General features: G+C 49.4%; 1 protein-coding gene across 1 annotated transcript; it reads left to right on the forward strand.

The window, feature by feature from the left end:
• The first annotated feature begins 9,027 nt into the window (after positions 1–9,027).
• TLX1 (T cell leukemia homeobox 1) lies at positions 9,028–39,694 on the forward strand. Its single transcript, XM_078861217.1, has 3 exons — positions 9,028–9,667; positions 14,127–14,364; positions 39,472–39,694. The coding sequence occupies exons 1-3, from the start codon at positions 9,028–9,030 to the stop codon at positions 39,692–39,694; spliced, it is 1,101 nt and encodes a 366-aa protein (XP_078717343.1).
• The last annotated feature ends 30,464 nt before the right edge of the window (positions 39,695–70,158 follow it).

Raw genomic sequence — 70,158 nt, forward strand, 5'->3', positions numbered from 1 at the left:
AAGGTAATTTTGGGGTGCTGATTCCAAATCTGGCATCAGTTTTTGTCTATCACATCAGTTTTTGAGATATCAAATATTGCATTTTCAATAAAAACTGCAGAAGAAAAATATTAAATCAATGTGGATATCTACATAAAATGATATTATAAACACACTATCCTAAAAATACAGCACCATATTTTAACACTAAAGCAGTCACTGACTCGCAACAACTTGCAATCATAAGTGACAGAGTTAAAATCGGGTAAAATCAATGAAAATGGGGTTTGCCGATAGCATAAAAATGAGATATGATAGAGCAAATCTGAGATCAGATTTGGAATCAGCACCCTGAAATTAGTCTAAAACAGCTGCAAAAGTCCAGGCCAGAAAAAAAATGTTTTTTGTTGTTGTTGACCAGCGTTATCATCGTCGTCGTCGTTATGCACAATGCGGCTCCTTTTCCAGATTTCTGAACCTTCACGGGGCGGGGCAAGTTCACGCGGCTGGTTCATTGAGTCCAGTCTCTCTCATCGAGTCCCCCTCAATCATCTCACCCCCCCTACCACCCTACCAGATCCTCCACCCTCCATCCCCCACTGCCGACAACCTCCCCCTCTTTCTCTCTCGTGGGGGGGAAAAAAGCCTCGGGTGTCTGCGCGTCCTCGGCTAATGACTGCTGCAGACGAACAGATTCGATTGATACTTAATTAGATCATCATCCATATTCCAATGGCGAGCACATTTGCTCCTGTTAACAGCAGAGATCATTCAATTTGGGAGGGGAGGGGATGGGGAGGGATGGGGAGGGAGGAGGGAGGGGGAGCAGGGGAGGGAGGGGAGGAGATGGGGAGGGGAGGGAGGGGAGGGAGTCCATGTGTGTCTGGCCACCCACTCGCTTGTGATCCGTTGCTGGCGTTCATAGGTGCTTGCTATCAGCACCGGCCCCTCCAGTCTGTGAAGGCTATACGGGGGATCTTTGTCTCTGTGTGTTTTGTCGTTGCGGGGAGCGGTGGCGTAGTGGTTAGTGCACTGCGCTGTGAACAACATATAACGGCTAACAAACAATAGTGGCGATTCTCAGAATCGGTCCGGGACCTGCCCTATGAATTTATGGTGAACTTCTTTCGCACCGTACGTAGCCAACCGTGCTGATCAGAGGCGCCCTTGCTCTCGACCTCAGCCTTACGTGACTACTTGGTGAGACGTAAAAACATCAACACGGTAGAGAGACAAAGGCGGCCGGGCGTGGCGCTCGTCGCCACACCACAGCTCTTTCCCCAACAAACGGTACAGTCTCTTGAAGCCTATACGGGGGATCTTTGCCTTTTATTTTCTAAAATCTATTTTAAACATCTCCCACCCACCTACTCGTCCACCCACACACCCTCTCTTCGTTGGTGTATTTGTGACCGTCTGCATAGCCTAAAGTACAGCTGTGTTGTTGTTGTTGATATACTGATGATGGAAAGTGAAACGCACGTACAATATTAATTTCGAGCACGCATAATGTTTCATTACGTGTGCCCGCGTGTGTGTCCGCGTGTGTCCGAATAGAGCAACACCGAGTGATATACATAGCAGGCGAATTTACACGCCAAACGGCGCACATCTTCATTAGGAGAGATATGCTAAACCGAATCGCAATAACCCTCGTGTGTAAAGCGTGATGTCGATTTGATCAAGGACACAATGCGGATTTATATAGCGGCGTCTGAATGCGAAGGCCTTCCAGACTGTGTACAGGAGCAGTGGGATTTATTTATCGTGAGATGGAGGGAGGGAGAGTGAGTGGCTCTTGAGCCTGGACTTGAATGTGGGCAGGGAGCCGACATCACGAATGGCAGGAGGAATGGAGGCCTTTGTTTGACGTTGAGAAAAAACAAACCTCAACGCATTCGTCAATAACACTGCCTTCAAATGAGTTTATAAATATAGAATACACGACTTTTCGGGCAATGGCCCTCCTTCATAGCACATACATGGCACGTGCACATTACTGTGCTACGAAGAAGGGCTATTGCCCCGAAACGTCGTTTGTTACATACGTATTCTTTTAAGTCCACACGCTGTCGTTTTTGACGAATATGTTAAGTGTTTTTGTTTGTTTTGTTAATTGTGTTTGCGTACCACTACCAACGCAGAAGCATCAGCAAAATAACGTCTTACTTACTGCTGACTTACCATAAACGGAAACGCGTGATCGTGTCGGTCTTAATTATAATTTGTCACGAGCAAAATACAAATTTTTAAACGACATTTATAATTTCACATGGAGTCTTTATTTCGTCGGCTCCCTAACCACACCTCTGATTGAAAGTTTTGCTGTGGTGAAAAGTGATGTTAGCGAGCACCTATTACGTCTGAGCGTGACAGGCGGCGAGATGTGGGCAGCACTTAACCTGGCCGTCTGGTAAGGCCCACACCACCAACAGCAGTTACTCATTTCATGCTCAGTCAACCTAGAGGGGGGAGGGAGGTGAGTCCAGATTCAGATGCCATTGGCCAATTGCGCGCATGGCCTAGAATCGCACCCGAGTCGCGATAAATGTGCGACCCACCACGCCACCACTCACCATATATATACGAGCATACCTTATATATATACACACACACACAGTTACACACATATGTATGATATATAATCATTGGTGTGCAATGAATAAGGTGCATTGCCCGAAACGTCGCCTATTTTTTCAATTTTATTTTAAGGCCGCAGTGGTATTTACGAATTTTTTGAGAGTTCGTGATTGTGCGCCACTGCCAACAGCAGCATCACCACCAAATAATTTGTATGATACCGAGACAATGGCAGATGTGTAATAGGTAATGCTGCTCTATAGAAAGGTTAGAGAGCTCTATGCTCGTCGAGCATAAACAGAGCAAGCGTATTGTCTTCCCCCCGTCTTGGCCCCCAAAAAGTTGCAGCCGTGAAGATGATTGGTGGTGTCCGCTCGCGGGGAAGACTTAACAGCTACTCGACATTGTTTCCAGTCTCGTGTTAAAGTCGACACACGTACAGCACACGCTGCGTACACACACGCGAACAACAATAACCAAAAACAAATACATTACACCGACGCAATATATGTTGTCAATGCCAATCGTTGTCAACTATTTACCCGGAACAGCGTAAATGAGTCTATAGAGACTGTTTTTTTTTCTGTCAGCAGGCTCCTGCTATCGGGATTAACCCCCCCCCCCGCCAATCACAGTCGCAGTATTCTCATTAAATTACTTTCGTGTGGAGTGTGACGTTCGGGCCGATGGAAAGCGCGGCGAGCGGTCACGAGTACAGTGACACGCGCACGCGCGCGCCCGTGACACGAGCAGAAAAAAAAAATCAACGTCCGTTTGTTTGACAGCATGCAGGCTGGGCTTATCGTCGAACGTTCGCCGAACGTTACGTTCGCCGAACGTCTGAGTGAAGGAGACCCACTTTAAGAAGGGTTTTTGTTTTCTGTTGCACAATTATTATATTTATATCTTTCTTTCTTTCTCTCTCGGACTTAAAGAAATGTGAACGCGATTTAGGTTTGGCAATGTTCCAACCAATCAAATATCTCGCTGTCAGTTCCCAACGAGTCTGTATCGCCCTGGGTCGCTCAGAGCCTCATGAGAGCCACGCGTTTCTATGTGGTGCGTGCATCAGGCTCAATGTGTATTCCTTAGAAGCCCTGCTAGAGGGTTGTCACTCGAAACGTTAGTTTCATTCCTCCTATTGTGTTGTTTTTATGTTCAATGAATATGCGTTGATTTTATTATCGTTATTGAAGATGATTACTTAAATTATATCTGTAGACTTTCACGACCAATACGATGAAGCATCCTTAGTTTATTTTGGGTTAGATCAATGTTTAACTATAATCCTCCACCATCAGACAGTGCCACTCAAATGAAGTTGTCACGCAAGAAACGGTTTCGATGCCTTTCACCATTCCTCCTCCTACTTTACTGATAAACCGAACCATTTTTGCATATTTGCCCACGTGACAACTTGCTTTGATTGGTCGTCGGATGGTAGAGGGTTATTAGTTAAACAATTGCATTATATTTCGATTTAAAGCTTTCGTGACTGCAGGGATTCATCTTTTTGGTTCTTTCGGTAAAGTCACGTAGAAGGGAAAAAAACATAATAAAATAAAAATTCTCACGACGTTTCGGCCACAACGCAAGCAGCCGTCCTCAGGTGAAGAAACAGAAACACGAGACCGGAACCCAAAATAAAGAATTATGAAAATGATTGCGTTGCGTATATCTGTAAAATAATTTATTTTCAATCATCTCTCTACACATACAGTCAATAGTGTGTGTGTGTAATCATGTACGTTAAATATAACCTCCAATGTAAAAGACTATTATTATTATTGACCATTTAATATTGTGTCGGTACAATGGTCGATACGTGAGTGCGGTAATCGTGTTGTTTGTAATACATGCGTTAAATACATACCTGGACAACGCACACATGTAAATGAATCATCACTACTATATTATTTTAAACACGCAGGAACACATTTACGAATACATGGGTACAAACTCACTAAAAATATCGTATGCTGATATTTCGGTAAATATCTCGAGCAAAAAATATTAATTTACACATCTTTCCTAACCCACTGCTGAATCAATGCCTATTGAGAGTACATTAATAAAACGAATACAGTACTACATTCATTACCTGCTCAGGTATTGTTAACATATTTGTACAGAATATAAATCTCTCTTTAAACTGAACTTTGACAACGTCACGTAAACGTTTGTCGGGGAGCTAACAGACGACCCAGGCCCAATTTCAGAGCAATTTACTATCAAAGATCAGCTCGGAATTGCAAGATTCAAACTAAATCTCGAATCTACATGAAGATATAAACGAGCCTCTATAAATAATAATAATCACGATAATCACGATTATTATTACGTCCAGCCCCTGTGCTAATCCACTGCTGGATGGAAGCCTCCCCGAATCCGTGAGAGTTGTTCTTTAACGAATTAAAAAACTTATATTTTAGTTTTACCAGGAAAGGCCCACTGAGCTATGCAACTCATTTTTCAGAAGCGACTTGGCCACAAATGATAGCTCAACGAAGCGGTTTATCACGTGGACATTTATAGCGGCCAAATAATCTAAACGCGTGTTGATTCTAAATGTGGAAGGGGAAAAACCGGAGGACCCGAGAAAAAAAATCCACGCGACCACGGGGAGAACACGCAAACTCCAAATACACAGCAGGCGGCAGGGTCGGGATCGAACCCACTACCTCCTGTATACCTGGCGAGGTAGTTAACATCTCGCCATACTTCACCACGTTGGTTTAGTTAGTTCATGCGGGCTAGTGAAGTCCCGCACGACAGGTTCAGCCGTGGCCAAGAATCAAAGTTTTGTGACCGGCATGCAGTGCGCTAATCACTGCACCACCGCTCCCCGCTACGCTTTAAATACGTACCGGATACACTAACAATGTTATTAGCTTATTTTGCGCACAGACTGGTGTACAGCATCGTTTTCGCCTACCGGTATACATATCTTAAGGTTATTTATATACAGACAACAGCAAATATATCCCCCGTATTGCCAAAGCAGACTGTTGGGGAGAGTAATTGCAAGCGAGCACCTATCAAAGCAAAATGGCACTGAAGGGGGTCGGTGGCCAGGACCACGCCCGGCCGCCTTTGTCTCCCCTAGCGGCGATGTTTACACACAGCGGCAGGTTTTCATTTGAGGCTGAGTCGACCTAGGGGAGGCTCAGGACAGGCCGTGAGCGGGAATCGACTGCGGGTCGCCAGGATGGTCGTGCGGCGCGTTAACCGCTACACTGCCGCTCTGAACAATTAATATATTTACACATTATTTACATACACACATACATATATATAAAGATACAGATCCCCCGTATAGCCTTAACAGACCGTAGGGGCAAGTGCTGTTAGCGAGTACCTATGAAGGCCGGAACGGTACACGAGGGGGTGGGTGGCCAGCACCACGCCCGACCGCCTTTGTCTCCCCAGTGGCGATGTTTACACACCACACGAGGTACTCATTTCAGGCTGAGTCGACCTAGGGGAGGCCCAGGACCGATTCAGATAATCGTCACTGGTGTTGGACCGTGCGCGGGAATCGAACCCAGATCGCTAGGTTCGTAGCGCAGCGCGCTCACCGCTACACTACCGCTCCCCACAACATATATATATACACACACGCACAGAGACATATATACGTGCATTACGTGCGTTTCCACACATAGAGGGTATACAGTGCATATGGTGAGAGTTAGAAAGGTTCACTGATGACTGATGCTGTGCTGCTTGACTTCATAGAGCATCAAACCTCTGACCCCAACCACCACCACCACCACAGCCACCCGTCAATCCGCAGCCCGTAACCCCAGTAGCGCGCCCAGAGTCGGGGATGGACACTCGGATTCCGCAGTCGACGTCGCTCCATGCGAGTATGCACGTTGGACGTGTATGTGATTGAACTACGTTGAACTTCTTTCGCACCGTACGTAGCCAACCGTGCCCATCGGAGGGTGCGTGGGGAAGGACAGCGAACTGAACACAACAAGAACGGCTCTAAAGAGGAAATTAGCGGCTTCCTAATATCGGCAGGGGAAGAGCGTTCCGGAGGGCTGAGGAAACGCACCTGAACTTTACACAGCAACGAACACGACGTGTGGACATTATCTATGCATTTACAGTATACACATTTTACATTTTAAAGTATTTTTTGTTATGATTGATCTCAAAATGAGTTCGAACAACGTGTGTGCATTTCTGGGGTTAGATAAGTCTTACACGCGGCTCTTTTTGAGTCGGCAGCGAGTATGCGTAGGTGAGTGTGTGCGTGTGTAGGTGCGTAGGTGAGTGTGTGCGCGTGTGTGCGTGTGTGTGTAGGTGCGTGTGTGCGTGTGTGTGCGTAGGTGAGCGTGTGCGTGTGTGTGCGTAGCTGAGTGTGTGCGTGTGTGTAGGTGAGTGTGTGCGTGTGTGTGTGTGTAGGTGCGTGTATGTGTGTGTGTGCGTGTGTGTGCGTAGGTGAGTGTGTGCGTGTGTGTGCGTAGGTGAGTGTGTGCGTGTGTAGGTGCATGTGTGTGCGTGTGTGTGTGTAGGTGCGTGTATGTGTGTGTGTGCGTGTGTGTGCGTAGGTGAGTGTGTGCGTGTGTAGGTGAGTGTGTGCGTGTGTAGGTGAGTGTGTGCGTGTGTGTGTGTAGGTGCGTGTATGTGTGTGTGTGCGTGTGTGTGCGTAGGTGAGTGTGTGTGCGTAGGTGAGTGTGTGCGTATGTAGGTGAGTGTGTGCGTGTGTGTGTGTACACACGAGTGAGTGTGTGTTTACACACGAGTACACGCGTGTGAAATGTTCACGGGTGAGTGTCTACGTGCGAGTGCTTGTGAGTGACCCAGCGTGTGTAATTATGAGCGACTGTGTGTTGTGAATGAGCGTGTATGAGCGAGTAGGTGAGAGTGTGTGGATGCGAGTATGTATTTGTGAATGTGTGTGTGTGTGAGCACGTGTATATGCGAGTTGCGTTAGTGTAGGTCGACTCAGCCTAAAATAAGTACCTGGTGTGGTGTGTAAGCATCGCTACTGGAGAGACAAAAGCGGTCGGGCGTGGTGCTGGCCACCCACCTCCTCGTGTGCCGTGCCGGCCTTCATGGGTGCTCGCTAACAGCACTTGCCCAAATTACCTGTCAATGCTATACGGAGGAGCTTTGTCTTTGCACGTGAATGTGTATATCAGTCGGCGCGTGAACTTGAGTGAGGGTATTAGTCGGTACGTGTGTGTGTGTGAGAGAGAGAATGAATGCAAGCAAATCCGCGATTGAGTGAGCACGCGAGACTGTGAGCGCGTGTGTAACGCAAAGACAAAAGACCCCCCCCCCCCTTATAGCCTTAACAGACTGTTGGGGCAAGTGCTGTTTAGCGAGCATCTATGAAGGCCGGTAACGGCGCATGCATTGCACACACGCACAGACACACTCGATACACCATCGCATTTCCCAAAAAAAAGGTATTCGCAGTTCACCGACGACGATTCTTCACGCGAGACGCGGCGAGGAGTCACCTGGGAGTGAACACAAACAGGCGGGCAGCCCGCGTAGCGGAGGCGGCGGCATCGACTGAAAATCATCGCAACACCGCGCGTCTGAGCCCGGGCATTGTTCGTCCCCCACCCCACCACCACCGCACTTCACGAACGAGACGCGAAAATCACCCGCGTCGTGCATGATGCACATCGCGCGAGGAGGACTCCAGCCAGGGCAACGGGGCCCGTGCACAGCGCGAGAACAGAACCCAAACCACCACCACCCCCCCAACACCCCCGCCAGCCTTCCCTCCCTCCTAACCTCTACCCGCAACCCTCCTCATCCTCCCAATCAACCCCTCCCACCTCGTCACCAATCCTCCCAATCAACCCCGGCCTAAACCAACAACCCTCCCTCTCCCTCCCTCCCTCCTATTAGTTCGCCCCCCCCCCCGCCGCCCTCCCCCCAACTCCCGCACCCGAACCCCCCGCCCCCGGGCCAATGATGGCTCCTGAAGGGCGCTTTGCTTTACGCACTCGCGTTCGGCATCCGAGTGCGGACACCGGAGCCGAGGCGCCGCGCTCACTTCGCGCTCCTCCTCCTCCTTCTCTCGCTTCGTTTGCCGCTGCTCCTTCGTCCTCTTCTTCTTCTTCGTCGTCTTCCTCCTCTGACTGATGCGCGCCTTCTCGTCGTGCAGGACATCGATCCTCGTCAGGCGCATCCGTCTCGTCCGCTGCACTTCAACGCGGCGAAGAGAGGATTCGGACTGACGGAAGACGAATTCGCAATCTAACTCTCGATAGCGGCAGTCGTAGCAGCGGCGGTAGTTGCGGCAGTCGTGATCGGACGCGGAGCGGCCGAAGAAATCGCGAGCAGGCACGAGTCCTACCGGGTCGGCTCGCCCTTCCTGGGGTCTCGCGCGCGGTTGCGCGCTCACACGCAGGCGGAGCCGCAGGCATACAGACGAGACTCGCGAGCAGACTCGCAGGCAAACGCACACGAGTCGGACAAGGCAGTCGGGCAGACATGGACCACACGGGCGGCAACCCCGTGGTTGCACAGACGCATCACCACGGGGGCGGACATGAACCTATCAGCTTCGGAATCGACCAGATCCTCAACAGCAGCGACCAGGGCGGCTACCTGATGGCCGGAGGCCGCCTCTCCGACTCGGACTACCACCTCCAAGGCAGCGGGGCTTACAGCGCCTGCATGGGCCCTCCCTACAACGGCTACGGCGGAGGTGGAGGAGGCGGAGGAGGAGGCGGCGGTGGGATCTCGGGGAGCTGCGGAGGTGCGGGCGGAGGAGCAGGCGGCGGCGGGGGAGTGCCTCCCTGCGGCGTGCCCACGTTCACGGGATCCTACAATGTCAACATGAGCATGAATGTGAACATGGCGGCAGCGGCGGCTGCGGCGGCTGCGGCCGCGGCTGCCGGCGGCCCTCACGGCTGCTCGGGCGGTGGTGCCGGGATGATGGGGCCCGGCGGGGTGATCCGCGTGCCCGCGCACAGACCCATGCCGCCCCCCGGGGTGCACGGACCCTCGATGGGCGCGGGCATGGCCCCCATGCCCGGGGTGACTCCCATGAGCAACATGAGCAATCTGAACGCGATGAGTTTCCCGTGGATGGAGAGCAGCAGACGCTTCGCCAAGGACCGGCTGACAGGTGATTCTGCCAACCGAGTTGCTAAAGCGTCTACGTGCCGGGCAGCGCAGTAAATCTTCATCGTTATTAGCATGATCCGCATCATCATCATCATCATAATTAGAGCAGTGCATCTGTACATTGCCACCATGTTTTATTTGTAATGGTTCTTTTGTTTTGAAAGGCAAGGCAGACGTTGGAGGGCTGGGTGGTTGTGTGAGATGAACGCGCGTGGGTGTTTGTGAGAGCTGTGTGTGCATGCGTGACATTCATTTGCATCCAGTGTGATTGGCTACGAACACTGTTGATTGATAACATTCACACTAATGCACTCGGGTAGAGGCCTCACCACTGAGTCTCACGAAAACCAACGTGAGCTGCGTCATGACGTAAGTTTTTAGTCGTCATTAATGTATAATTTAATTAGAATATCGAATTTTATAGGCGTCGTCCTCGCTTAATTAACGCGTGTTATGCAAATTTTGTTCATTGATGAGTTCCAATCCGCGAGCCCGAACAACGAGTTGCTCGGACGGGCTTTACGCAAATGAATTAATTTGTATTTCACAAACAGGCAAATACATTGCATGGGATTTTCCCAGGTGCCGTACGCGGTGTGGGTCTTAAGACCACGCAGAGGCGTAAATTGTAGAGCGACTTAATAAGGAGCCGCTCGCTATATTAATACGGAGCGGTGTAGCCCGCGCATCGTAAAATAAAATCCATGCATTTTTAATGACGACGAATATAACCCTTGGACGCGTACATATGTTTGTATTTACGCGAGCTTTATTGATACGAGCATTGCGCGTAATGCAATGTTAGATTTTTGCGTGCAATTCGTGTTAACTATTTCATCATAGGGCCCTAATATTTAGCGTGACCGGCGTGGTGAAGTATGGTCAAATACACATCACAAACCCAACGTGGTAAAGTATGGTCAATTACACCCTACTGTCGATTGGCAAAAGCGCTGTGCATATAAACACCATAGATGCAGCGGCTGCAATGTAATACGTTTATTGTGCAAGGTGTAAAAAGTTAAATGCAAAACGGAATAATGCGTCGAAGGCATTCCACCAGGCACACATTACGCGCAATGTTATAGAAAACTGGATTTTTTAAATTTGTTTAATAAATCACTGCGTAATGCCGAGTAATCCACGAAATTATTATTCTTATTTTGTATTGCGACAATGTTCTTATTAATTTTGGAAAATTGACGTAAACTCGAACGAGTGGGAATACTCAATCTGCACCACACGTATCAACACAAATCCATATCTCTTGCTCAACACAATAGATAGATAGATATACGTGGCCCGTGAAGATGCCCGTGTCGTACTAACTAACCACAGTACTAACGAACATTTTTTTTTATCTCGCTGAGCTAAATGGCTTTTATTTCAGAAGCGACCCTGGCACAAATTGTACAACTCTGTACACAACTCACATTCACTGTGGCTACATTGTACACGGCACCTAACAAGCACGTCACTTGGGAAAAGTCGTCTGCATATACACAATTATCACACACAAAGACAGATCCCCCGTATAGCCTTCACATACTGTTGGGGCAAGTGCTGTTAGCGAGCACCTATAAAGGCGGACACTGCATACGCGGAGGTGGATGGCCAGCACCAAGCTCGGCCGCCTTTGTCTCCCTAGTGGCGGTGTTCTTATTTGAGGGGGAGTTGACTCACACAGATCATCATCATCAGCCATGGGTCAACCCAATACTGGATGAAAGCCTCACCAAAGCCCTCGCCACGGCTCACGATGCTGTGATGTAACAAAGACAAAGTTCCCCTGTGTAGCCCACACAAGCTTACGAGGCAAGTACGGTTAGTGAGTACGTGTATCAGCGCCTGTGAAGGCCGCACGGCGCACGAGGGGGTGGTGAGGTTATCAGTACCCCCCACCCCACACGCGCTAAGACAAGTTCGGTCCAATTGTTAAGTATTGCAATGAATACATTCCACTACTATTGACTGCAGTATTGTAGACAGCTTTTTAATGGTAGGTATATATATACTGCGTGTATACTATGTGTATGTATATATACAAAGACAAAGATTCCCCACCATAGCCTCAACAGACTAGGAGCGAGAGCTTCTATGAAGGCCGAGACGGCACACGAGGGGGTAGGTGGCCAGCACCACGCCCGGCCGCCTTTGTCTCCCTCGTGGCGATGTTTTACTACACTCACCGCACCATAGCACACACCTGCCAGCATTTAGGCCCAACACGATGTACAATCTCCACTTGGACGTTGAATAGCGTTGCTTGCTGTCTGCAGTCGTGTGTTCCGTGTTTATTCATTATTATTAAGGCCGCTCGCCACGGCACTTTTGCGCTCACCTCTATTTAGAACGGTTGGCTACGAACGGTGCGAAAAAAGTTCAACAAAACATACGTAAACCGTCGACCAATTACTCGTGCCCACGTTCAACCTATTATCGGGCACTCGAGGGGCATATTCTTTTTCTTTCCCCGTAACGTAAGGGAGAGGAGGCGATCGCTTAATTATTGGCCCGCGTATCGGCTCGACTCTTCGCCACTGGTACACGTTGTGCCGTCGGCAGCAAACGCAAGCAGCGTGGCGCATCCATGCGACGAAGGCGACACCAGCGGGGTCGTGATGCGTACGAAAATAACAACTCGCGCTTGTAATTTAGCAAAGGAGAGCGCATATTGATACGGGGATGCGGCCTATGTAATAACTATGGCGCGCAATGAAATCGATGCTGCTTTTAACATTTAGAGAGGTTGCGTTTTATTTACAAAAGTAAACTGCACAGGAATATTTTACACGATGGGATTTATGTGTGTGCGGTGGTGGTGGTGTGGGTAGGTGCTCGCTTGCAGCACTTGCCCCAAATAGTATGTTGAGGCTATACGGGGATTTTTTTTTCTTACGTTTGTATAGCGGTTATCGCGCTACGTTACGAACCCCGGCGACTCGAGTTCGATTCCTGCTCACGGTCAACACCAATAACGGTTATCTGGACCTGTCCTGGGCCTCCCCTAACTCGACTCGGCCTCAAATGACCGCCTGGTGCGGTGCGTAAAACATAACCATTGGGAAGACAAAGGCGGCCGTGCCATGGTGCTGGCCACCTTACCCCCTCGTGTGCGGAGCTGGCCTTCAGAAGTGCTCGCTGACAACTTTTGCACCAAAGCTCTGTTAAGGCTACACGGGGGGTCTCTGTGCATTCTTATTTACGTTTGAACAAAACAGCCAGGCCTACTAATGTGTGAAGTCCGTGTGTGTGTGTCTGTGCAATTGGCACAACGTACACAGGAGTACCACTGGGGTAGGATTTTGTGTGTACATGTAAGGAAAGGGGCAACTAAAGTCAAGCCGAGCCCAGTCGTAGTCATGATAAATACATTTATTGCATATCCATTTACACACAACCAGTTGCAGGGTTGGCCCACTTTCCATCACACTCCACTTCAGGCGAATTGCTTGGCACGCTGACCGTGGCGGCGGGTGGTGGTGTATTTGTAAGTGTTTAGCACGCGAGACTTGACGCGATGTAGAACTGCAGACTCGTCCCTGGCGCTACGAGTGCAACAAATCAATCTCCCGATGGAAACATATTGGAGGCGCCGAATAAGAAACAAAACTATTTTACGATGTTTCACCCCACCACCCCGTCCTCGTTCCAAGCGTACAACTCCACAACACATTCTTGCCGAACGACAAACGTTATGACCACTTCCCGAACGTCATTATCATTTAAATGGGTCACCTCGCCCGTCAGTCACGGCCATCAACTGGGCATTATGTAACCTCGACACGGGCAGCAGCAGCAGCGGCAGCGTTCGGCTGTCTACGACGCGCGCGCGGGACCCCACGGCTCGCCGTTTCGCCTTAACGCACGCGTTCGACTGCCGGCGAAAACGAAGTTGGGGAGTTCTCGGTCATCGGTCATTGCTGCGCCTCGGTCGCTCGTCGAGACAAGCTGCGTGCAAACACGTTCTCGTGTGACAGTTTAATTAGTCAATTGACCGACAATTATCCGGCGCCGCGTGAACAACAAACAACTCTGGGCCGCTGTGCGAATGGCCCTCCGCCTGCAGTTGATGTCGCGTTTTCACCGTCGCTGTTCAACGATTCCACGACGCTTTACCGCGTGAATGAATCCCCTCTCGTTTCGCCGGTCCCCCCCCCCCACAAACCCTTCCACGGCCTTGCCTTTTGTCCTGCTTCTCCTGGTCCCAACCCCCACGTCCTTCGAATGCCCTTCCTCGATCCTCTCCCCATCTTTCCCCGGTCCTTCCTCCGTCCTTCCTTTGTTCTTCCTCGCGTCCCCCCCCCGCCCCCAGCCGCCCGCCGCGCTTATTTCCGAGACGCAAACCACCTCGGCGCTTCTCCTCCGCGTTCGAAGAGGGACACCTCCATAACCCGACGTCCTCTCCCTTCTCTCTCCTGCTCACACCCCCTCCTCCTTCTCTTCGACCACCACGACAGCCGCCCTGGCTCCCTTCACCGTCCAGCGGCGCATCGGCCACCCGTACCAGAACCGCACGCCGCCCAAGCGCAAAAAACCCCGCACGTCCTTCACCCGGCTGCAGATCTGCGAGCTGGAGAAGCGCTTCCATCGCCAGAAGTACCTCGCGTCCGCGGAGCGCGCAGCCCTCGCCAAGGCGCTCAAGATGACGGACGCCCAGGTCAAGACGTGGTTCCAGAACCGGCGCACCAAGTGGAGGTGAGGTGGCGTGTGTGGCGTGTGTGTGCGTGCTGTAGCCGGCGGGGGGGGGGGGGGCTACAGCCGTGGTTACAGGGTTGAGTGTTGGAGGCTATAGCGCTGAGGGTCTCGGCTGTAGTGGTACGGACGGGTACGGGCTTCCTCCAAAGTGCAGTTCGACCACGGGCCTAATTCTCACCTTGATCGGTCGTCATTGAAATACCTTCAATTGGTCACGTGTGTGCACGCGCATGATGATTGCTACACACGTTCCAAGTGACGTCGCGGGCGGGCGGGCGGGCGTTTTTTGAAATTTCATTTGTGAATACCTGTATTGTACGCGTGTTGCATGCGTGTTTACATGCGTGTGCACGTGTCCCGTCCGTTGTGACGGAGAGATTGCGGATTCAAATTACGATAGAGAGATCGTGTGTGTGTACATGTCTTTGTGCACGTGTGTGTACATGTCTTTGTGCACGTGTGTGTACATGTACCGCGCCGGCCCCTCCATAGGTGCTACTCGCAAACAGCACCTGCCCCAACAGTCTGTTAAGGCTACACGGGGAGTCTTTGTCTTTGTACACTTGTAGCCCACCTGACGTGAAGAGCGTTGCTGCAAATTGATAAGCGGCCACCCCCCCCAGCTCCCTACCTGCACACGAAAGACGTGTTTACCAATCATCAGGCGAATGCAGCGTGTAAAGACTTAGATTTGCATTCGAACGAAGAACATTGATAGATTTGGAAAGGCGGACCGTGGTGGGTCGCGAGCAGCAGGCAACGTGCACGAGTTGGCCAGTCGGCACTCGAAAACCCCGACAAACCCGGGCGTGGACCTCCCCTCGGTGAACTCGGTCGAAAATCACATCCCGCTGTCGCATTGGAAAGAAAAAAAATGTTTTTTTTTAAACCCTAAAAAGAAAACAAATTCGCCCGGGCGTGTTGACTGCTGGCTCCTGACGCTTCCCTCCAGTTCATTGGCAGCGCTAATAGGCGCTCCCCAACGACACGTAGCCACAACAGTTTGTTCAGCCTTTGTGTGTCCGCTTTTTAGCGCGTGTGATTTTGTCGCGCGCGAGTCCTCTGATGAAAGTGGAAGTATTGAAGGCGATGTCCATTCAGGATCGCGCTCGCGCGCGCGTGTGTGTCTGTGTGTGTATCTGTGTGTGTTCGCACGTGTATTTTTGACCGTTATATGTTGAGACTATGCATTCTGAATCTGATTTCCGCGGAGACAGACATGTATGTTGATATGAAGGCGTGTCTGTGTATGTATCTGCGTGTGTGTGTGTGTATGTATATGTGTGGCCGTGTATGTCGGTGTGTGTGGTACATTGAGACGCGCGCGCCCAGGTGGACATTGACAACAATGCCTAGGCGATGTTGGATTCGATTGTGAGGGAGGATAGGGAGAGAGGGGGGGGAGATTACTGGCGGCATCATATTTGCCGCATCTCCGATTAGCACGGTTGGCTAAGTCCGGTGCGAAATAAGTTCAACGTACATACGTCCACATTTCTGTGAAGCTCTCTTCGCGTGCGTATGCGCGTCCCCATGACCACACACGCTTCAATCAACTACCCCCCCACGAACCACCCCCCTCTCTCTCGTTGTTTCATGAAAGCATTATCTTTAACGCACAAAGCTGCATCGTGGAGGAGATCAGAAGACTCCGTTCCCATGCCGTAGCCGAACGTCATCGGAGAATTCCACGCAGACCCGCGTGTTTACCGGTCGACAACCCCCCCCCCCCCCCATCGTGTGGCCATGATAATACACGGGGGGGGGGGGGGGTCATGCCCGAGCGTATCCATCCGTGCCACGTGCACCGTCGGCTATTGGCGATATGGTGTCTACCTGTGAAAAATAAATAGCCTTGCAGCTAATCGGGATTTCCTCCAGTATAAGTCGATATTCCGATTCTGATATTCGTGACGGTCGTCGTTTGAGTCGAGGTTTGCGATGACGACGCTTCATTCAATCATTCTTCGGGAATTTATGAAATAGTAGCAGCCAGGACCGATAATTGCTTATTTATATTTGCCGAAGGAGTTCGCTGTTGACGTGGTATTATTTCTGGCACCAATGAAGATCCGGTCCGAATTAGAAAAATTATCGATTTAATATTTTTTTTAGTTGTAAGCATAGGCAAAATATGCTTTGCTCTAATGTCACGATTTCTAGCACTTCTGGAACATCGGTAGTATGTACATCAGCCGCTCAGCCACGGTCGTCTATAGAGCATTAGATAATACACAGCAATGATTGCAGGCGTCGAGTGAATTGAGAGCACCACACAAAGACAAATATCCACCACACAGATTTTTGGGGAAAGTGCTGTTAGCGATCGAGACCTATTGAGACCGTCTGCAACGGAGGAGTGACGTGACCACGCCCGCCCCCATGTCTTTAGATTTCACGTCCGGTGCTTATTTGAGGCTGAGTCGACCTTGTGTTGGCCCCCGAACCGGTTCATATAATCGTCACTGATGTTGGTGGCCTTGAGCGGCAATCGAACTCGGGTGGCTGGGTTAGTAACGCACTGCGCCACCGCTCCCCACTATATATATAACAAAGACAAAGATCCCTCGTGTAGCCTTAATAGACTGTTGGGGAAAGGGCAGTTAGGGAGCACCGTTGAATACCGACACGGCACAACAGTGTGTTACAGGCTACACGGGGGGGGGGGGGACTTGTTGTCTTTGTGTGTGCGTGTGCACGCCTCGGCTGCGTTGCGCGCTGTTTATTCGCGGTTGCTCCGTTTAATGGGGAATCGAATCTCGCTTCGTGAAACAGCCCGCAGCGCCGCGTCAATGATCTAAATGACCTCTCGCCTCTGATGAGATCATTGTCGTGTCAAGTGCGTGGCGATTCCCCCCCCCCTTCCACCTCCTCCTCGTCAAACACCACGCTACCGTTTTTGGCGCAGGTGTTTATATGGTTTATCTTTTTTTTCCTGGGCTAGGGCAGGGTTGATGGCGTTTGTTGAAGGCGTGAGCGGCGTTTGTGTTTCTATTGATTGATTCTCTAATGAAGAGGTGGAGGGAAGTTGTGTGGCGTGACAATTCGTGCGCACGGTGTTGGGAAGAACCCTGACGCATTAGAACGGTGGTGGCGGTGGTGGTGGCGGTGCGTGCGTAAGAGGTTGTGTGAAGAGGTTGTGTGAAGAGGTCGTGTGAAGAGGTCGTGTAGCGATACGTGCACTGTGCTACAACCACGGCGACCCGAGTTCGATTCCCGCTTCACGGCCAACACCTGTTGACGATTATTTGCACCGGTCCTGGGCGTCCCCTAGGTCGACTCGGCCTCAAATGAGTAACCTGGTGCGTGGTAGCAACATCGCCACTGGGGAGACAAAGGCGACCGGGCGAGGTGCAGGCCACCCACCACCTCGTGTGACGTGCCGACCTTCATAGGTGCTCGCCAACAGCACTTGCCCCCATAGTCTGTTAAGGCTACACGGGGGATCTTTGTCTTTGTTGGTGCGTGAGATGTGATAATGTGTTGGAGTAAAGGTCGTGTTCTAGCAGATACACTTTCGTCTGGCGTCATACACGATGTTTCACGATTGGCTACGTACGGTGCGATAGAAATTCAACATACATCCATACATACAAGATAACAATGTGATTTACACCTTGAGTGTTTTTTTATAATTGTATTTTTTCATCTGAAAGGGAAACAAAACGGAAATTGTGTTATCGAACCATACACTACGTATATATATATATTTTATAGACAGACGGATTCCTTGCAGCAGAACACATGCACAGACATATTCATGTACACATACCGGAGGGTGATGCAGATATTTTATTCGAGGTATAATTACTAAAAATATATAACCAAGCTAATATTTAACTCTTGGTGAACGCGAGTTTATTCAAAATTTACTCAATTACACGGTGAGCTCGCGTGGCAAAGTTCGCGACCAATATTAAATACAATTTTTGTTAATTGTACGTTAATATTTGTGAATTCCTTTCACATTGCCGTGACCGTTTTGTTCACCTACCTTGTATAGTATCCACCCCACACACGGGTATCTGTGTACTAGCGGCAGGAGGAACAATGTTGAAAGAAGGGGCAGAGGGGTGGTGAGATTGCCTAGTGGTTGCGTTCGGTGTGCAGTTATTTTTAGCACCGTATTACTTAGTCGTGTATAATTGTTTATAGATTATTTTTAATTTAATTTAGGCCATTTCGATGACTACGTCAATATGCAATGCCCTGTCTTAGTCTTACAAAGGCCCAGCGGAATGGTGATTGGAAATTCAAAAAGACCCTCCCGGTATCTCTCGATGGTAGAGAAACCTTTCTTAAACGCTTCTCGCTCACGTGATTGGTTGCCCCCCCCCCCCCCCATATATTTCGTCAGTTGTATTCGCAATAATTTTGCTCAACAATTATTTATGATGTACGCGCGGTCGCAGCTAGGCCGATGGGTTTTGTATAGTTGTACCCGTCAGTTTTATCGCCCGTTTGTAAGTATTCACTCAATGACGGGGGGCTTTTTCAGCTTGACTGGCATGGCGCACAAGACACGATGTCCAAAGACACTTTTTAAAAGGGGCAGGTTTTTTTCCAGAGAAATTCATTCGCTGCCCTGTATTATAATAAACATGCACAAGATGGCATATATATATACACATATACGTATGCACGCACACAACATCTTCCACCCACGTATATTATGGACGCGAATGTAAAACAGATGTACATACTTGTATTGCATATACTTCTACAGGTGCAGCCCCTTTGCCAATCCACTGCTGGATGAAGGCCTCCCCACAACATGCTGGTCGTGGGAGTTATTTGACCATACTTCACCATGCTGGTCAGTGAGGGTTGGTGAAGGCGGGGAGCGTTGACGTGGGAGTGGGGTGTGCGGAGGTGCATATCCTACAGTACGTTTGTCTATTGCCCATGCTTTCAAGTAGCGAGCTGATGATACGTTAATAAAAATAATGATATGAAAAAAATATTAAGAATGTGCTTTCGTCTTTCTGGCAATGCAACAGGTGTTAAGATTCTAGATTTGAAGCTGTCGTGACTGCAAGAATTCATAGTCTTTGTTTTTTTCGGTAAAGTATATTACCGAAAAAAACAAATAGTATAGGTGTTAATATGTTCAAACACCAAATAGATACATTTTGCAAGGCATCACGTGTGCATTAACCACACAGAGTACTTGTGGCAAAACATGCTAACAAACATGCTCTGAATTTCGATTGAAAGCTTTCGTGACTGCAGCGACTAATATTTTGGTTCTTTCGGTAAAGTCGCGTAGAAGGGAAATAATAAAATAATAAAAATAAAACATGATAAAAATTCTCACGACGTTTCGATTGCAACACAAGCAATCATCATCAGGTGTGAAAACGACAGCAAGAACATTTTCAGCTAAATTTTTCAGCTAAAATTTTCTTGCCGTAGTTTTCACACCTGATGATGATTGCTTGTGTTGCAATCGAAAGTCGTGAGAATTTGTATTATGTTTTATTTTTATTATTTTATTATTTCCCTTCTACGCGACTTTGCCGAAAGAACCAAAAACACGCTCTGCTAATATACGTGGCATCGTCTTTGAAACGGATTGGCCGACACCAGAGGCATCCTGGCCTTGTCTCACCACCAGTGTCAGATCGGAGAACGCCAAAAGGCGAACAGCGCAAAGACAGGGCAACGTATCAGAGCATTGACAGCTCGGGTTGAGCAGTTCTATATGTTCTCATCATTTTGATACCGGCACAAAAGGTCCCATAGATAACAACAATTATAATAATGATATGCAGCGGCAGATTTGGAAGAGACCAACGGCTCCTGAGGGTGGGGGGGATCTCAGTGTTGTGTGAAGCGTGGTGGTGGGGGGGCTATGAAGAGGTGGTGGGGGGGGGCTGTGAAGAGGTGGGGGGGGGGCTGTGAGGAGGCGGTGGGGGGAGCTGTGAGGAGGTGGGGGGGGAGCTGTGAGGAGGTGGGGGGAGCTGTGAGGAGGTGGGGGGGGGCTGTGAGGAGGCGGTGGGGGGACCTGTGAGGAGGTGGGGGGGGATATGAGGAGGTGGGGGGGGGGGGAGCTGTGAGGAGGTGGGGGGGGATATGAGGAGGTGGGGGGGGGGGCTGTGAGGAGGCGGTGGGGGGAGCTGTGAGGAGGTGGGGGGGGGAGCTGTGAGGAAGTGGGGAGGAGCTGTGAGGAGGTGGGGGGGGGGCTGTGAGGAGGCGGTGGGGGGGGGGCTGTGAGGAGGAGGTGGGGGGGGCATAGGGGGATGTGAAGGGGGGTGGCAGGTAGCCATAATTTGTCTAATGGCGCGGTGCATTAATAATGCAGCCGAGCTGTGTTGTCGACATCTGGTAACTGCAATATCGATTTATAAAATATACATAAAAAAATAAAAGCGACTGCGCGAGATGAAGCATATGTTTTATTAAATGCGCGTTTTAATATATAATGAGAGGCACGAGGCGCCAAATTAATATTTATCGACGAGAGACGACACGTATCTCTAATTACGCTGAGGAAATTAAAGGCGTTTAGCCCGTAACACGCTCTCACTTGTGCGTCTCATCATCATAATAATAAAATGTAGAACGGCGGTTTAGCTCATTAATCTGGTTTTGAAACCGGGGCCTGGCGTGCCGGAAGCTGTTGCACGCATGATGGGCAAGGCAGCGCGCCTCTTATAAGGCAACGCAGTTGCATGCAACCGAATTGATACGTGGACGTGTCTTGCAACCGGTTTGCAGGTCAGAAGTTGCGCCCACCGGTTGTTTACAGTTAGCGACAAGGCCACTCTGTTGGTTTTAAGCGTCGATCCGCTCAGCGATTTTGTTTCGCCTCGGCCTTCCTCCTCGGCATCGTCTCTGGATAATACGGATGGCCAACATCACCACCAACACCACCACTAACACCAACACCACAATCACCACCAACACCACAAACACCATCACCACCACCACAATCACCACCACCACCACCATCATCATCACCACCACCAACACCATCACCACCACCACAATCACCACCACCATCACCATCACCACCACCACCACCATCACCACCACCATCACCACCACCATCACCATCACCAACACCATCATCACCACCACCACCACCAACACCACCACAATCACCACCACCACCACCATCACCACCACCACCATCACCACCACCACCATCACCACCACCACCATCACCACCACTATACCGTGCACACGGGAACATCCTCAAACACGCACAAAATGAGAACACGTGCGACGGTTACGTTCTGTTTAAAAATGCCGTGTTTTTTTAATGCGCGTACAAAGACACGTGAATGTAGTTTTAAATAAAAGTATCGTTTAAAAAAAAAGATATTGCATTAAATACCGTAACCCCATGGTCGTCCTGCCTACGGCCACGATCACAGTTTTGTCCGGGTCTGGCGTGTTTACTCTTCGCGTGGACCGCGTTAACGGTGGCGCATCCGCACAAATAACAAACAACTCAAGTCCATTCATCAACAACATTGAGGCTGATCGTAAATGTGACGTGCTGACGTTTGTCTTGCTGTCTCGTGCGTCTCCATGGCCAATACATTATTTGCAAGAATCGCAAGTACAGACGCTACGTCGTGCGTACGTTCTCGTACGGCAGCGATATCGGAATTAGCAGCAAGCGGAATCCTCATGAGCAATATGCACGCACGCACACGCACACATATATACTTGCACTAAGACAATGCGTTGCTGCGTCAGCGATTGTTCGTCAGTTTAACCCTTTCGTCCATGTATGCACCGCACAGGAAACGCATGGAGTGTAGACATGCGTGTGTATGTATCTTATATATGTCTACACACACGTGGTACAGAATGTAATAATACAGAGCAGCGTTGCGTGCGGTATGCGGTCAATTTCACGGTAGCGGAATTACAACTTAGTGCAAAACATCAAGGCCACCGCGAAAGTGAACAGAAGCGTTATCTGGGTCTCTGCTAGTTTCTAGGTGTTCCTGCACGCGGCGGTTGTTACAATGTACGAGTGCTCATTTCATCACCGTGTCTACTATGGCCTGCATTGAGCTTGTAATTCCGTTGCCGTGGAATGGCCCACGTGTTTATTTTTTTGTGTCGTGTACGTATGTGCCGCGAACTTCTTTCGCACCGTACGTAGCCAACCGTGCTAATCGGAGGCGCTGGGGAATGGCAACAAACGCAAAACATTAAATCAGCAGTCTGGGTGGGGCAGTGGTGTGGGTGGGGCAGTGGTGTGGGTGGGGCAGTGGTGTGGGTGGGGCAGTGGTTTGGGTGGGGCAGTGGTGTGGGTGGGCAGCAGTGTGGGTGGGGCAGTGGTGTGCGTGGGGCAGTGGTGTGGGTGGGGCAGCGGTAGTGCGGTGGCGAGCGAACTGTGCTACGAACCCGGCGACTCGAGGTTCAATTCCCGATCATTGGCAATAAGCGGCAAATATTTGAACCGGTCACGGGTTTCCCCCTGGTCGACTCAACCTTAAAAAATAGACAAAGGCGGCAGGGGGGTGGTGTTGGCCACCCCTCCCTCCCTCGTGTGCCGTTCTGGCCTTCATAGGCGCTCGCTAACAGCACTTGCCCACAACAGTCTGTTAAATAATGTACGGGGCGGGTCGTTGTCTTTGTGCAAACGTACGAACATTTCCTATTCCCCGAGAAGTACAATTGGCCGAAACGTCGTGATGTTATTTTCCTCATCCCGAATCTTTACGCACAAATAATGACAGATCCCTCGTCTGCTCTCGTGCACATATTAAGACCGGCACGGCACACGAAGGGGGTGGTGTGTCGAGCACCACGGCCGGCCGGACACCTTTGTATCCCCAGTTAGATACTCGTGTCAAGGTCGAGCCGATCGCAGGAGATGCCCAGTCCACGTTAATATTCCACTTGAACCACCCACGTTGGTTATGATCGGGGATCGAACCCACATCGCCGGGATCGTGAATGTCACGGTCTTTAAACAACTCACGCCACCGCTCTCCCAACTCGCTGCGCACAGGCGATGCCACAACCACTGCGCTTGTGCCAGGCCAAGTGCACTTGGAGACATCGTGGATGTGTGAGCTCTCGCACAGGACAGACCCAGATGTCACGGGTTAAATGTATAGATGCACCTCCCCATCACTTGCACTGAGCACCGTGCCAACTTGCTGCTTACGCGCGTGCGTGTGTGCGCGTATGGGGAACGGTGATGTAGTAGTTGGCGCACTGCACGACTGAACCCCGCGGTCTCGGTGCGATTCCCGACTCCGTCAATCCCTGGCTCGTGATATCAGAGCCGGGCCTGGGTCTCCCGTAATTTGGCTCGATCTTAAAAAAAAAAACACCTGGTGCGGAGTGTAAAACATCGCCACGTTGGAGAGACAAAGGCGGCCGAGCGTGATGCAACTACCCCCTCGTGCGCGCCCGTTATAGGCATCACGCACTTGACCCATGAAAAACTACACAGAGAAGGGGGCGGTGGAAATCGTTGTCGCTTTCACGTGCAGCATTAACATGTTTCTGTGTAAGGGTGTGAGCGCGAAACGTAAATGCGTCCCCCCCCCCCCCCACTTCGCGCGCTGATTCTATTCATGGCGACGCCTCCTCTGCTCGTGCGCGGGCCGAGTGCGTTCGCTGTTAGCGCCTCGACTCGCGGCGCGCTGAGTGACGCGGAAACTAAAGGGGCCCGCACGGGTACCCCCCCCCAACCACCACCACCACCTCTATACCCCCACCCTCATCCCACTACTCTCACCCCCACCGCCTCCACAACCAATGACCACCCCAACCCAAAGACAAAGATCGCCCCCCCCGTAGAGCCTTGTAACAACAGGCTGTTGGGACCAAGTGCTGTTAGCGAGGAGCTATGAATGCACGGCACACGAGGGGTGGTGGTGGTTGAGTGGTCAGCGCCACTAATCTCACTCATTCAATCGCCCCGACTCCCACCTTACCCATTCACTACCCCCCCAACACCACCCCCCACACGCAACCCACTACCCCCCCCCATACCCTCTACTGCACCCCCCCCAGCACCCGGGCGCAAATAGCAGAGAGCGACACGTGATGTCAACGAGTCCGTCTCTGTACACGACACGCACGGCCCTTTCGTCCATCCACTGCTGGGTGAGGGCCTCCCCACGCCGTGCGGAGGTATCGTGGGAGTTGTTTTGACAGTGCGGGTTGCTGAATGCGTGGAGCGTACGCGTGGGTGCATAGCAAGTACAGTACAATGGATCTTGCATGCCCCTGTGCCACTGCTTGGCTTCCATGACCCGCCGAGGTCGGGCGCATTGTGGGTGATTCAGGTCATTGGCAAAGTCTCGGGGTGTTTGTTTTTATTTCTCGACAACGCGCGTTCGCAGTGATGCGCAGGCACAATTAAGAGCGCGAGACTCAACACATTTGTCAAAGTCACTAACGACGAGAAGCATCGGGAGTCGGCGGCGTTTGGGGCAACGACCCTTCCGCATTGCACGTCCACGATTTGTAAATTATTGATGTGCTTCCATCGCGCACGCTATGTTGCCTGTTGTTTTTCTGTCTTTCGTGTTACGGTCGAGGAGCTTACAAAAGACAAAGATATCCCGTATAGCCTTAAACAGACTGTTGGGGCAAGTACTGTTAGCGAGCACCTATGGAGGCCGAAACGGTCTCCATAGGTGCTCGGCCGCCTTTGTCTCCCCAGGGTCGATGTTTACACACCGCACCAGATACTCATTTGAGGCTGAGTCTACCTACGGGAGGCCCAGAACCGGTTCAGATATTCGTCGCAGAGGGGCAATCGAACCGGGGTCGCCAGGTTCGTAGCGCAGCGCGCAAACCACTACACTACCGCGCCCCACACGTGCAGGTTCAATACCCTGTCCAGGAATTGATCGATTGTCTGAAAATTGCGAGAAGTGGCGTGACTTACTTATGGGGTACGTTGATATATTGTTGTGTTGCGTCGGGGTTTTTGTTGTCGACTATTGTTAATGTGCGTGAGCGATCTTCATCGCGCTCCCATTAAAGTGACTCGTGTGTTGTAACTGCTGCGGTAGCATTCACTCTCGGGGCGTGTGGATAGTGTTAAAGGGTCGGTTACATAATCGCCGTCTTCATTGCAACATTATTTCCTTGCAAAAAAAAAGTGACTCTTTGCCTTTGCGGGCACTCGGCTCGTTTACGATGTACAGTCTAGACTGTGTTCGTGTGTACTGTTCGTGTGTACTGTTCGTGTGTACTGTTCGGGTACACGCGTGTGGGTAGCTGGAGTCATCAACCGGTGTTGTGGACAAATTCTGGATAAAACAGTTTAAATTTACGTCCACACCTCTGTCGTAGGCCATGCGCCTATAACTCTTTCACACAAAAAATATAATTCCGCAGCATTTGAAGCAAATCTCTTGACGTAGCTTAGCCGATATCAATGAACACAACTTGATTCTGCTTTCATTTGGGTGCGAACGTCAGCACTGGCGAGACAAAGGCGGCCGGGGGTGGTTGCTGGCCACCCACCCCCTTCATGTGCCGTGCCGGCCTTCATCGGTGCTCGCCAACAGCACTAGTCCCCAACAGTCTGCTGTTAAAGGCTGTACGGGGGATTTGTTTTTGTCTTTGTGCCCCTTTGGTGGAGGTGTGCGCTCGCAATGTTGAGACGTTAAGATTGGAACTGGCTCCTTCAGAAGTAATGCGTGCACGAACTTTCCGCGTCGACCAACTTGCTCCCCATTCAATTACAATTTTAACGCGTGCCACGCTGCACGCGTCCGATGATTGTTAAACACGTATCGCGCGTCGTGCTAAGAAGCAATGGACGCTGTCTGCGCGAATATGGCCTGTTCGAGTTAAGATTGAGATCTCATTGTGCGAGGAGGGGGGAGGGATACGCTGCGCAGGGAGTCTAATTTAATCCCTTGCACCAGAGCCCGTGTCACGAGTACGCTCGATGTTACCGCGTGGTGTGTACGGGAAGACACAACCAGACACCCACTGACGCCGATCCCCGACCCTCTACACACGGGCAGACAGAACGCCTCTCACACCCTCATTCGATAAATTGTCGCGAATCATATCAAACAACCGATATTTTTGCGACTCGCTTGGCACGCTATTGTTTTTATTGCGTCTTGTGTTCGATGTGTATCTGTCTCGTGCCGCGAGTGTTTGCCACAAATGGAACCACAATACCTCTCCCTGATCTTGTCAAGGAGCATAAACCATCGCGCCAGCTCCGGTCATCTTCACAGCAGCGGCTTTTGGCGAACCCTCGCACAAAGACGATCGTCGCATCGCGCGCTTTTCAGATGCTCTTCTACGGCCGTCTGGAACGCTCTCCCTTCCGATGTTAGGAAGTCACCGGAGCTATGCACTTAAAAATCGTCTCGATTGAAACCTCGTTTCTTTAGAACTGCTTTTTTTTTGTTTAGTTGCTTGTACTTCCACCGCACCTCCGATCAGCATGGCTGGCTACGTACGGTGCGAAAGAAGTTCAACGCACGTACGCGAGCGCAAACGGTAGCGTGATCAGCATATATCAGCCACTTACGTGACAATGGGTGGATGGTTGCCCGCGCGGTTAAGTTGCACGGCTCTTGAGCCTGAGGAGTCGATATTCGTCGATGAACCGAAGGCAACGTTAAATCCCTCACAAGTAAATTACATTACGCACGCACGCACGCACGCGCACGCGTATGGATATCGAGCGCTTCTAAACAGTGGTAAAAAAAACAACCTATCATGATAATTATAAACTAACGAGTAAAATTACTTTCGTCATGCGATATTGCCAATTAAAATCCTATAGTGACGATTGCAAGTCCTATAGGGATAGTTATGATAACAATATAATTGTACAGGGTGCAATACGGATTGAAAGATTTAGTGGCAGTGACGAATGCATCGGAAGATGTTGTAATATGGCCCCACGGTCGGCAGATGTGTTACAAGATATGTCTGTATGTACCGCATCATCATCATCATTAGCCTTGCTGGATGAAAGACTCTAGGAATATCATTAATACAGCCATCGATTGTATTCATCACCACGTAAACAATGTTGAGCTCACCAGGCGGTGAGTTTTTGCTAAGGACTGCAACGCATTCAGTCAGTATCGCTCATGACACTCCAGGACATCACGCACTGTGTACGCCCTACTAAGCTTGTTATGCAACGTTACCGTATACGATGTGTGCATAAAAAGAAATCTACCATTAGCTCAGTGCTACTATTTTTAGCTTCTCGTGCTCAAAAAAAAGAAACCCGCTCTTGACCTCCCGTCCCACACGTGAGTGTCATAAATACATCATGCGTGCATTCACACAAAGACAAAGAGCCCCCGTATAGCCTTAGCAGACTGTTGGGGCAATTGCTGTGAGCGAGTAGCACCTATGAAGGACACCACGGCACACGAGGGGGTGGATGTCCAACACCACGCCCGGCCGCCTTTGTCTCCCCAATGGCGATGTTTACACACCACACCAGATACTCATTTGAGGTTGAGTCGACCTAGAGGAGGCCCAGGAACCATTCAGATAAATCGTCGCTGGTGTTGGGCCGTGAGTGGGAATCGAACTTGGGTCGCCGGTTTCGTAGCGCAGTGCGCTAACCACTGCACGAACGCTTCCCATAGGATACGCAGACACACTCACGCACAGCACCACGCCCGGCCGCCTTTGTCTCTCTAGTGGCGACACTAACACATCGCACCGTATGGGGGAGGCCAATGGCAAGTTGTGATATACCGCTAATATTAACCGTGGCTGGGAATCTAACTCAGTCGGCCCAGCTTGTAGAGCAATGTGCTCACCACGTACATATGTACAAAGACAAATATCCCCCGTATAGCCTGCACAGAGTGTTGAGGCAAGTGTTGCTAGCGAGCACCTATGAAGGCCATGTATACACGCATGCATGCGCACACACACTATCAGTACGGATAAGATGCCTACAAAGTGGTGCTTATTGTTACAGATATAGAGGGAATGTTCGCGTAGTGCTTAAACCACAGCGCGAGCTCTCCCCAACCCAACTGCTACCCATAAAGGCACTCGGTCATACACACACAGACAAAGATCCCCCGTATAGCCTTTGAAACAGACTTGGGGCAAGTGCTGTTAGTGAGCATCGGCACGGCACACGAGGAAGGGGTGGGTGGCCAGCTCCACGCCCGGCCGCCTTTGTTTCACGAATGCTGATGTGTACACACCGTACCAGGTACTCATTTGATGCTGAGCTGACCTAGGGGATGCCCAGAACCGGTGCAAACATTGCAACTGTTATCGCTCGTGAGCGGGAATTGAACTCGGTTCGCCGGATTCGTAGCGCAGTGCGCTAACCACTAACACCACCGCTCTCCATTCACACACTCGTGTGTGTATATACACACACTCGTGTGTGTGTATATACACACAGACCCACACACGACAAGCGTGCACAAAGGTTAGAGCGCAGACACAACGCCACATTTTAATACAGAAGGGATGTTCGATCGCTTTGTCTGCATCTTTCCCTGTTTGCCCGCTCTCTAGACAAAGATCCCCCGTATAGCCTGTAACAGACTGTTGGGGCAAGTTCTGATAGAGAGCACCTATGAAGGCCGGAACGGCACACGAGGGGGGTGGGTGGCCAGCACAATGCACCAGGTACTAATTTGAGGCCGAGTCGACCTAGGGGGGGCCCAGGGCCGATTCACTGATGTTGGTCTTGAGCGGCACGCGAACTGGGGTCGCGCTAAACGCTACAACTACCGCTCCCCACCACCACCATCATCATCAGCATCCTTCCCTCCTCCGTTTCGTTCCCTGCGCTCGTTCAAAGGCTCCTCGTCTGCGTTTTGACACTGCACGGGGGGCCCCCCTCCCGCACACCCCCCCCCCCCCTCGGAGCGCCGCGCCAGCCAGTGGCGACGGTCGTGCTCAGACTAAACAAGCGCACGAGCGGTCCGCATGCCTGCGCGGATTAGCGGGTCAACCGCGTTTATGGAGTCACCACAACAGCGGGAGCGACTGCTTTGAAACACCGGACAGAGTCCGCGCTGCACGCGAGGGCGCACGCATGAACAAAAAAGACAAAGACCCCCCCCCTCACCCCCCACCCCGTATAGCGTTCACATACTTTAGGGGCAAGTGCTGTTAGCGAGCGCCAATGAAGGTCCGGCACGGCGCACGAGGATAGGGGTGAGTGGCCAGCACCACGCCCGACCGCCTTCGCTTCCCCAATGCGCGCGTGTGTTTGTGCACACCGCACCAAGTACTCACTCAAGGGGCCGGATCGACAGCGGGCAAGACACGGGGCCGGTTTCAAACGTCTCACATTTTGTTGGTCGCAAGCGAATTCGCAGCACAGCGCGTTAACCGCTGCGCCGCCACTCCCCCCCCCTCTACCAGACACGCGCGCGATGGCCCTCAGTACATAAAGCACCACGAGTGCGTCAGGAGTCGCGCTCTAACCCGTGGCATTGCGTGAGCAGTGAGGAACGCGGCGGCGCGCGGGGGGGGGGTGCAGTCGTCTGGTGCCTGCACCCAGCGCCGCCGCCGCCGCCGCCGAGTTCCGAGAGCTGGCAACGCGTTCCGAGCGCGCGCCACTCGACGCGGCGACGATGATGACGACGACGACGTTTTTAACCAGCAGCAGCGGAGCGGCGCGTACCCGGCAAAAGTGTGTGCGTGTGTGCGTGTGTGTGTATGTGTGTGTGTATGTGTGTGTGTATGTGTGTGTGTCTGTTAAGGCTATACGGGGGATCTTTGTCTTTGTATGTGTGCGTGTGTGTATGTGTGTGGGGAGCTGTAGTGTAGCGGTCAGCGCGCTGCGCTACGAACCCGGCGACCCGGGTTCGATTTCCGCTCACGGCCAACACCGGTGACGATTATCTGAACCGGTCATGGGCCTCCCCCTATGTCGACTCAGCCTCAAATGAGTACGTGGTGTGGCGTGTAAGCATCACTACTGGGGATACAAAGGCGGCTGGGCGTGGTGTTAGCCACCCACCCCCTCGTGTACCGGTCCGGCCTTCATCGCTGCTCGCTAACAGCACTTGCCCCCAACAGTCTGCTAACGCTATACGGGGGATCTTTGTCTTGACATTGTGTGCGTTGTGGGGAACGGTGGCGCAGTGGTTAGCGCAGCGCGCTACGAACTAGGCAAGCCCCCGGGTTCGATTTAACGCTCGCGACCCAATAGCAGTGGCCAATACTTGATCCGATCCTGGGCCTCCCCTAGGTCGGACTCGGTCTTAAATGAGTATCTGATGCGCTGTGTAAAGGCCATCGCTGGGAAGACAAAGGCGTCCGGGTGTGGTATTGGCCACCCACTCGTGTGCAGTGCCAGCCTTCATCGGTGCTGGCTAACAGCATTTGCCACAACCGTCTGCGAAGGATATTTGTGGAATATGTCTTTGTTGTTTGTGTATTAATGCGTGGCGAGTGTCTGGTGCGGCATGTCAACGTCGGCATTGGGGGGGGGGGGGGGGGGGAGACAAATACGATTGGGCGTGCTCTTGGCCACGATAACTCCCGTACACTGTGTCGGTATTAACGTCTATGTTGCACTTCTTCCGCATGTATTCGCTAACATCGCTTGACACCAACTGTTGCCTTCGTACGCGTGTGCCGATGTTCAACTAAGAACCCGGGGGTATGGTGAGGGTGTGAGGGGCGAGCGGTGGCGCAGTGGTTAGCGCACCGCGCTACAAAATCGATTTCACCCCAAGTTCGTTTCGCGGCCACGAACTGCCAACATCGGTGACGAGTGACATCAGAGCCTAGCCCCGAACCTCCGCTTGGTGGATGCGGTCTTAAAGTGTGGGGGGGGGGGGGATGGAAAGACAAAGTCGGCGAGGGATGTAGTGACGGCCACGTCACGACATCGACCTCCGTTACCGACGTCCTGAACGTTGGCTTCACTGTCCCCCCCGCAGTCTTGGCGAGTGGGCAGTGATGGAGCCAGGTCCGTGTCAGCGCCTGCCACTCGTGCCCCGTGGTTTAGGCCACGTGCGCTGTTCGCGTATGAGTTTACGATCACAAACGCTCGCATGTAACTAAGCAGCGCCGTAGCTCGAAACCGCGTATGCAGTATATTTTCCTCGATATATGTAACTGATGTGTGTGGCAGTTTTGTATGGCTTCTGTATATTTTTTTTTATTCGTAATGATCGTGCTGTTGGTGACATTGTTCATGCTTTGTTCGACGCATTTATTAATTCAAAGTATTTCGTGACGCGGCTGCTGTTTTGGCAGCGGTGCACAGATACAAACAACACGAGCTTCAACGCATTTGTCAATAACGCCGCGGCTTTAAGAAAGGAAACGTTTTTAACAGGCGACCTCCAAGTCAATGGCCATTCCCACCGTGCGATTCAATCGCACGGTCTTACCTGTGCGATTGAATCCTCGTGTAAGCAATTAAGACTTGGGAGAGAGAGAGAGAGATAAAATTGACCCCATAAATTCGATCAACGTATCTTAGCTTTGCGTTAATCAGCGCCTGCCATTGCCCCAACCTCTGGGTCGGCAATGTACGGCTCCTGGGTCGCACGCGGCTCGTTAAGGACTGCTTCCTGACGGTTACTTATCAGGGACCGCCGTCTCGTGTCACCACGTGCGTCGTTGCGGCTCTTGAAATGTTGAGTGGGGGGGGGGTGTTACCGAATAAAAAAAATGGTTCTTCTCGTTAATTGTGATGCCCAACCCATTCGCCCACATGCCCTGCCTCCCGCTACCCCCCAAACCCCACTCTACCCCCCCAAACCCCACTCTACCCCCCCCCCCTTAACTCTCTACCCCCCTCCGCGACCCATTCCACCCAAGTCAAAATTTCATCCATTCGCGCCGTGACGTCAGCACGCGCTCCCACTTAACGGTCACGTGAACTGTGTGGAGCTGTGGGTTCACGTGTTGGACTTTGACACACGTACTTAAAAGTATGGACACACACCCTGACACATACAAAGACAAAGATCCCCCGTATAGCCTTAACCAGACTGTTGAGACTAGATCTGTTAGCGAGTAGCACCGATGATAGGCCGGGAACGGTACACGTCCGGCCGCCTTTGTCTCCCCAGTGACGATGCTTACATACTACACCAGATACCGATGTGAGGGGGGAGTGCACACACACGCGCACACACGTTCACACAAATATTTACTCAGGCACGCAATGCAGTGCCGTAGAAGACAGTCGTTTACGCAGGGGCATGAGTTGACCACGACTTATTGTATGAATCTCACGCCGATCAGTAGAACGAGTACCTGGTGCGGTGTGTAAACACCGCCACTGGAGAGACAAAGGCGGTCGGGCGTGGTGCTGGCCACCCAAGCCCATCGTGTACCGTTCTGGCCTTCATAGGTGCTCTCGCTAACAGCACTTGCGCCAAAAGTCTGGGGGGTAATTGTTTTTGTTTTGGATGACGAATGTGTGGGAGCGGTGGCGCAGTGATTCGGCAACCGTGTGTGATTACACTGTGGAACACAATTTTTGTTCCTGGGTAGTAAGTGTTATTTATTTTATTGCTTATGCCTAACAAGTATAGAAAATGTCTATTATTCCCCACAAGCTTTGATTTTGTGACCTGGACTTTGTGAACGAAAGACACAAATGCACACCACGTTTTCTCATTGAAAATAGGTACATTTCAAAATATCATTGTCCTGATCAAAAAAGCAAAGTTTGTCGGAAATAATAGCCATTTTCTGTACTTTTGAGGCATGAACAATTAGGAAACAACACTTACTACCCAGGAACAATTTTGTTGTTGTTACACATTGTTTTATACATGTACGGCATTCCAGTCCACGGCTAGCATCAGTGGCAAGTGGTATCAGAATGTGTCCACGAATGCGGCTGAGTCTGAAATGAAGTACCTGCTGCGTGGTGTAAAACATATACATCAACACCGGGAAGACGAGGGTGACCGGGCGAAGTGGCTGCCACACCCACTCCATCGTGCACCGTTCAGACATTAATAGGTGCTCGCTAACAGCGCACTTACCACAAACGTTGTCACGACAGAACGAGAGGGTGGGTGGGGGGAACGTTCGCTCTTTGTGTATTGCTGACGAGAAGACAAGTCAAAGATCATTCGGCGAATGAGTAGTGGGGTCTCTTGAAACGACCGCGTGGACATCTGTGAATCTACTTGATATCCGTTGGGAAAAACGAGGTTGGGAGTTCATCGGATTCCTCCAGTATGAACAAATATTCTGATGACTGCTGCCCGCTGGCCACGTGTGCAGTCTTGGTCGCCACGACGTGTCGTGCATTCTCTGTGAAGAACTGGCAAACCAAATCGCGAGATTATCTCCCAGATATTTATTGACTTTAGCGTCACACTCCCAAGGGGAAGCGAGTTTACACCACCGTACTTGATTTCAACTGATGATGGGGCATCGTATATATATACAGTAATGCAGAAATATTGTTTTAGTTTATAGCACGAGACCGAATGCAGCGTAGAACAAGTGGGTTCGTGTAGCCTTCTCTACGAGTGAAACCCATCACTCTCTCGGGCGGTGTATTGTTTCTTCAGGGGTAGGGGAGTAGTAGGGGGGGGGGGATACGCAACATCTGAGATGCGTTGTTTAGTTATCAGCACAAACACGGCTATTTGTGGTGTTGAGTTACCGGCTCCGCAAGCCCGCCTAGGACACCCATTCGAACTTGACCCCCCTCCCCGTCTCTACGTCGCAGAATCAGAACATGTGTTGACACTGGAGGAATCCGACGGGCTCCGAAGCTCTTTTCCACAGACGTAAAACACACGAACTGCATGTACAGGCATTTTTTAATCCACTGCTGGATGAAGCAGCCCCTCCAAACAAAAAATCTGTGTTGGCAATGGGCGGGGGCGGGGTTGTTAAATCGTACTTGAACGTGTTGGTGATGGATGTTGAACTTCTTTCGCACCGTACGTAGCTAACCGTGCCAATCGGAGGTGCGGGTTAGGTGTGGATTGGTGCGGGGTGGAGGGGGAGAGGTAGGCGAACCAAGACCGATTTGAGACGTGACGCGCCACTGATGTTTCCTCGTGGCTGGGAACGGAACTCTGCGGGTTCATCGAGCCCCAGTGCTCGATGCGCCAAGCAGCACGGTGCCACCATGACACCCAGTCACGTCCGAACCCGCACCTCGAGACCCCTTCGTCAACACACATTGACCGGGGCGGTGAAGTATGGTCAAACAACCCCCCCACCCACCACTTAAGATTCCACACGGCGTCGTTGGGAGGCCCTCATCCAGCAGTGGATTGACAGGGCGCCTCCGATTAGCGCGGCAAGTCACGTACGGTGCGATGGAAGTTGAACGTGCATATCCACGTGGTTTTGTGCACACGTTACGAAGGCTGTGTGTGTGTCTCCCCTGCTCGTGTGCAATGGCCGCAGTTGTTTTGGGGGAAAGTGAAGGGGCGGGGGAAGGAGGATCGAAGAGGGGGAGGGGGCCAGGGGGGAGCTAATCAATCACCCTCTCTACCCCGTGCAACGACTCCAAATATTTACAGTCGTAACGGCCAATACAAAGACACTTTTGCTTTCTTAATGTACACACTCACTTGGGCCATCTTTCGCGAGTGGACACTGCGAGCGTCCATCATGCTCCAAGTGAGGGGATGCATTCGTGAGTGTGAGTGTGTGTCTGTCCGCGTATCCTATGGGGAGCGGTGGTGCAGTGGTTAGCGCACTGCGCTACGAACCCGGCGACCCGCCCGAGTTCGAATCCCACTCACGGCCCAACACCAGTGACGATGATCTGAATGGATCCTGGGCTTCCCCTAGGTCGACTCAACCTCAAATGAGTATCTGGTGTGGTTTGTAAACATCGCCATTGGGGAGACAAAGGCGGCCGGGCGTGGTGTTGGACATCTACCCCCTCGTGTGCCGTGCCGGCCTTCATAGGTGCTCGCTAACAGCACTTGCCCCAACAGTCTGTTCAGGCTACACGGGGGATATTTTGTCTGCGTATCCCCTCACCCCCACACCGAATCATCCCAGTGTGGCCCCGCGAATTGAACAATGGCCAAGAGTGATCATCATCATCATCACGATCCAATCGTGAGTCCGGCTATCGAGTGTACAGGCGGTGTAACTGCACCGGCGACAACCACGCCGCTGTGTGTGCGCCATCTGAATTTGTATTATTTCGACGTTGTATTGTAGTCGCTTGCTTCTTGTCCTGCGTCGAATTTTGTTTCTTATTACAATTCTTGTTGTCGTTGCTGCAATGGCATCGCTACACCATTTGGCTTCTAATTTACAGGGTGGTGCAGATGTCACGTGACCCCGTCCCCCACAATGAATTGACCCCGAACATATATTATGTTTTAAATAAACCTTACTTTACAAAAATGATACGTTTTAGAGAATTCAATGGGGGAGGTGGGGGGGGCTCATAAGACATCTGGACCAACCTGTATATGCAATTTGTGTACAAATCGAGAAACATGCATTAGGGGTATTCCTACAAACTCGATTAAATTGATGCACGCGCACGTCGCGAGCCTCTTTTACAACCGAGGTCAATCGATGCGGCTACTCCGAGTGCACGAGCCGCCACTAGCTACAGAGGCTCGGGGGGCAGCAGCATGCACCCAGCCAATGTGATAGTGCCTACAGATAGTGAACTATCTGTAGGCTGCGGTTACATATAAAGTGACTTTGAAATACAACGATTAAAGGGAAGGTTAATTTAGATCAATATTCTAAAAAGCAATGTAATTTTTCGATTTAAAGCTTTCGTGACTGCAGGGATTCATCTTCTTGGTTCTTTCGGTAAAGTCACGTAGAAGGGAAGTAATAAAATAATAAAAATAAAACATAATAAAATCTAATAATTCTCACGACGTTTCGGCTACAACGCAAGCAGCCGTCCTCAGGTGAAGAATGAGACACTGCCAAGCTAGGAGCTTATATATAAGCTGAGTTGGAGGTGGAAGAAGAAGAGAGCCTTAACAAAAGAATGTGCATATCAAGAGGAATTTAGCATATTCATGGGAAATGCGTAGGAGGTGGGCGGGGGGGTTTCAAAGTCATATTATGGCCATGCATTATGGTGTTGCTTATCCTGCATAATGCATGGGCATAATATGACTTTGAAACCCCCCCGCCCACCTCCTACGCATTTCCCATGAATATGCTAAATTCCTCTTGATATGCACATTCTTTTGTTAAGGCTCTCTTCTTCTTCCACCTCCAACTCAGCTTATATATAAGCTCCTAGCTTGGCAGTGTCTCATTCTTCACCTGAGGACGGCTGCTTGCGTTGTAGCCGAAACGTCGTGAGAATTATTTGATTTTATTATGTTTTATTTTTATTTTTTTATTACTTCCCTTCTACGTGACTTTACCGAAAGAACCAAGAAGAGCACTGTAATTGTTAATAATTTAACATTTCAAAATGGAAATGCATATAACTATTTCATTGTTCGTGAGTTAATTAATTTAGTACCAATAGTGCGTATATGAGGGATGCATTGCCATTGATTGAAATGGGTCAAAATACAAATCGATGTGTTGGGGATCATTTTGGTATAAATAGCAGAGAAGGTGGTTGGTTAATGAATCACCACGTGAGTGAACACGCTAATTTTACATATCACATCATAGAGTACTGGTTTCAGACTTGACATCGAATTTTCATGATGTAAATGCTGCGTAAAGTGCTACATGATAGAGAGAAAACTTTCCCGAGTTCCAAAATACTTCGTCTTTTCTCGTTTGCCTATTTACTCCTCATTAAAATACGAATGAACTCAAACGCGTCCCACGTGACGCGCAATTAACGGCGTCTGCGATAACGGAGTCGATTGAAGTTAAGATTGAGATCTCGGCGAGCGCGTGAAGCGGACAAAGTTCATTGTTTCTCGCGTCACGTGGGACATGTTGAACAATCATCGGGCGCGTGCAGCGTCGGAACGACTGGATTTGCATTTGAATGGGGAGTAAGTAAATTGGTGGATGTCGCGTGATGGTGGGTCCCGATCACTGGAGTTTTGGAATCGCTGCTTGATGTTGAGAGCACCGCTGCGTGTTATCGAGGACTCTGTCCTGGCACGGGTAGCGAACTGCTATAAAACTCTGCGATCCCAAGATCGATGAGGAATATCGGAACCGTTATGGGCTTTCCCTAGGTCGACTCAGCCTTAAAACGAGTACCTGGACATCTGTGAAAAAGAGATTAGAGGCTCATCGGATTCCTCCAGTCTAAATAACGATTCTGATTCTGTAAAAAAGATTGTCTAATGCACATCAGCATTAGGGAGACGTACGTACGCACGCCTCGTGTGCGGTGATAGGTGCTCGCTAACAGCACTTGCCCCAAAAGTCTGGTAACGGCTATACGGGGGATCTTTGTATTTGTCTTAAAGTAGTGGCATTGTGGAGAGGGCTATATAGGCCCACTACATATTTTAGAAACGCAAAGTATCTCAACTAGGTTCACTAAACACGTGACTGAAACCGCTGTACGTGTATATAAAACTATACACCTACAACATCACACAGAAGGCCTATTGTTCACCCAGCATGTTTTGACTCTCTTCGTCCGTGATGTCTCGATCTATAACACAGACCACACACAGACATCATTCTAATCAGAATATTTATTTATACTGTAGGAATCCGATGAGCTATAAATAAATACATACTCTGATTCTAAGGCGCGCGACTACAGACATATATTACGTTCTCAAACATATATTTTCTGGATTAAGTGCTATTTATTCGGTTGAACATTTTTTTTGTTAGATCGATTACACGGATACGATAAAATAGATATTGGGTCAACACGGGTTTGATGGTGATAGCGGAGAGCAAAGTCAACCTAGAGGGCGGGGGTCTGGTGGAAACTGGTGTGGGGGGCCCCATGTAATTACTAGCATCAGGGGGGGCCCATGGCAACCACGCTGGAGTTTTGGGGAAACCCCACGCATTTCGCACATGGATGTTGTGTGCGTGTCTGTGTGTGCGTGTCTGTGTGTGCGTGTCTGTGTGTGCGTGTCTGTGTGTGCGTGTCTGTGTGTGCGTGTCTGTGTGTGCGTGTCTGTGTGTGCGTGTCTGTGTGTGCGTGTCTGTGTGTGCGTGTAGTGTAGCGGTTAGCGCGCTGCACTATCAACCCGGCCACCCGGGTTCGATTCCCGCTCATGGCCAACAACCGATCCCGGGCCTCCCCTAGGTCGACTTAGCCTCAAATGAGTACCTGGTGCGGTGTAAACATCGCCACTAGGGAGACAAAGGCGGTCGGGCGGGGTGCTGGCCACCCTTCCCCTCGTGTACCGTTCCAGCCTTCATAGGTGCTCGCTAACAGCACTTGCCCCTAGTCGGTTAAGGCTATACGGGGGATCTTTGTCTGTGTGTAGCGGTTTGCGCGCTGCGCTACGAACCCGGCCAACCGGGTTCAATTCCCGCTCACGGCCAACAACCAGTGACGATTAACTGAAACGGTCCTGGGCCTCCCTTAAGTCGACTCGGCCTCAAATGAGTACCTGGCGTGGTGCGTAAACATCACCACTGGGGAGACAAAGGCGGCCGGGCGTGGGGTTGGCCCACTCACCCCCTCGCGTGTCGTGGCGGCTTTAATAAGTGCTCGCTAACAGCAACCTGTTGCAGGCTATACGGAGGGGTCTTTGTGCTGGCACGTGTCTCCTTGACCCTCGTGCTTATCTACTCGATGTGTATTTAAGTTGTTCATGTGCAGTACATATATATACTGTACCCTGGATGGGCAGCGGAGGACACCGCCGCAAAAATCCATTGTTGTAGGGGTCGTCCGACGCGCATGCGCACCGTTTTATTATTATTATCATCATCAGGGCTTAATTTCCCACTAGATATGATACGGAACACTGCTAAGAATGGCTTGGGTAGTGATTATGGGCGTAAGGCACTACCACTAGAGTACACGGTATGCCTAATCACAATGAATCCTCTGGCATTGCGCCCGTTGTATTTCGACAATCCAAATGAACACGTGTGTGTGTGTCGTTATCACGAGAGCACACACTAAGGCGAGTTTGATGTGCCGTGGCAAAAGCCCCCAAAACAAATATATATTTCCCGGAACGGCGTTCCGAACTGTTGCGGCTAAAAAAAAACCCACGAAATCACTGGGTTACTGTGATGACCGCCGGGCCCATTAGCAGTGCGGTGCAATGCAATGCGTTCCGCTCTTCGCAGGCGGCAGACGGCGGAGGAGCGCGAAGCGGAGCGGCAACAGGCGAACCGCATCATGATGCAGCTGCAGCAGGAAGCCTTTCAGAAGAGCCTCAGCCAGCCCGTCAACCCGGACCCGCTGTGTCTGCACAACGCGTCGCTCTACGCCCTGCAGAACCTCCAGCCCTGGGCAGAGGAGAGCCCTGGCAAGATCACGTCCGTCTCGTCAGTCGCCTCCGTGGTCTAGACGTGGGCCCCGGAGTCGTCCTAAGCAAGGCGGGGGAGGGGGGGGGCAGTGTAAGGAAGGTTGGAGGTGTGGGGAGGATGGGGCCCGGCCGGCTGGCTGCAGTCGCCGAGAGAGACAAAGACGGCGAGCGAACCATCTATAGAAAGAGGAGCAACTGGGATTGTCAACAGCGCTCGTTCATGTTGCGGGTGGGAGGGGGGTGGGCAGACAAAGGCGCAATCGGTGTGCGGCTGTGCGTGTTGCGCACGAGGCTACGCGTGGACTTGCAATCAGCTTGGAGGGACTTGCATGGGCCAACGTCAAGATGAGCAGCCGGAGTAGGCTGCGCGTGTGCCCGTGCCGCGCTCGGGGGGGGGGGGTGGTGTAGGACACGACGGGCTGAGCAGTGGACGTCTCTGCCTCTGCTCCCTCATCTACTCCCTTCTCTGCCCCACAAGCGAATTGAGCACTTAATGGCAACTTCTCGAAGCGCCTCGACCACGGCGACCCGTGGCGCCACGTGCCGCTTGCATCATCAGCAGCATCATCATCAGCAGCAGCAGCATCATCAGCATCAGCAGCAGCAGCAAGCGATGTGTTGGGACAGGCGACGGAAGCTGATGTCACCAGACTGCCCTTGCAGTGACACGTGCAGTAGGCCCATCGGCGGCTTGTGTGTTGTTTTATTTAAGTTTTATGGGGAAAAAAATCCGGTTTATGATTTTTTTTTCTGGGACTGTTTTGGAGAGGGGGTGGGGGGGGAGATGAAGGTTCAAGGAGGCAACGGAAGCAAGTTAACTCTTGCGGTGTTGAGGTGGTCTCTCTCGTCAAACTGTTTGGACGGGGGGACAAAAACGACGCGACAAGGAATTTGATTAGGTGTAATTATATATAAATACTGTATTATAAATTGTGGACGCTATGAAGTCGGCAAACAATGAATTTGCAGAGGCTGGGACCTCAAAAAATGACATGTACAGCTTCCTACAAAAGAACTATACTTTTGTACGTGTTGAAAATTACTTAGGAACCACGTATATGGCAATGACAATATATATTAAAATATATATTTAAACAGACCCCCCCCCGCCTCCCCCCGCGATACGTCGGTATTATATAATACTGTATGAAGAACCACGGCAAGTAAATAAATAATTGAATTTTATATAGGCTGTATCTGTGCACATGTAAAGAACGTGGGTTTTGCTCGTTAGGCGTGAAGTGGGGGTGACACTGCAGGGGTGTGCGGGAGGGTGGGGGCCGTAGGGGGGGTCATGGGGGGTCAAGGGGGGGGGGTGGTCAAGGGGGTGGTCAGGGGTGGGGGGCTGTTAGTTCACATTGGAGTAAACGATCTCAACACCACGCGTGGCAAGGAGGCGGTGGGAGACGTTAACTTGAGAACGCGGCAATAATGCACGTGTGTGAGTGTGTGTGCACGCGCGTGTTCGTCTGTTCGTGTGTGCACACAAAGACAAGTGGAGAGCGGTGGCGGCAATGGCAATGATTGGCGCAACGACCCGAGTTCGATTGACGCTCACGACCGGTTAAACACAGTGGCGTCTATCTGAGCCCAGTCCCGGGCCTCGGCTAGGTCGACTCCGCCTTAAACGAGGACTTGCTGCGGTGTTTTAACATCAGCGCCTGGGGAGACGAAGGTTGGCCGGTCGCCCCCATCGTGTGCCGTGTCCACGACTTAAGATGATCTCTATAGCAGCACGTGCTCCAACACAGCCCGTTGAAGGCGACACGAGGGATCTCTGCGTTTGCGTGAGTCCGTGCGCACTGTGGAGAGTGGTGGCCGTAGTGCCCAGCGCACAGCGCTCGACAAGAACACGGCCAAGCATCGGTGACGAATCTCTAAACCGGTCTTGAGCATTCCCCTTTGGTCGACTCGGTGTTAAATCACTTAGGGGCCATCTATTTAGTACGTGCGCATGGAGGGGGGAGGGGGGTTAACCCAAATGCGTACGCTTGCGTATGGGGGGTCTACTGGCAATGTATAGGAAATGGGGAGGGGGGGGGTGAAGCCTCGATAATAAGTTAGATAGTCCGGCGGTGGACTGTCTGTTTGCTTAAACACGTCAATATTATTAATCCTTGATCGTTTCTGCGTGGATTAAATATCGGCCGTTCTATGGGATTCGGAGGGGGGTGCGTCAAGCGTACGTACGCAGGTGGGGGGGGGGGAGGTGTAAAAAGTACAGGGAGGGGGGGGGAGGGGTCAAGTTTTGACAGATCTTTGCGTACCTACTCAATGGATGGCCCCTTAGCTGTCACCGTGTGTACACAGCAGCGCTGTGGGGGCTGACAGAGGAGGGCGACTGGCCGTGGTGTCGGCCACACCACCCACCTGGTGCGCCGTGCTGCGGCCTCCACTGAGTGCTTCGCTTCACGGAACTTTGCCCCCCCCCCCCCCCCCGAGAGCTTGTGTCGGCTATAAGGTGGCAACCCTTTGTCTTTGCGTACACACGCACGCGCACGCACACGCACGCACGCACGCGCACACGCACGCGCACGCACGCGCACACGCACGCACGCGCACACACACCGCGCCTTTCCCAAACGCATGCGGTATGATTGCTTTGTGTGTGTGTGTGTCGCGTCCGGCTATCTCTTGACGAGGTGGAGACAGCGGGAATCTGTTACGGGGAGGAGAGAGAACAAAAATAAAGTGATGTGGGAGGAGGAGGGGGAGATGACGGGAAGGGTTCGAGGTGGGGGTGGGGGTGGGGGGTAGTCGTCTTATCGTCGGGTCAATTGACGAGAGGAAGGGCCGCTGATGTGGAGAGCTCTGAGGAAAGGCAGTCGTGGGGGGCCGGGGTCGAACGGCGAGGCGCTTGGAAATCGGGAAAGGTGCGGAGTTCAATCCACGCCGCCCCCCACCCCCCCCGAAACGTCGAACCTCTCCATGTCGTACCGCGTGTCGCAGCTGGCGTCAAACATTTTGTCGGGGCGATATCCCGTCCAGCTGTGTCGGTGTGCGTCTGTCTGTGTGCAGTGGGGGTTGTCGCGCACTGCGCTACGATCCAGGGCGATCTAGAATCAATTAATGGTTACGATGGTTCACACCAAAAATAAATGGAATTCGTAACTTGCTGGGCTAGAGCCTCCTCGAGGTGAACTCGGCCAAAAATTCAGTGCAAGGTGCCCGGCCGTGTGTTAACAACGTCTGTGCATGTGTGTGAAACTTCTTTCGCACCGTACGTAGCCACTCGTGCTAATCGGGGGGGGGGGGGGGGGTGCGGGGGTGAAGGACAACAAACTAAGCACACACAAACACAACGGCATACGATGGAAGACAAAGGCGGCCGGTCGTTGTGCGGGACCTCGTATGTGCCGTGCTGCCCTTAATAGGTGCTCGCTAACAGCACTTGCCCCAGCATTCTAATACGGCTGAACGGGGACGTTCGTCGTTTATGCGGTGTGTATATTCTGAAGTTGCGGCTCCAAACGTCTCCAGACCTAATTTCGTATACCCGTGTCAGTATACAATGTGCACTTAAGAGCCTTATCTGTGAATAGCTCCTTTTCTAAGAGATCTGATTGTCTTTGCAAATAAAATACTGCTCTGACTCAACAACACAGCTCTCTGAATTACATTTATGCGCTCGATAATTACTGGTGATTTTATTCGCTGCAAAATTATGCTGCATGATTGTGTGTGTGTGTATAGATGGAGTGGGAGGAGCGTCGTTAATATTACACGTTAACAAGTGAGATATTTAGCGCGCTGCGCTTAGAACCCCGGGACCCCCGGTTCGGCCAACATCAGTGAAAGATACCTCTCCCTTAGGTCGACTTGGCCTTAAATGAGTACCAGGTGTGGTGTGTCAATAATAAACATCACAACCGGGGTGCCCGCGAACAGCACTTGTCCCAGCAGTCTGTTAAGGCTACACGGGGGATCTTTGTCTTCAATATGCGTGTTGTATATTCTACCCGTAGAGGTAAGAGACACCGCGCACATCGCCAGCATCGACTGCGGCACGGCGGACCACAAATGGAGGCCGAGACGGCGCAGTTTCTGGTGCGGTGTGAAAAACATCAACACTGGGGAGACAAAGACGGCAGGGCGAGGTTTTGGCCCACGACACTTCCCGTGGTGTCCCGTGTGCCAGCATTTTTTCATAGGCGCTTGCTAACAGAACGTGACCCAACAGTCCACGCATGCTCTGTTCAGGTCTCCATACTCTTTGATTCTTTCGGTAAAGTCATGTAGGTAGAGAAAATAATATTAGATCGCGACGTTTCGATCGCAACACAAGCAACCGTCATCAGGTGTGAAACAAACACTGCAGGACTGTTGTTTGTTTCACACCTGATGACGGCTGCTTGTGTTGCGATCGAAACGTCGTGATCTATTATAATTTGTTTCTACCCACGTGACTTTACCGAAAGAACCAAAGAGTATGATGGAGACCTGCAGTCACGAAAGCTTCAAATCAAGATATGTTAGGTCTCTTTGTCCTGTATATACATAGAAAAAACGCTTAAATGTGGACATGCACTTAAAGAATAGGCCCATTTCACACGCCGCTATGTCTGCGCATGATGTCCACCACTGCTACAGGAGACGGTGGGTTCCTTGAACAGTTTTCTCAAACTTCGGAGGGTGTTCAAGGCGCAATTATCTCGATTGTATGTACGACGCTCTGTGTGGTGTACACAAGGCATATACATATGCGTGTGTGTGTATATATATACATACATGGGTGTGTATTACACGTGGTGAGTTCATAAACACGGCAACACGTATGTTTTTTCTCAAACATTAAATTCAAGTACGTATGTGTTCGCAGCAATAGATGAAGGCATCATCCAGCAGTGTATTGAAAACCTAAAGGGATGGGCATGTACATCTACTGGACGTGGTTACGTGTGTTTCACAGCAGCGCGTGCAGTGGACAGACTATATATGTACACAGTACACACAAAAAGTTGCCGTTGCGCTCAGTAAGGAATTGCACATTTGCACTTTCGGAGATAGTAAGGAATGTACACGACTGTACGTGAGTGTACTGCGTGCTTGCTGTTAGTGCCATAGTAACCATTGGACGGGTGTGCGGGCAGAGGCCTAATTAGAGACACGTGCCCCAGATGTTGCATTGCTCGCTATGAGAGTACGAGAAGGATTTAAGGTTTACAATGCTCATCTAGTCCAGAACCGGTCTCAAACATCATAGCCCCAGGGATGTACCCATGCATATGTGTGAGCTGCGTGGATCAGTTCGGGACGATGTAGACATGCGTTATAAAAAAAAATACATCACATCACAATGTGATGAATGTGTAATAATGACATGCTTATGTCTACTTTGTGGAATGTATTGTTGAGTATATACCTAAGCACAGCGAAATCCCATGGGCCAATGCATATTACTATAGTGCACGTATGTAATATATTAAATAAAGGTATTTTTTTTATCCCCCCCCCCAACCCCTTACACCACTGATCATATTCCATCATTTGCAAATGTCAACATCTGGTTTCGTGTAACCTTATGTGAATACTTAATATCATTATCACATATTTTAAATCGCTCCTCCATTTATATACCATAGGCAGTGTGGGGGTCGTGGTGGCTCGGTGACATCGCAACAACTGCGCCATGAATCAGATGGATCGAGTGAAATTCCCGGCCATAACTTCAGTGGCGAGTTTCCTTCATAAGAACCTTTCCTTTCCAAACCTTCTACTTCCACTTCTTCACCATCCCGCATTGACCGGCGTGGTGAAGAATGGTCAAACAACCCTGACGACGTGGTGACGCCGTCATTAGGCAGTGGCTTGACAACATACTACCTTTTTTGTTTTAGTATATCTGGTCTGATACTGGTTAGACTAGGCCATAAATAAGGCTGTCTCTGGTGTAGGGCAGTTTCAAAGACAATTTATCTATTATTAGAGCGTGTTTGTTTGCATGTTCACAAGTACGTGTGGTTAATGCAGATTTGATTCCATGCAAAATCTATTTGGCGTTTAAACATCTTAACACCTCCTGTTGTATTGCCAGAAAGGATAAAACATAATTATTGATCATACTTTGATTCTGGCAACAAAAGTTCCCATGATAATAGTCTAATTTACCGTACAAACAAAAAAACAATGTACATACATTTCGAGGGTTGAATATACAATGCATCGAAGCAATTGCCAACACAAGAACATCATGCGTTCAGATTTGTCTTGAGGCTCGCACACAATGACTACTTTCTCCATCTCCGCACGCATGCCTGTACCTGCTGAAGCCACAGAAGACATCGCTTTCTCTACCCACGCCTGCAAGGAAGGATCTGCGATGATTTATTTTGCTTGTGAGCCAGACGCTTACCTTTGTTGACACGTGCAATATGCACTGCGGTGTTATGAGTTTGCAGTGCGGTGCGTATGTAGCAAGACCCCGAATCTCTCTCATACCTTCCAGCAACATTTCATGTAAGTATATACAGCACAACAACCAGAAAGCAATAATAAATTGCGATGGTATATAGGGTTGAACAGACCTTGTTATATAACAATCGTCGCATACGTCTTGCAATATGGCTGCGCTGTATTGCACAATGTATAGGTGCACAACTATTGATACGTGCATATATACGTGTGTACACTTATTTTGAATGTTAATAAAATGAATACTGGCCCTTTGCAACGCATTGTGGGTGAAATAGTCGGCCACAATACCCTCTGATAGAGGAGTGGCTCACTAGGGCCCCCTCTAGCGGAAGCCCTTCCACCAGCAGGTGCGTGAATGCGCACGTGCAGGGCTGCGCTTTTGCATTTTACTCTTCACAGATCCGTGAGCTACAGAAGTATGCATTCATTTATTGGATTATACTTTCGTTGGCCCTGAAGGTGAACATTGTGTATAACACTGTATATTCATTGCGCGAAACCATCAAGTCTGATTCGCAATAGGCCTAAAAAATTGGGCCTTGTATATACTTTACGCGTGTATAGAAATAATGAATACAGAAGAAAAAAATAAGCAATGAAAAATGTAATGTATAATCTTGTACATACGTGCTGAGATAAAAAAAAAAGAAGACCTGCACAAAAAAACCGAACTCGATAAATAGCTAAATAAAACATAAACATAAAGTACAAAACAACAACTAAAGAATTACGAGATACTTAACTATGAACGCCACGTGCTCGCATCTGCCACGCTTCTAATTCACAAATCTGCTGTGCGCATGGCACGTGTGTGGAACTTCTTTCGCGACCGCACGTAGCCAACCGCGCCAAATCGGAGGTGCGGTTATAGCAGCGTGCGGCACAATTGTTCTTCGCGAAAACTGTAACCGATTTATGTTGTTGTTTTTGTTTAAACACAACCACGAACGCGTCGAACACGAGTTTATCCGAAGCTCGACAGCCCTAACGTCCCCGAGCAAGCGGCGCCCATGGACGAGCGAGCTGTGGGATTCTACCCCGCACTCCCCACCCCCCCCCCCCGTGTGTGACACGCAAGAGACCAAGAAGTTTGGGGTCTCCCAGAGGAAAAGGAGGACTCCTGTGAAAACTATTGTCGCGTCTTGTTATTGTTGTCAGCCGCGCTAAATCGCGCGAGCGGTCAAGCCGGCGTGCACGCTGCGGCAGCGGCAGCTGAGTTGTTTTCGTTTCAGCAATCACTGACCATGCATGGGAAAAAGTCAGGTCCCCTGGCAATAAGAAAGATGGATTGGCGCTCAACGTGTATATATATACCGGGCCCCACGTCTGCTTTTCGTCCAGCTCTTATCTGTGGCCTTCGAGCGCTCCAGCCACATCGGTGAACATTAACAACCGATGTGCTGATGCTGCTGCTGCTGCATGTGTACGCGCGTGTGTCTACGTGTGTGTGTAGTGCAGCGGTTAGCGCGCTGCGCTATGAACCTGGTCGCCCGAGTTGAATTCCCGCTCGCGATCAACACCAGCGACGATTATCTGAACCGGCCCTGGGCTTTCCCTGTTGCAAACAAAGACACCCCCCCCCCCCCGATAAGCTTAAATAGACTGTACTTTTAGTTTTTTCGGTAAAGTCACGTAGGTAAAAAATGAAATTACAATTAATAAAAATAAAAGAATAAAAATCACGACGTTTCGGAGGCAACACAAGCTTCCGTCTTCAGGTGAAACCGTCACAGCAAAATATCTGTATCAAGTGATACAGACATCTGTATCAAGTGATACAGACATTTTGCTGTGACGGTTTCACCTGAAGACGGAAGCTTGTGTTGCCTCCGAAACGTCGTGATTTTTATTCTTTTATTTTATTTTTTTTCATTTTTTACCTACGTGACTTTACCGAAAAAACTAAGAGTATGAATCCTTGCAGTCACGAAAGCTTCAAGTCTAGAATTAAATAGACTGTTGCGGCAAGTGCTCTTTGCGAGCACCGCTGAAGCGCCGACGCGTCCTGACGGCTTTGCCTCCCGAGTGGCGACGTTAACACATCGCACCAAGGTGCACGCACTCATTTGAGGCCGAGTCGACCTAGGGGAGGCCCAGGAACCGGTTCGAAAACAAAATATGAAAGTTATTTCTTACACAACTCATCAGTAATGTACACACATTCAGCAGCATTGATTTCAAGACACGCAAACTCTGCACCGGTTTCGATATTCAGTGACTCCTCAGCGGCCAGGCTCGCTTGAATCGACGATGAGCGTCAATAAGTTGCATCATCAACCCCGCTGCTTAGGCCACGTGTTGCACGGTGAGTGTGCACCACGCGCGCGCGTAGATAACATAATAATAACACCAATGATCGTCTATACTTGTAAATCCACTGCTGGATGAGTGCCTCTCCACCCTGTGTTGGTTATGGAGAGGCAGTGCCGGATTATCCTAATCGCAAAATTAGCAACATATGCTACGGGCCCGCACTTTCAAGGGCCCCGCGTTAAATGCTTCCAAGCTATCAATTCCGATTCAGTGTCATATTATCTGGCTGTATTTCAAATTTAAAAATACAATACAAATCGTAAAATACAATTACTTTACTATGCAAGTTAAAAAGTTGTGTTTTAATATGTACGTGTTTTATTTTATATTTATGGCCCCTTTATAACATATGCTACAGGCCCCGCACTAATTTAATCCGGCACTGTAGAGAGGGGTTGTTTGACCATACTTCACCAGGCTGGTCACTGCGGTTTGGTGAAGCGGAGCTGCGTGGCTCATGTGCAGACTTCGCTCGCCACTGATGTCAGCGTTGGCCGGGGATCAAACACAGACCAGCGGGTTCGTAGCGGCAGTTTTCCTCTGCGCAGCCAATTAACCAATGCAACCCAATACACAACGTACCCACCTTGAGTTACATTGGCCATAGACTTTACTTGCGGTCTAATGAAAACGGCACCGTACGTTAATTTAAACACTTACGCGAAGGCTCTATCGCCCGGAGGGGTGGAGACCTGTATGCTAATTAACTGGGATGCGTTAGCCGTTTCGCAATCTAACGCGCTTGCGTGAATCACATGGACGCGCTTGTTTAAAATTCTCACCCGCAGTGCCGTGCCTCGTTCATCAATCACGCATCAGAGGATGTGCCGCGTTCTATTTATTATTTTTACGGTCTCTTGTTAATCCACTGCTGGATGAATGTCTCTCTAAGCCGTGTCACGGTCACGGCTGGGGGGGGGGGGCAGCGGGAGAGGGGGGTGTTGGATGCCCATATTTCACCCACGTCGTTGAATGCGGGTTATAGCACGGCAGATATGTTGCATACCATATATTTTACACACGCGGCCAGCGTTCATATTTTAAGTTCCGACTTAAAAAAAAATATAGCTTTCTTCTAATTAGCGTTGTTCCTTTCTGGCTCTTATCTCGCCACGCGGTTCTTTCTTTATTGTCATGATTATCATCTTTTTTTCCTTTTCACGCACGGCTCCTTGAGACATTCTTTCGAAATGCGACTACTGAGTGCAATGTACTAATATTATTATTATGACTCTTACTACGTGTAGTTGTCCAGGTGCGTGGAGTGTGTGTGGACACGGCTCAGTGCGCGGGATGGACACGTAGCGGCAAAGAGTCGACGAGAGAATTGAAGGGGGGGGGGGGGGAAACCGCAGCGACACGGAGAGAAATGTTAACGCCTGTGCATCCTTGCAACAGTTACATTCTCAACTCGCCGCAACAGTCGCAAAGCCGTGCTGCGAGATGGAGGTTGTCATAACTAATGACACACGTATATATACGCCTTGTCGAAATGTCTTGAGGTCGCTTGTACGCATAGCGTGTTCCCGTAAAAGATATGCGTTTGAAAAAAAATGCAGCGTTCAACATAAAAAAAGAGCCCACATGTTTCCCCCTGTTCAGATGAGTGGAGGCCAACCCTGGCTGGAGTAGTGGTGGAATATCCACAGTTACATGGCGGGGGCATGTACGTCCATATTGTTACCACGGTGGACTTGATCACCAGCACGTTGGCCAAATGTAAATTGCTACAGAAAGTCAGCGAATATCCACAATAGAGGTTTTTTTGGGTTAGATCGGGTAAATATAAATGTGTCGCCACCACTCGACAACCAATTAGTAGGTTTCATCACGTAAAAAAAAACCCCACGCCAATTCGTCACGAGCACAGCACACCGCTTGTGTGTTGGAGAGTAAGCACACCAGTTAGGGGGACTTGCAAGCCGGAGGGATCGCGGGTTCGATCTCCGGACGCGGCAGTGAAATCAATGGACGAGGTTTCTTGAATCGCGCCACCTCTGGTCCCTATGAACGGGTGACACCGCCGTTTAGAAACTTGTGTTTAGGTTTTATGACTTCTATACAATTTCACGTGATAAGCCACTTCGTTCAGCTATCATTTGTGGCCAGGTCGCTTCTGAAACAGACGCTAAGAGCACAGTGGGCTTTACCTGGTATCGTGAAAAATTGTTTAGTTTTCGATTTATTTTCATTGTTTTAGTGATTTTCTTACCCTTCTTATACTTTTAACTCTCATCGTGTTTTTGTATAGTTTGTTGTAATTTTCTGACCCGCCCCTACTGGACATCTGTGCAAAAAAGCGTCATAGCTCATTGGATTCCTTCAGCATAAATACATATTCTGATTCCGTTTGATCGATTGGTGGATCTAGCGTGTGATGGAGTAAAGTGTGCGGCACTCCCACCTCTCACGAGACTCGTCTGGCCAGCCGTGGAAGAGGAGGTCTAAAATACCATCGAAAAAGAGGCGTTCTGCAGCTCCCTCTGGCGAGAGGACCTTCTGCCAGCAGTGACGTGAACAAGACATTTCAGGGCTGCACCTTTATCCGTTTTGTCATTTTAATAAGGTCCCGTAATGCTGAGAACAGGTGCGGTTATAACGCGCGGGTGAATCATTCAGCGCTCACGGTGCAAGCAGCGACCACGGCCTCCGCCGTCACTTCGTTCCCGTAGAGGATAGGGGTGGAGGGGTAATGGGTTTATTTGTATTCGAGCACGCAGCCCTATAGCGGTATACTATTAAACCAAATTGAGGAAATTGTCGCTTGAGGGAAGTTAATATATCGACGGGCGTTTGGGGGGAGCAATGAAATAGGGTAGTACTTTAGCTAAAATTGCAATACCATGTTTTGCTATTTGTGCTTTTAAAGTGACACAACAAAAATAAACCCCAATAACAAAACAGCAGAACACGGCGAAGTGGCAATGGCAGTGTTACACAAACGCTCCACTGGTTTGTGATGTGATCAGCTGTTGGTGACATCGGTCATTTTAATTACGTGTACGCACAAATTCACATCGCTTACTTTCTCAAGCGATATTTTTTTTCTTCCGGCAACGCTGCTAAGCTCGCGTAAGGAACTACCGCTCAAGTACAATGCACGCAATACCTAAATATAATGATACGTAATAATAAATAATCCTATAATTCGAGATGAGGGTGGCACGGCCAACATCATTCTCGGAACTGCGTTCCGGACTGCTCCGGCTTAAACTCCGCACGGCCTATTCATCATCAAGTGACATATCTTGTTTGTGCCAATTTAACCAAACCTTCAGATAGATGTCCACCGATGAGAGAGTCTGCTATTTTGGACTATATTAGGCTGACGTTTGCACACATAACGTATACATGTTATGGTATTGACATTGGTGTTGGTGGTTGCAACCTGCGTATTTAAAGTCGCCGTTTTCTTGGTATGTGTGTTTTTAATATTCTGGGCCGGTGAAAGTGTTTGACATTTTCCCGTGACAGAATGTATGCACGTGTATGTAGGTATACATCACCTCAATAATGAGACGTTTGTGGGGCCTTAAGGCTGAAACCAATGACATGTCGAGAGAGATTATATAACTTGGGTTATTACTACATACACACAGGAGAGTCAAAGCTCCTCCGTATAGCCTAAACAGACTTTTGAGCCTAGTGATGTTAGCGAGCACCTGTGGAGTTCGGCCCGACCGCCTTTGTCTTCCTCGTGTTCACACACCAGATTCGGAGAATCGTCACTGGTGTTGGTCGTGAGCGGGAATTGAATTAAGGTCACCGGGGTCTTTAGCGCAGAGCGCTAACCACGACACTACCACTCCTCCATTCACAATAAAACACCTATAAACAAACTCATAAACGTTTAAGAATAGTGAATGAAAACACGTAACACAAAAATACATACATTGAGATATATGGATGAAATGCGCCTTACAATTTTTTATTATAATCATTTTAAATACACCTATAGGACAGTGACCTCATTTCGGCTATACACTGTCCCTATAATTATATTTGTTACAGAAATTAAATCTGTAAATGACGATGAGAATTGCCATCATTACAGAATGGCAGTGCAAGCCGGAAAAAACAGGTTTCAAACGACACACCCCCAGTCAAGCCTAGAGTATATCTTATATATAATAGGTAGGGCTTCTAAAGGGTCGTACACAATCAAATAGGGATGATCAATGCGTCTCAGTCTTGTCCTCAATAGTTTATGAGATGTTATCGCCTCTTGGTGTGGGAAATTAATTGCCCGACATCACCCTCTTGATTTTGGAGAAAATGCGAATAAAATTGCGCTGCGAGGGTTGTGTCAGATTGAGCACAGGCTGGAGAGGGAGAGACGGCAAAAAACCTTACACGGGCAGCTGAACATCTGCCACCACCGTGTTCTCCGGATAATAATACTCTTCGTAAAGTTACACGCCCTTCAAACAAACGTGTGTACCTTGTCAGTTAACTCACACAGAACAATAAATATATCTGATCACGCACAGAAGAACACCTACCGGATTATAATACGCAACCAACAAATCTTTCCTTGAAAATAATACTGAACAAATTGCGTCTTTTTTGTATGTATGTAGAACTTCTTTCGCACCGTACGTAGCCAACTGTGCTAAACGGAGGTGCGATTATATAGATACTGCGGTTGGGGGGGGAGTATTATTCAAGGCGACCTCAAGGACAATTTCCGCGACCAAGCCTGATGACCAAACACTTTTTGGAAGTCGCCGACACTCTAGAAACCGCGTGCTGCAAGTTCGTTAACCCCTGTGACGTCAATACGTGGGATGATGGGTTCTTTAACCCCCCCGTGGGCACCACGGTGGCGAGATGTTAACTACCTCGCCTGGTATACAGGAGGTCTTGGGTTCCATCCCGACCCTGACGCCTGCTGTATATTGGGAGTTTGTGTGTCTCTCTCTCCGCGTTCGCGTGGAATTTTTCTTAAGGTCCCTCCGCATTTAGAATCAACGTCACGCGTTTAGAGTATTTGGCTGCTGTAACTTTCCACATGATAAGCCACTTGGTCGAGCTATCATTTGTCGTCAGGTCGCTTCTGAAAAAGAGCTACATAGCTCAGTGGGCCATACCTGCTAAAATAAAAATAGTAGTTAATTTAGTGAGCAAATGATCCCTAGCAGGCGTTTCACCGTCACTTTGTGTCGCTTTATTTGCCGACTGCGCGTCCGCGTTTGTTAAAATATACCGATGTAAAAAACAGAAACCTCACTCAAACAAAATTTACCGTACGTCGGTCATCGTCCGATGCGTCGGCGCGACCCTGCAGTTCGTTCAGGCTCTCCACAGACCAGCCGGGTAGCCCCAAACAAAGGGGGGAGGGAGGTGGAGCCCCCTGCAATAATTATTTGCCTGTGCGCGTCACTGCGAGCGGAAGAGCCTCCCATTAGCGGAAGCTCTGGGGAGCGCGTCGAGCGGATGTATCTTGGCCTACTCTTTCCACGCGGCTTGGACCTGACGTCTTGGAAGGTGTTGGAATACCCACACTTCACCCCACCACACGCGACCTGGAGATTGGCTAAGGCGCCGGGGAGGATAAAGTAATGTTGCCCCCAATCGTTTCATCTTCGAGTACACGTCATTAGCATTTATAGTAGCAGTTTATTATTAGAAGAACGGTGGTCTTACTGCCGCGAAGAGGAAGGGAATGCCTCGACGTTTCGGCCGAGTGGCCTTATTCGAACAAAGTCACCGGAGGAGGAGGCAGCGGCGGCAACGTTTTACAGCACCCCTCTCGCGCAGGGTGCCGGTGAGGAGACGTATCGTGTTTTTAAAAACACGCTTTTACGCATCAGTCGTCAGTTCCGCGGCAAGCGATGCTGCGATTAACGCGACCGCCTCTCAACTGTCCCCGCTCTTTGGTTCTTTCGGTAAAGTCACGTAGGTATAAAATAAATTAAATCACGACGTCTCGGGCGCAACACAAGTGCCCGTCATCAGGTGGAAACAACCCCAGCCATAAACAACTGTCCCTCCCCAATTCCCGTGTGTGTTTAAATGGATAATTTATCCCCTAAACACGCCTATGGTGACTGTAGGTTGCCCATTTTACAAACGCACTCGCGAACGCCTTTAATCATAGCGAATAGGAGTAGGAAGAGTCCATGGGTTACATGCACACAACACACGCGCTGTGATGTGTCCATGCTTTACTGGTTCTATTGTTTTGCGTGTGGCAATGTGGTTCAGGAGCTAAATGCCAATATCCATGTCTGCCACTGGCCATGACGAGAGGGCTTTAGGAGAGAGAGAGTCCGTGTCGTTTTGCTATTCCTTCTCCGTTGAAGGAGCGCATATTACAGCGGTTTACCGTATAGTTTTGGTTGCTTGACCACAATCGCACTTCTGCGGATTTGTCTTTAATTCTCCATTCACGAAGGAGACGAGCGCATCGCCCTGTTGATGTTCTGATGCGGTTGATGGTGACACCGGTGTCTGCGAGGAATGTCAAAGCCAGGAGATGCGATGATATCGGGGTCTCGAATGAGGTGTTCATTCTGGACGTCCGCGTTGTGCCTCCACTCTGTTCGGTTTATTTGCAACACTTGAAGCTTTCATTACGCGTGGGATGTTCCGATCACCATCGGTTATTAAGATTCACGAAAATTCACTCGTCGAATCGCTTTTGTCAAAATCGACATTTGCTGATTTTCTGTAAATAATATGCAAATTATATCCTAATGCCCACGTAATCAAGCTTCTGGAGCAAAGAAGACAATGCAAAGGAGACGGAACGACAACGGGGCGTAAAAAAATCGATTCATTTATTAAATCGCGTCAATTAACTGTATCGTCGGAGGGAGTTAATTGAATCGCCACACTCCAGCGTTGTCTTGCCCGTGTCTTCGGTTGGCCGTCCGAGGGACAAATGTGACCCGCTCAGCCTCTTAAAGTGGCCCGCCGAGCTACAGCCCGCCGAGAGATAAACGAGATACCGACGAGTAAAATGAAAGTGAGAGATAAGCAGAGCAGAGATGAGAGAGCTGGAGAGAAGAGCTACAGATGAACGGACACCACGCACACATCGTATGATGTCACGGTGCCGTGGTGACGTCACCGCGCGTGCACACGTGAAGACGATATATTTGAAAAGAGGGAAAGAAAGCCCACTACGTCATGCGCAAATTCGCCCACTATGTATTGCTATTGAAGTATAATTTACTACGATATTGCGTGTACCAAACCACAGAATGCGCTAACGTGCCGCATCTAGCCGGACCCACACGCAACTCCTTTCGTGCGAACATCCATAATTCTCAAACCACATCAATGGGGGGGGCGGGGGGGGGGCATACAAGTGTGGACCCATGCATTTATGCAAGATAAATTCCATCATACACTCAAATAAATATAATAATAATTGTGTATGTGCACCTATTCTCGCCACCTTCACCAAACCCATATTGACCAGCGTGGTGAAGTAAAGTTACATAAGCAGCTGCACAACCTGCACGGCTTAGGGAGGGGGGGGGCTGCGGGAGAAGTCAAGAAGTGGGGGGGGGGGGGAGGTTGTCACTCATCCAGCAGTGGATTGACAAAGGGGCTTTATATGTATACAATGCTAAGGTGGATGTTGGGTGTTGGCGTCATTTAAATCGTCACGGCGGCAAGCGCGGCTCCACGGCGCCTCCGACGGGCACGGCTGGGCTACGCGCCGGTGCGAAAGGTGGTCAGCAAACACGCGTCCACGGTAAACATCTGTGTGGTCCGCCGAAGTTTGTGAAGATTTCGAGAGTGACCTTCACCTCCGCCGGTTAAAAACTAGATTGGGTTTTGGGGTTGTTCTTGTTTTTCCCCGACTCCGTTGCCACGCTCGAGTTTGTATTCGTTCTCGTTTGTTTTTCTCTCCGTCTCGTCTTACGCATTTGTGTTCGCCCCCCCCCGTAGGCCCAAAATGTAACATTAGCACGTAATTTGCAGCTGGAATTTGCATACAAGGTTAATTGATAATCAAATCTTATTTAAGTTTTATCCTGACATAACATGGATACCATACCGCATTATGGGGAATAACTAAAAATGTCGACTCGATAGGCTATTTGAAAACAAATGTAGTTTTTTGGTTTTACGCAAGCTTATGGTTTTAAGGTGTGTTTTTTCAAAATATAATGACTGCCCAGTTACGTGTAAATGCTGCACGTGTGTGCCTAGACAGCTGATTTACAAAACAGAGTGTGTTCCGTACTGGTAATGTACGCACATACTTGTAGCCACAACACACGAATTATATGTGACGTGGCGAATACAGCTTCTGGTCAACATTAGTCGTACATTTACTGATATCGCCACGGCTCGACTAGTGTTTGTTTTAAGTTTCAACAGTTTCTTCGTTGTGGTTGATCGCAGTTGGGAGATTTTTTTGTTTTTACTGCGGCATATATGTTAACCGTAGCAAGGAAACTCATCGTTTTGGTGCATTTTTTTCTTAAATTTTTCTATTATTCCATGAATTATTTTTTGTTATGCTTATTTTTTTATAGGACATCCACGTTTGGAGATGGAGCGATGAAATGAGCTCGTGTGCAGGCTCGAGAAGGATCGTTTTTACATTGTTGGACCGTGACGGATGGCGACGGTTTAGGGTGGTCTTCATCCAGCCGATGATGATATGAACATATATGCATTGACTTTTCAGTGTCACTAGACGACATACAATGTGTGTTAATGTATTAGGTCTACTTTACATAGACACGTTTACATATGCGTGGAACGCGTTCGAGAGTGCGTATCACCGAACGAGATGTAGCAATGAATCCAGCTCCCGCATAGAGCCGATGCTGGGTGGATTGTTTTATCGCAGGATCGTAAGCGATGGCGGTGGACTTCATCCAGCAGTGGATTGACCATGGCTAATGATGATGGTAAATGTGCGTGCGTCTCTCCGTGTTATGCGTGGGTGTGCACAATGCGGTTTGGAGGAGGCAGTGAATTCGAGATTTACACACGCGGCGGAGAGATATTTGTTAGTGTTAACTGCTCCGTTGATGGCTTTGCTCGTCACGCAAGCGGCAAACAATATAGATTTTAAACATCATCGACGACAAAATTGCGATACCGCGTCGGGCAGTGGTGCACACGCACGCATGACAAGACTGCCCTGAAGAGAAACTATTGATATACAATAGGAGACGTTTCGGACAATGGGCCTTATTCATAGCAGTACATTTTAAAGCAAGCCGCATCGCGTCAATTCTGCACGGGTTAAAACTTGAAAAATATTTACAGCTCCTTACGAATCCATTGACAGATGAAGGTTTACCCACCCCGCGTCGACCATGGGGTTGTTTGGCCATACTTCCCCATGCTCGTCAGTACGGGTTTTGGTGAAGTTGGGGTTCTGTCAAGGACTGTTCAGACATCACTCGCCACTGATTTTCGCCGTGGCTTACATCAATGCATTTATTTTGAGTGCGTGTCCAGGGCCAGGCATCGAACCTAGACGGAGGCGCTCATAGTACACTCATAGTGCACTCACATAGATTAACACAGACTGGGTTCAATGACTTTCATAAACATTGCCAATGTCATTGCAGAACATTACCACAACCCCCCCCCCACCCCCCCCAAAATTTACTGCATTAGGCATATTCGCAATGTAAACATTGTGAGCGTGATTTAACGTATAATGATTTAAATTGACACAAACTATTTCTAGCATCACTGCTGCTGTTGATGCTACCCTCATTATCCGGATTATAAGACGCTCTGGAAAGTAATACGCACTCCAGACGTGTACCCAGTCTCAATAACCGTATACAGACGCGATCAAACAAAAGACAAAGATCCCCCGTATAGCCTGTAACAGACTGTTGGGGCAAGTGCTGTTAGCGAGCACCTATGAAGGCGGTACATGAGGGGGTGGGTGGCCAGCACCACGCCCGACCGCCTTTGTCTCCTTAGTGGCTATGTTCACACACCGCGCCAGGTATAATTTGAGGCTGATTCAACTGAGAGGAGGCCCAGGATCAGTTCAGATAATCGTCACCGGTGTTCGCCGTGAGCGCGAATAGAACCCGGGTGGCCGGGTTCGCAGGGCAGCGCGCTAACAGTTCCACACGCGCACACCTAGACGCATCCCAAACGTGTGTTTTTGAAATACAGTGGCGAGGGGGGGGGGGGAAAGGTGCGTCTTATAATCCGGACAATACGAAACTATCAAAAGGCAACATCACACATTATTAGATGTCGACGCGAGGAAGGAAGCCAAGCACTCACTTTTTTCGATCATAAGACGCGCACCCAAACCTTCACTTTTGAAATACTAGTCCTTTGGACGTGACCGACCGTCCTAGCCAGCAAAACTTTTTTTAAATAATTATTTAGTATAACAGTGTGGGACGTCATATCGTCCGGATAATAAGCCGCAACGATATCGTTATCATCATCATATACACGATGGAAACTCAAGAAGCCCTACAGACACAACGCGTTTCGCGAGCGTGCGTGAGAGTGGCAGTTTGGGTAACTCGCCCATTGCCTTCTGCCCGGCTATTGACTGAATAAGACAATTCCAATACGGGCACGTCTATATGATTAGGGGAGGGGGGGGATGCAGACATGAATGAGGGGGAGGAGATGGGGGGGGGGTATCAAATGTACCAATGCACTCGAAATGTAAGGAGCTGTACGAGGAATATGTGTAATTATCATAATCTTGCCGTCAAGTGCCTTCACAGAATTTGCAGATTTTTTTTTTTGCAAAAGGAAACTGCGAGACGCATTAAAGGCGTCAAGCGTTTTCTTAAGGCTGCGTTTAGAAATGTGTGTGTGTGTGAAAGTGACAGACACGTTCCTTCGGAGTGGGCAGGTAGGAACTTGGTTGGACAGCGCATTCGTGCACGACAGACACATATGCACGACAGACAGACAAATAATCCCTGGTGGGCAGTGTGGAACCTGTTGTTCCTACCTGTATTAGTATATCCATATGATATGTATACGAGTGTCGGCTATAGTCGGTGGTGAATGAGTATACGAAGACTACTCTTTTATTTACAACTACCACTATTTTATTTTACCAGGTAAGGCACATTGAAATGATAGCTCTTTTTAGACGAGACCTGGCCACAAATGATAGCTCAAGGAAGTGGCTTATCATGTGGAAATGAAAAAAAAAATCTGAACGCGTGTTGATTCTAAATGTTGAGAAGAAACGGAGGACTCTGGGGAAAATCCACGCGACCACGGGGAGATACCTTATATTTAGATATTTAGATATAAGGCAACCTCCTGCATAACAGGTGAGGGAAATAACATCTCGCCACCGCGACACCCCGAAATGTATTCGCTTCTCAGTGATTGTATGCACCCTTGGAGCACAATAATAATATCATCGGTAAGAATGTGTGCTTATGCATGTACCGTATCGTATGTCTGGCTGCATGTACTTTTGAGTATGTGTGTGTGTTCGAATGTGTGCGTATGTGCTTCTGAATGCGAACACAATATGTACTTTCGAGTGTACGTCTGTCTGCACGCGTGTATATTTGTCTCTCTATATACAATCCAGAATAAGTTTATGTACTGTTGAGTTGTACGCTTGCTTGCGTGCGTGCGTACGTATATATGTATACCTTTGACTGTACACACAGTAGCCCGATGCACGTTTTAGTGCGTGTGTGTCGATGTGTAGGTGCCGGGGAGACAACGGAGGCCGGTCACCCATCCACGTGTGCACCGTATTGACATTCATAGGTGCTCGCTGAGAATGTTTGTCCCAAAGGTGTCTTGATGCTCTTGATGGGATCTTTGTCTTTGTGCGGTAGTGTAGCATTGTAAGTGTTGCAAAAGCGACAGATATTGCAACAGACAACAAAGCTCAACGCGGTCGTCAATTACATCGTAGTTGTAAAAGGAAACTCTACAAGGTGACGTTTCGGGCAATAGCCCTTCTCCACTGCACGTAAACAGAGAGACCGGCGAGTTGGAGACTGCCATGTTAAGAAGGTCCATTTAAAAGTCGGCTGCTACACGTATTTTCTTTTTTATTTCCAGTCAGTATAATTGAGGAATGGCTTTAGTTATTATTAGAGAATGTTTCTGTAACTGTACTAGTCATACAACGAAGGGATCGATAGGTCCGTGGTTTATCTTTGAGAACTATCCATGTGTTTATAATATGCAGGGTTGTAGACGAGTGCTCACCTTTGTCGCGACAAATATCTGCGTGTGTACACCTGTACAAGTGTACGTGTGACTTTTATTCATTTAAAAAAAAGGAATTACAATGTGTGGAATGTGCTATGTGTTTGTATGCAATTGATTTTACACGATATAATAAGCCTAATATAGAATATATAATGGTATGCATATACAGTACTGTACAGAACAGAATGGTCATGTTTTAAATACAAAGACAAAGATCCCCCGTAAAGCCTTTATATACTTTTAGGGCAAGTGATGTTAGCAAGCCCCTTATTAAGGCCGGAACAGCACACGAGGGGATGGGTGACCAGCACCAAGCACCACGCCCGGCCGCTTTAGTCTCCCCAGTCGCGACGTTTCCACACCGCACCAGGTACTCATTTGAGGCTGAGTCGACCTAGGAGAGGCCCAGGAGCGCTTCAGATAATCGTCGCGAGTGGTGGCCGTGAGCGGGAATCGATCTCGGGTATTGTAGTCGTTAGCGCAGCGTAGATCTAACAGCTACGATACCGCTCCCCGATGTTTAACACACGCGTACATCCACGCGTAAACACACCAAATAATACAAACACACACACACATATTACTGTGTACGCGCGCGCACATATACAAGCGCACGTAGATATTCATCACACACACCGTAGACTCAACATGTATAACATGTATATATGTAGACCACGTGTGTATGTCGATGTGCACTCATGCGGTTCGCGTACAACATTTTACTGAACCACAACCGCCGGTGTTCTGCAATTGCCATTGCAGTCCGCCCACGGCAGTGCTGGTACACACACGTGTGTTGCTGTGCCACGCGTGTTGTTGCTGTGCCACGTGTGTTGTTGCTGTGCCACGCGTGTTGCTGCTGTGCCACGTGTGTTGTTGCTGTGCCACGTGTGTTGTTGCTGTGCCACGTGTTGTTGTTGTTGTGCCACGCGTGTTGTTGCTGTGCCACGCGTGTTGTTGCTGTGCCACGCGTGTTGTTGTTGTGCCACGTATGTTGCTGTGCCACGCGTGTTGTTGTGCCACGTGTGTTGTTGCTGTGCCACGCGTGTTGTTGTGCCACGCGTGTTGTTGCTGTGCCACGCGTGTTGTTGTGCCACGCGTGTTGTTGTTGTGCCACGCGTGTTGTTGTTGTGCCACGCGTGTTGTTGTGCCACGTGTGTTGTTGCTGTGCCACGTGTGTTGTTGTTGTGCCACGCGTGTTGTTGTTGTGCCACGCGTGTTGTTGTTGTGCCACGCGTGTTGTTGTTGTGCCACGCGTGCTGTTGTTGTGCCACGCGTGTTGTTGTTGTGCCACGCGTGTTGCTGCTGTGCCACGCGTGCTGTTGTTGTGCCACGCGTGTTGTTGTGCCACGCGTGTTGTTGCTGTGCCACGTGTGTTGTTGTTGTGCCACGCGTGTTGTTGTTGTGCCACGCGTGTTGTTGTGCCACGTGTGTTGTTGCTGTGCCACGTGTGTTGTTGTTGTGCCACGCGTGTTGTTGTTGTGCCACGCGTGTTGTTGTTGTGCCACGTGTGTTGTTGTTGTGCCACGCGTGTTGTTGTTGTGCCACGCGTGTTGTTGTTGTGCCACGCGTGTTGCTGCTGTGCCACGCGTGCTGTTGTTGTGCCACGCGTGTTGTTGTGCCACGTGTGTTGTTGCTGTGCCACGTGTGTTGTTGTTGTGCCACGCGTGTTGTTGTTGTGCCACGCGTGTTGTTGTTGTGCCACGTATGTTGTTGTTGTGCCACGCGTGTTGTTGTTGTGCCACGCGTGCTGTTGTTGTGCCACGCGTGCTGTTGTGCCACGTGGGTAACTTGACGTGGCGCCGCTCCGTGAGTGTGCAGGAGAGGTGCGGGATGAGCGGACATTTCTACGGACTATACTCCTGCAAGTCCGGATGTGGGAAGGAAAGGCGAAGAAGGGATGATGAGGATGGTGGTGATGATGATGATGATGAATTCCCCTCTCTTTACACGCCGCATGTATAGAAACGATATTTCGTCTTCACACTCGCACCCGTTCCCAACCAACCCAACCTCCTCTACGAGCCTCTCTCCCCATCTCCGACCTCCCCTCCCCACCTCATCACGACCCCCACCCAGCTCCTCCCAGCGAGCGCAACCCTGCACTCGCCCAGCGACTTAAGGTTGGCGACGGAATGTCGGTGTCTATACTCGTGCCGAGACGAGGAAGAGATGGGATGGCGGTCTAGGGGTTTGCGGGGAGGTGATGGAAGGGAGGGTGGATGATTGTGATGGTGGGGGTCCATTCGACCCTGTTAAGGAAGGGGTGGGTTAGGGAAGGGATGGGGGCGCTGGGAGACCGCAGGGGGTTAACCAAGAGCGGGGAGCTATTGGACGGGGTGTGTGGTGTGCGCTCAGGCCGGCGTGAAAACAAAGATTTTCGTGGGGGGTCAGATTACTGCGAGGGGCGACGGTCTACACTGGACCTGGCGCCTTCCGCGCCCTATCTTCATCACCTGAAACCGCCTGCCCCGTTTTGTTGTTGCTGAAGTGATGCTGTGCGGGGGGTGGGGGGGTTGGGAGGGGGAAGGCGAGAAAGCGCATCCATTTGATATATTAACGGACAGAATGTATTCATCCCGTCTCGCTAGGGGCACGCGGACAATAGCTGTTGGCTGATTAATGGTCTTAGATGATTAAATGAAATGTCAGTTTAAAAAAAAATGTGTTATGTAGAATGTGTTTTTTTTTATTAGTTACACATTGTGCGCTATAAGGCAGGGACAATTTATGTTCATAATACGGTTATGTACAGGGCATTTGTAAGAATGATTTATGTTTTTGCAAACATACATGTGCCGTGCCTACACTCCTTTGTGTGTGCGTCTTTTACACGTATAATTGCCTTTAAGGTGTCGTCTATGATTACTTTAACCCGTTTAAAATCGAGATAATGAGCGGAGATGTGCATGCTTGGAAATATACCGAGAAACAGGAAGATACGTACAAGAGGACATGAGTATTCAAGTCAGAGATATAATTGTGAATTCTGAAAATTGGCCTTGGACAGGACACGTCTCTAAGCAGGGATGATGTATGTACTGGATGTAGAACTTCTTTCGTACCGTACGTAGTAGCCAACCGTGCTAATCCGAGGTGCAGGGAAAGGACAACAAACCAAACACAAAAAGCAATTCTAAAGAGATGAGATGGGCGACTGTGGAGACTAATAACCACATCGTGGAAGCCAGAGGATGGAACCCATCTGAGAGTACGTCCATCGTGGAGATGACACGATTAAATCAACTTCGTGTGCAGGGACTGCGAGGATTGTTACATCGTTCAAGGCCTTTGCGAGATGGACCACGTCTTGGGTAGCTTCGTCCAGCAGTGGAGAGATCATTGCTGCTGCCGCTGCTGGTGATGGGATGGGTCTGTGGAGCAGCGCTTCAGCCGTAGTTAGCGCAATGCTCTGGGTGAACCTGGTCACCTGAATTTCGAATCTCACGACTAACATCAGTGGCGAGTGATATCTGAACCGATCAATCCCATAAAATAGTGCTTAATAATCGATTATATTTTTGAACATTCGTGTATATTTGTAAAGATAATAAATTGACCTTACTTTCGAGATCATACACGAGGCATGCACTGTTATATATATATGCACGCATGCATGTGTAGTGACGCACTCAGAGACACTAGGAGTAAGAGGCACTCTATTAACAGCATTCACAGGCTACACTGGTAACTACAGCTCCCAGTCAGGACAGCTGGCAGACTGCCTGACTGACGACGCCGAGATGGTGACGACGGCAACGAAGACTTCCAGCAGCCCGACGGGATCCCACTCGGCCACGGTTCCCTTCTAGAACCTACTAGCGGGTTCCCGGGCTGACCTCACGTGCCCCCCTCTATCACCTTTGCCCTATGTCACTCTCTCTGACTTATCACGTGACCTGCTGACAGTCAGGGCTGCTGCAACTGCAGATCCCCTTCTCTGCCAGCAAGCCGCGCTATGCTACGTTGTGACCCATTCCATGTCACTACACATGGAGGCGTGTGTGGGGAGCAGTTGGTGGCCATCCATTTAGTAGGTACGCATTAGTCTGTCGAAACTTGTCCCCTCCCCCCTCTCCCTGTACACACGCATACTTTTTACACCTCCCGTACTTACGCTTGACGCACCCCCCCCCCCCGAATCTTATAGAATGGCCGATATTTAATCCACACAGAAATGATCAAGGATTAATAATATTAACGTGTTTAAGCAAACAGATAGTCCACCGCCGGACAAGCTAACTCACTTGAAGGCCAATGTAGACAAATTATTATCGAGGCTTCACCCCACCCCCCCCCCCCGTTTCCTATGCGTACATTGTCAGTAGACCCCCCATACGCAAGAGTACGCATTTGGGTTAACCCCCCCCACCTCCCCCTCCATGCGTACATACTGAATGGATGGCCCCTAGTGCAGTGATGAGTGCACTGCGCTACGAACATGGCTACCCGAGTTGGGTGGCGAATATTTGAACCGTTCCTGCGCCTTCCCTAGGTCGAGGCAGCCTTAATAATCAGTATTCGGTGCGTTGTGTAAACATAAAGCACTGTGGCAAAGGCGTGGTGTTGGCCACCCATCCCCTCGTCGGCCGTGCCGGCCTTCATAGATGCTCGCTAAAGAGCACTTGCCCCAACAGTCTGTTAACAGCTATACGGGGTGGTCTTTGTCAGCGTGTAGAGGGTCGAGTGATGCGTGTGGGGTAGAGAAAACATCAAGTACAAGTCAAGAAATTATCGGACGTATTATGTCACGTGTAAAGACAGGAACCACCAATACATTCGCTGACCTGGACATAATTTTCAAAGATGTTTTTCGTGCCAACCGTTAGTGACGCAAGGTTTCCGTATAAAATGTTTATCATGTGGTAAGCACGACCCATGACCTCTCCGCAGCTGGGTGAAAGGCTCCCCCAAAGGGTCGCCAGCTTCGTTCTCTTGAGCGCGTTCCCCTCCCTTTGACTGTCGCTCCGTGGCTAATCTCGCCATCCCTTCTTGGCCATGACGTTTCCTCGCTCAAAGCCCACCGAACTTTTTGTTGACAGTCACGACCAGGGGTCGTCAACCTGCGGCTCTTTAAGTGACTGCTTCGTGACCGTCACTTATGAAGGACTCACCGTCTCGTATTCACCACCACAGTTCATTGCGGCTCTTGAAATATTAAGTTTTTTTTTACCGAATTCGAACAAACATGGCTCTTCTTGTTATTTGGGTTGCCGACTCCTGGTCACGACGATGTCTTCAATTCGCGAGTATTCTTGTGAGTCACGTTTTTTTTTTCTGTATACTTCATAGCGCTATGTTATTTACACTTACAAAATGTACATGTTTACGTGTATACAGTTTAGGAAAAAATAAAGGAGCAATTGTTTTTTTTAGAAAGAAAATTTAAAAAAACACTTGAGTCTAAAAGTGATTTCCTGCTCACGTGACCATTGAGCAGAGGTGTGGACTCGAGTCATGTGACTTGGACTCGAGTCAGACTCGAGTCATGAATTTGATGACTTGCGACTCGACTTGGACTTGCATAACAATGACTTTGTCCCACCTATGAGATGTGGACTCGAGTCATGTGACTTGGACTCGAGTCAGACTCGAGTCATGAATTTGATGACTTGCGACTCGACTTGGACTTGCATAACAATGACTTTGTCCCACCTCTGCCATTGAGGCGGTGTTCAATCTGCTGTTTACAGCCTTGCGAAGCCAGTCGTGGAAGTTCCACATTTACATAAAGTGGTACCAATTGTATCGACCCAACGAGAGAATATGAATTCGCAAACCTTTAGATTGCGAGACGCTCGCTCGCCCGGGTGACCGATTTACAAACACGTGCAGTGTCGAGCAACGGAACTAGCAACCCGCACGTACATTGGACGGACGCATATGATACGTGAGAGCAAACAGCACAACGCGACACATCACACCTGATTTCTGTCGTAATGAAACCAGTAGTAATGACAATAGAATCAATGTAATTACAATCGGGCACTGATATGGTATACGGATACAACGATGCAACACGCAAGGTGATTCATCAAGGATTGTTTTTATTGTATTCAGGAGTGATCACGTGGGCTACCGTGAAATAACTGTTGCCACCAACATCCATTGTATTCTGCACTGCATGCTATTAAGTAATTGCGTAATCGTTAAATAAATGAAAACATTACAGCATAGGCTTTAACAATAAATGTTAAACAATGTACAAAACATTTTTACAAGGCACCGGACCCCGCCCTTCGCTTCCCACTCGCAACCCCCCAAAACGGTCTTATACGATATTAAACAAAACGCAGGCTGCAATAATTACGACGTCATATATATATCTATTAAGAGGAGAGTGCACATATATACAATAGTTTAGGACGAAACTTTGGGAAATTAATATGTAGACATAACTATGTCTCCAAAGGACGCGTGGTTGCTGCTGGTTGATAATGCAACATATTTGTCGATGTCTCTCCACTGCTGTTACGAGAGCTTTTGCGGGTCGGGGCGGCTTAATGACCATACTTCACCACGCTGGTCCGTTTCGGGTCGCTGAATGCGGGCAGCGCAGACCACATGGGAGCATAGAATCACAGTCCAGCGATTGGTTTTCTTTCGCCCCCCTTCCGCTGACCAACGCCTCTTTGCGCAATCCGTCTTCGGCGGCTATTTGCGACAAGTTCCAGTGCTTGGTGGTCACCCATCCAAGGGATATCCACACGCTCATCCTCCTGCGTCGCTTCAGATTGGTAATAAGCGTGTTACATTAACCACACAACAACGAGTTCGGTAAAATAAATATGAAATCGGCGAACGTGCTTGGGAGTGGACCGCATTGGGCCGTATCAAGTGTCCACTGTCCGATCATGATAATCAATGGTGAGAATGGCTTAATGCATTTCCTCGCGAGATGATGATGATGATGATGCGAATCTCTACCCGATGCGCCCTTACAACACTATGCACATATATGTTGATGCAACCATTACCTTGACGTTATGATGGTATTACCATGACATTCCCATGCCGACCATCGGAACATTGAATATCGCACTCCGCCGTGTGAACCCTCCGACATGAGTTCGCTTCCCAGCCACGACTCTCACGTCCGTGGCGAGTGACATCAGAACTCGTCCTGCTCCCAACACCCCCCCCACATCCCTCCACTTCACAAACCCACAACTGACCAGCGTGGTGAAGTATGGCCATACAACCCCCATGACCAGCACGGCGTGGGGGAGGACTTCATGCAGCCGTGTGTATTGACAAAAGGATTTTGTCTTTATGGCGACAGTAGAGAGCAATCACAATCGTAATTTCCTTGCATTTTAGTTATCTCTCGCAATGGCTTTTTTCCCTGTAATAATTTCCTCGTCTATTGATTTTAATACAACGTCTAATGCGGCGATATTGATGTCAGCTTAAGCTGTTGTAGATGAATAATAATAATAATAATAACGGACTCGACTATGTGATTGCTTTTAAATAATTGCGCGGTTCCCGTAGAACACGTCGTTAAGGATTGTCTGTAGGGAAGGGAAACGTGGCGAGTGATGGAGATGGTGGATTGGGTGGAAGGATGCGTCGATTGTTAACGTCGATTGTGAACGCCGATTCGTACGATCACGCGTGGCATGCATGTGATCGCGTGTCTAGGAACGCACTTGTGTTAAGCGTCATATCCGAACCTGTTCTTTGGTTGTCCGCTCACACCCACACCGCATTGACCAGCGCGGTGAAGTATGGTTAAGAGGTTAATCAAAAAAAATATGGCCAGTCGATGTCAAATTGTTATTTTTTAATAATAAAAACGTTTTAAAATGAACCGAATAGTGCATACTTTCTATTGCTTAAAACATTACTTTTTTTTAAAATACCGTTCTGATGATACCTTGCTATTTTTGTCCATACGTGTTATAATATTTTACATTTAAACTATATTTTAGCATATTGTAGTCAAATCTGTTATAATTTTGTGAAGGTACGAGTAAATATAAACGCATGTTATAAAATGTTTAGGTCATTCTTTGTAAATGTTACCTTTTTTGTTTTCTATTTACGTGACTTTACCGAAAGAACCAAGAATATTCTTACAATAATACATTTTTTGCTGCTTCTTGAAGCTAAACAATTACAATGTTTACGTTAAATTAAACACATATATTGAATTTTTTTAAACCGCATATGTGTTCGAGCAAATAAGAACAATTTATAGCCTTTTTCATATTTAAAATGTTTTGGCATTACATTTTTACAGCTTTTAACAACATGCATATCAACGTTAACTACATTTGCTCCAAAAGCAGAATCTGTTAAGTATATACACCACATATTATACATCTAACGTTCTATACTGTCGTGTCAACTATATAGACTTCCACATTGCGTCTCTTGCGAGTCTTTCCCGAAGATCAACTCCCCACTCGTCTTCCACACTCACCCATTACGATGACGATCCAACTCACCCTGTTATTACTTCTACTGCTGCTTCTCGAGCAATAGTATTATTATCATGAACATGATGACATCGTCGACCCAACTACAAATATTTACTCACGCACCTCCGATTAGCACGGTTAGTTACGTACGGTGCGGAATAAATTCAAAATACGCACCACATACATTCGCAAATATGCCATCATCCATGTCCACCTTTCCCAAGTTTTCTCTTATTACCGACAGTAAACATGTACTCGAAGCCCACCCGACACAGCAGCATTCTTTTGTCCGTTCTAACAGCGAAAACCTCACCAGCATCGTCATCATTAGCAAACAGCCATGCTCGCTCGACTGTTCAATGAAGACCTCCTCGAGTGGACACCGTCGCTCAGTGAGAGTCAACTCCGAGAAAGGTAAAACACAATCACCTGGCGTTTACCTGCACTCTGGCGAACACACGCACGGACTCGTCTCACGCACGCCACGAACACACGGTGACCCTAAGGAGGAAGGGCGGAGGAGGTCGGGGGAAGGAGGTTAGATGGAGGAGGGTAACACCCCACCCCCCCAAGCAGGATTTTGAGACGGCTTTGATGAGGCTTGGCTCACGCGGCCACAGGCACGCATTAAGTCCACGTAACCCGCGCTGCTCGTGTGCCCGTCTGTCTGTCCGTGTTGAAAAAGGGGGCAGGGAGATTGGATTGATGCGAGGCGAGCACAAAGACGCACGCGCGCGCGCGTTCGCTGCTGGTTCGCAGATGTGATGCTGCCATCTGCAGGCCACATTTGAAAACTGACAGTGGGTAATGAACACGTGGAAGGAAAACTATTCGAAGGATATTTATCTGAAGGCACCCACAACCTGGTCAAACTAGAAAGAGGTACGGCGAACTTGTAACAACACACAGCAACCCTGTGGTATAGTAATTTGACTGAATTTTCAACGATATATACTACTACGATCGTTATTCAAACACGTATCATCAGTTATGATAAATCCACGATCTCGCGGTGCAATAATCCACCTGCACACGGACTCATTTTTAAATCATTTATATTAAGTTCGCTTGCTTGCTTAGGACAGTGCAAATCTTTCGCTCGTTTTTTAACCCACTTCCCGTGATCCAATCGAGCTGACATTTTCCACACAGACTCGTTGTGTGTGACAATTAATTTTCGTGAAAAA

This window comes from Lampetra fluviatilis, chromosome 12 (genome assembly GCF_964198595.1).
Source record: "Lampetra fluviatilis chromosome 12, kcLamFluv1.1, whole genome shotgun sequence".
In the NCBI taxonomy this organism is placed as follows: Eukaryota; Metazoa; Chordata; class Hyperoartia; order Petromyzontiformes; family Petromyzontidae; genus Lampetra; species Lampetra fluviatilis.

Excerpts from the sequence above, each read along its gene's own strand:
- TLX1 (XM_078861217.1), top strand. The coding sequence starts at position 9,028 with ATGGACCACACGGGCGGCAACCCCGTGGTTGCACAGACGCATCACCAC. Across the intron at positions 9,668-14,126 it reads CGCCAAGGACCGGCTGACAG|CCGCCCTGGCTCCCTTCACC; the intron begins GTGATTCTGCCA and ends CCACCACGACAG. Across the intron at positions 14,365-39,471 it reads AACCGGCGCACCAAGTGGAG|GCGGCAGACGGCGGAGGAGC; the intron begins GTGAGGTGGCGT and ends CGCTCTTCGCAG.